Source organism: Mus musculus, chromosome 4 (genome assembly GCF_000001635.26).
Source record: "Mus musculus strain C57BL/6J chromosome 4, GRCm38.p6 C57BL/6J".
NCBI lineage: Eukaryota > Metazoa > Chordata > Mammalia > Rodentia > Muridae > Mus > Mus musculus.
In genome coordinates, this window is record NC_000070.6 from 119,024,482 (window position 1) to 119,085,429 (window position 60,948).

Consider the following 60,948-nt stretch of genomic DNA (forward strand, 5'->3'; position numbering starts at 1 on the left):
ATGCTGGATCCCTGGACATCACGTGCTCACTCTTCAGAGGGGACACTTGCTTTCCAGGCCAGGACCATCTGAACATTGTGCCCTTCACAAATGTTCACCAGCCAGTGGGGTGAGGTAAAGTCCAGTTTAAGAATTGTTTTCTTGGGGGCTGGAGAGGTGGGCCCACAGTTATGAGCACTCACTGCTCTTTCGGAGAACCCAGGTTCAGTTCCCAGCAGCCACGTGGCCACTCATCGACCATCTGATGGAACTCCGACTGCAGGCAATTCAGTGATTTCTTCGGGCCTCTACCGGCACCAACATGATACAGTACAAACACTTATGAGCAAGCAAACCAATCATACCCCCTCCCAAATAAAAATAAGGCTTTTAAATATATATATATATATATATATATATATTGGACTGGAGACATGGCTCTGCAGTTAAGAGCACTTCCAGCTCTTGCAGAGGACCCAAGTTTGCTTCCCAGCTCCCACATTAGGGGGCTCAGAACCACCTATAATTCCAGCTTCAAAAACTTCGGCGTGTGTATCTGTAAGACACAGATATACAGATATAAAAGGAAACAAAACTCATTTTTTTTTATTTTTTAGTAATTGTTTTCTTGAAGCTCCGGAGTAGGGCCTTTGCATAGCATGGGTCAAGGTCTTGGATTCAATCCCCTGCATGGAAGACAACAACCATAATAACAATAACAACATTTTCTGACGTTGACTATAACTTCGGGGGAGGGCAAGACCGGGAAGGTTGGATTTGGGTTTTTTGTTTGTTTGGCCGGCTGGTTTTTGTGGGGGTCTTATTTGCCTGTTTGTGTGTTGTTCTGTTTTGGGTTTGGGGTTTTGCATACTCTTTACATAATAATTTAAACTTCCAGGTAGAACACTAAGGGAGTTGGGGAATGGCAGGTCCTCCAGTTCAGCTGACTCAAACTCTTGCTTCCAGAAACAGGGGTTGGGGGTGCAAAGGAAGAGGGAGCTGCCTCCTGTGTTTTTCCTAGTTCCTTTGTTTATCTCTCAGCTTGGCTTGGTGGGTTTACAGAGGAATGCCTAGCAGGGGATTTTGTGCCCCAAATCAAGGACGAGATAAGAACAGAAGAAATTCCAAACAAAGAAATCAAGATAAGCAGCTAAAGGGATTTAAACCAGGAGACCAGGCCTCTAACTCCCAGCCCCAGAATTCTCTTGAAAGTCCTAAACAATGGACATTGCCTATGGCATTTCTCCCCTTCTGAGGGTAAGATAGACTCCACTTGGTAAATTGGACCCTAGAACAAGGTGGGGAACCTGCAGCCCTTGAATTTCCATAAAGACCTGCCTAGGCCTAGGCATTGATTCAGAGCTCAGAATCACAAATTCAAATGTGTAGATTCTTCTCAAAGGAAATGAAACCTGATGATGTGCCACCTCGACCTCTGTGGATGAGAAACACCAGGTTTGTGAGTGTTGGGATTCCCTGCTCTAAGAATGGGAGAATCTGGAAGCTCTGTGGCTATTTGCTACTTACTCTAAGTGTGGTCTAAGAATGAGAAACCTCAAGTCCTTGGCATCTTGCTAGAAATGTAGATTTGGGGTCCCACCAGGGGCTACTGAACCAGGATTCCCAGGTAATGGTGAACACGTTAATGTTGAAGAAACACTGTAGACTTTAAACCCCGGATGCCACCTCCCTCCAAAGCTAACGCCACCCCTGACATCCAAGAGAGGATCAAGGTGCCTGGGACTGGCCCATCTTCTTGAAGGAGCCAGAGGTTCTGCTTTCTGAGATCTTTTCTTTCCTTCTCAAGACCTACACACCCAAACTAACTCGTTCTTTTCTTCGGTTTCTCCCAGTGCAATCCCCTCAATAAAGCCAAGTGTGCCATCAACACAAACCTGAAAAACTCGTTGTCTACAAGAGACTTGGTCAGCCATTCTGTAAGGCCACTCCAGGCAGAGCCCAGAGGCACCGCTGGGCTTGAAAAAAAGAGCAGAGCCACCTGCACCAATTAAAATCCAAATCCCTCATCCCCCACAAGCTGGCTATTCTTTAACTCTTTTTCTCAGTTACACCTGGACCTAAGAGCAAAACAAAGGCTTAGGTTGAAGTCTTAATGGGTTTGTTTTTAAAGGGACAAACTGACCCTCAGAGTCCTAGATTGCTTCGGAGGCCCAGGAGGCTTTAATGAGTTAGGTTAGGGATTAAGGAAACTGTTTGTCATCAACAATGGAATTTGTTCTTTTGTGCTTTTTAGGGAAGGGGGAAGGGCAGGAGGATTCTTCTTTCAAAATAAACCCTAGGAGGGGCCCATAGTTTAAATACTGGAGTGGCTTTGGCTGTAAAGTGTAGTCACAGAACCCAAAACACAGGGCCTCCTCTGTACTCTCTTAACAGCCCAGGTAGTAACTTAACAGCTTGCCCTGCTCGGCGGAGCAGGGGATGGAGGACCGGCTTCAGCTGCCCATCTACAAAGACCCAAAACTTCCTCATGGCTTCCTTCTCTGACCTCTGATAAGTTTCCAAAGCAGAGGCCTTGAAGGGCAGCCAGACGCATCGCCCAGGCACACACAGGATTGGAAAACGCTAGCAACTCATCTATCTGTCAGTTACACTGAAAGTTGCCATTTCTGTCTTAAGGACTGCAAGAAACAGGCCCATTTCCCCTTTCCCATGACTTCCAGAACACAGAAGGTTCTAGAACATCTCTTCAGAACTGAAATCCGTGAAAAATAGTGGGCAGGCAAGATGGCTCAGAGAGCAAAGGCTCTTGTGAGCTGACTCTACTAAGCTGTCTTTAGACTATCACAGAGAGAGAGAGAGAGAGAGAGAGAGAGAGAGAGAACAGGTAAATGAGCTAGTGAAATTATAGAGGCAGTAATAAATGAGGGCTGGGGAAAGGAATGAACTGAAGGAAGGGAGACCCTGGTCATATCTTCTGGACACTTTCAAGCTTGAAACAGTTCTCTTGGGGAACCACGGTTGAGAGCTTCCTGGAACTCCCTAAAAAAGCCCAAGCAATCCTCCTGCCTCATCTTTGTGATTATAGGTGTGCACCCACACCCAGGTTGGAAAGCAGATCTCTGTAAACAAGGCAGAGTGTGAGAAAGTTGCTATATTTGAAAGTAAACATGTTATTCCAACTGGAGCCCCATGCTTTCCAAATGTAGACAATGAACTATGTCAACAGGTCAATCACATCAAGTCCATGGCTCTCAGGCAACATTTTGTTTAATAAAAGAATGAAATAGAATGGAATGGAATGATCTAGTTCATCACTAAGATTGGGAGTCATTTGGAAATTTTGATTTTTTTTTAAAGATTTATTTATTTATTAAATATAAGTACACTGTAGCTGTCTTCAGACACACCAAGAGAGGGCATCAGATCTCATTACGGATGGTTGTGAGCCACCATGTGGTTGCTGGGAGTTGAACTCAGGATCTCTGGAAGAGCAGTCAGTGCTCTTAACTGCTGAGCCATCTCTCCAACCCCCAATTTTGATTTTTCTAATTATACATATGAACACAGATGTATGTATAAATGCACATGTCAGTTCCTGATACAAAACATATTTTTCGCTATAAATCACAACTCAGGAACCAAAAGCCCACACTAACTTTAGGAACTGTTATTAATAATCCCAGCCTTCACATTAAGAAACACATAGGTAAATTGACCTGTTCAAGGTCCCCCATAGAAAGTGACAGAACCGTGGAGCATCCGACCGTCAGACTCCAGAGTCAGAACCTTGACCCTCTGAGTCTGAGGCTCTGTGGAAATGGCCCTATCAACAGGGAAGTAGAGGGCAGGGCAGGGCAGGAGCAGGCAGGTCATGGAGGCAGCTGGCAGCATTTTTCTCACAGTTTAGACATACATTCCCGGCGTTTGCACTCAGCCCTCTGTGCATGCAGGGCACACCCGGAGCAGCCTCTGTTAGGGTCACTGGAAGCACGCTGTGATGTGCGCTTCACCCGCCGGGCTGCACTTCTCATGAGTGTAAGGAAGCTGATGTTTTAATGATGATTAATGTGACTGTTTTGACAGTACTCACTCTGCTTTGAGCAGTTTCTTGTAAGGCAGCTGTAACTGAGCCAAGCAGCTGGCTGATAGCCACCTGGACAAGCTGTGCTAATGCGAAAATGAGATAGTTGGTATCTGGGACCTTCTCCTCCATGTTGGGAAGCTGAGATTACATGTCTTCAGGCACTGATGCCCATGTGAGACACATCTGGCTGCAACTCCACCCTTTGCTAGTATTTGCTCTGGAGTGCCATCAACCCCTGGAGGCTCTGCCCAAGTCAGCAGCCCTTCAATGAAAACAACTCCCAGACCCAATCAGGTGTCACTTTGATGGATGTGGTCCCCTAGGCCTTTTGAGAACTTTTCCATGAGCACTTAGCTCCTTACCAGTACATTGTACGCTAGTGATTTCTCATACTTATTTTTGCCTATATTTTCGTTTATTTGGTTTTGTTGTTTTTGCTTAGTTTCGCATATTCTGCTTTTGTGTGCATTATAATAAATATATTAGCTCAGAAACCATTCCTGAGGTTAAATGCTTGCAGGTTGAGAAGAACTCTTGCCGGTCCAACACTCAGCAGACCATGCTGCTTAGTGAGTGCTGGGGGCCACAGAGGAGATAGAGCCCCCACCCCACCCCCCCACCCCCGCAATCAACCAATACCTTCTATTCCGGGCGGGGGCGGGGAGGCTATAACCAACACCACAGAGTCTGAGCCACCCTGTGATTTAGCCATCTTTTCCCTCCGTTCTCTCAAAGATAATAAGTGTGAGAGACAACAAAAAACTTTTACAAACCCGGCATGGTGGCCCCGCCCACACTGGGAAGTTGTGGACCAGTCTGATCTAAAGAGCTAGTTCCAGGACAGCCAGGGCTACACAGGGAAACCTGTCTTGAAAAACCAAAAAGAAGAAGATGAAAGGGAGGGGGGAAGAAGGAGGAGGAGGGGAAAGAGGGGGAAGAGGGGGGACATAGGGGAGAGGGAGAGACTTCCTTTGAACTATGATCCTCCTGCCTCAGCCTTCAAGTGTCTTTATGATTTACCTCTAAAACAACCTTGGTAATTTTTCTCTTGGTCAAACTCAGAGCCTTTTCCACATCATAGCTCCTTTACTAGACTAATGTTACCTCTCCTCTTGAATGCTCGTGGTCTGTGTTCATCGTCACAGGGTGGGTACCTTGTCTCCCTCACTAGAGCCTCCAGAGCCCCTCTTTCCTGCTGACCATGAGGTAAATTTGGCAGCATCTGTGTCTGCCCGGTTATAAAAAGCAGCCTATAATTTTCGTATGTAAGGAGCCAGGGTGTGGCAGGCCTAGGCATTCGCTAGTCAGCTCTCCCCATCCTCCATCAATGTGGTTATTAACGAATGCCACAGTCCAGTTTTACAATTCAAAACCTGCGGTCCCATTCCCACACCACTCTCTGCTAACCCCTCCTGCAAGAAACTGTTGGCAGTCAGTCATGCCTTGACCCAAGTCAACCCATCTTGGCTCCTGATAATCCCTGCTTAGAAAAGGAATTTCTGGACCTTTGCCTGGGACTGTCATAAGCTCACTGTACCATATTTTCCCATGCTGAGATGGAGGCAGCGTGTTTGGGGAGTTTGTCTTCTGAGGAATCTCAGCTCCCACCTTTCCTTAAGGTTACTTTTAAACGGTGTTAGAGATAGTTGGACCCTGCCCATCCTGGCCTCAGTATCCCATAGCAGAACTGGACTACATCTCTGCTTTCACCTAGTTATTCTGAGAAGTCAGGATGCTCTGTGGTACCCTCTGCTACACACCAACACTAAGCCTCTACATCACCAGCTCTCAATCTCATACTCGTACTTGCACATCCTGGCAAACGTATTCTCCTGATCACACTCCCTCTAAACCAACTCAGAAAGACCTTCCTATCATCCTCCTTACATGTTTCAGTTAGGTAGGATATCTGCACTCTGCACCAACAGCAGCTTCAAACTCCAAGATTCCAAGCCCTAAACCCAGAGCATGGAGCAGGAATGAGGAGCCAGGGTAAGGCGGGGACGGGGGGAGGGGGGAGGGGGGATCTGGGCGGAACCAGGCACCCAGGTCAGTTATTAATCATTCACAGGTAGATGCTCTTATCGTCATCAAGAGAGGCATGGATAAGATGCTGGAGCAGGGGGATTACTATGAGTTTAAAGTTGGACTAGTCCACAAAGCAAGTGTCAGATCAGCCAGGCCTATGTAGAAAAATTTTGTCTCATAAAAATAATAAATAAAAGCACAGGGGGAGGTGAGAGCCATAAAGAAGAGGGCAGAGAGAGAAACAGACACAGAGATAAAATCTGAAAGAGACAGAGACTTGAATGAACTTTGAAGTCAAACAGACCCCCAGTTGGGAATTCTAGCAATTCTTCCCTCTGGATTAAACAAGATCTGGCACCTAGGGAGGATTTAAGAACTCACAATGATGTGTTTATCTTGACTTCTGCTGCTTCCCAGAGAGCTCTGGTTATCCCAAACACCCCAGGGAGCTGCCAGAGACACACCTGGTGGCTCTGACACCCTGTGTCACTCACACACCAGGCTCCTAATGTAACACAGACACTGGCAGCTGTAGCTGGTGGGCAGCTGCCACCCCACAGCTCCTTCTCGATCTGTGAGCCGGGCCTCTCCGACCACCAGGCCAGCCACCTGGAGAAACCTTGCACCCAGCCGTGCTTGAGAGGGAAGCCTGAGGTGAGAGGACCTCGGACAGGAGCCCAGCTCCACAGTCCTCCTCTTCCTCCTGGCTTCTGCCCTACCTCTGTTTGCTCATTTGTCCCTAGAGTGTGACAACAGGGCATCGTGGAAGGTATTACACAGGGTGCCCAGCTTGAGGACCTGGCATAAAGCAGGGACTCAGGAAAGTTTACATAATTTCACCTTGGGTGCCCAAGAGTGTAAAATGAGAGATCAAGGGGAGGGGCATGGTCTTAGAAATTAACTTTTTCTTGAGAGTTCCTTGGCAGCTCCTGGCAAACAAAATGGCCTATGATGACCTTTCACCTCCCACCTAACAGAGCACTGAAAGCCTGGCTTATCTGAGGCAGGCCCCATCCCTAAAGCTGCTTATGTTGTTGCCGTAAGCGAGGTCCTCTGTTCTATGGCTGTGTGAGGAAATACAAAGTCACAAGGGGCAAGACATTAGTCCTACCAAGTCCTTTCAGCCACTTGCTGCCCAATGATAGCTCCAGAAAGCTGCCCTGTGTCTGACAAGCTTTCAGAAGCAGATGGTTCAAGACTCAGTCCCAGCCCTTGAACGGTTCTGTGACTTCAGACTGAATCACATCACCCTCTGAGCCTCAGGCTCCTCATTATGAAGGGCAGGCCATTGTTTCTAACTTTACAAATGAGCTTAATTTCTCTCTTTGTGGCCCAAGTTCACAGCACAGAGCCCTGTACAAAGAAACTGCTCAAGAAATACATAAAGCCAATTAACTCTAGCTACCTGGTTCTCGAGCACGTTGTGAGCAGTCTGTCCCAGAAAAAAAAAAAAAAAAAAAAACCAATAACACTCATTTTACAGAAAAAAACAAACAAAACCGGAGACACAGAGACACAAGTACTAACCAACTCAAGGCCATATATAGACAGGCAATGGTAAAACAAAGGTTGAGCTCTAAGTCTCAGTCAGTCTAGAAAGGACCCAGGAGCTCTTTGTTATGTTGGAGTCATCCTAGCCAGGCAGAAGGGATCCTATGCTGGGCAGAGGCACCCACACAGTAGCCCAGCAGAGCTATCTACTTATGCAAGCCTGCCACAGTTGTCAACTCCTTTTATAGAGTGACCAAAGTGGCAAGGCCAACTGAACGCAGCATGGAGTCTAACCACAACTCCTCTGAGAGAAAACATCTTCCCTTCTGTTTTACAATGGACAAAGAGAGAGGAAAACACTCCCTCAGGTCTAAACAGCTAGAAAGTAACAGTATAACAACTGAGACCGTTTACTTTGAGTCCTGTGGGAAAGTGGTTGTGGGTAGCAAGGCAAAGACAACCGGGAAGGCCATGGGTCCAGGCAGGATGAAGTCTTCAACTGAGATGAGCAACTGCCCAAGCAGAGATGGATCGCTAGAAAAGCCCCTCACTGGAACCTAGGTCCTTCTCCTTTTCCTGGACCTTGCCCACAGAGCTTGACAGTGGCCTGCAGGCCCTGCACTTCCCCTCACACCTGAGTGGCCAGTTCTATAGTGAAGGGAGGCTCTGCACCTTGCCAAGCTTCCAAGCATGGAAGAGGGTGAGGAGGCAGAGAAGGGACAGACCCTTGCTCTGTAGGGTGTCACCTTGGGGTCACCGTGGATACTCTGCATCTCCCTTGCCACCATCAATTCTGAATTCCTGTTTCTTTGACCAACACCTTGGCCAGTCATGTGGGATGTCCCTCTTGCCTGGTAGTCACATCATTACCCACTCAGAAAGTACCAGAGATCCCAGAAGGACCAGCTTAGCTCCACACACATTCTCTTTTCCTTTTTTTTTTTCATGTATGTGTGTGTGTGTGTGCATGTGTGTATGTATGTTCACATATGTGTAGGTGCATGTATATGTCTGGGTGTGTTCTACCTGTGTGCACAAGCATGTGGGGACCCAAGGCTGGATCATTCTCTGTCTTATTTATTAAGGTATTGGGGCAAGGTCTATCCACAGAACTCAGCGCTCACGACGGGTTTGCTAGCCAGTTTGCACCAAGGATTCCCCTTCTCTGCAATTACAGGCAAGCTGCCACACCCACCTGGCATTTGCATAAGTCCTGGAGATCTGAACTGTCTTTGTACTTGCATGGTAAGAGCTTTATCCACTGAACCAGCTCCCTAACCCCAGTCCCCTCATTTCCTCATCGTGAGAAAAATAAAAATTAAAAACAAAAACAAAACCCTACTACTACAAGCTCTATGCCTGCTAAAACAGTAAATCCTTTTATCATCATCATCATCCTATGTAGACCAGCTGGCCTTAAAGATCTGCCTGCATGCCTCCCAGTGCCATCACATCTGGCCTTGTTGTGTGTTTTCAGCAAAGTCATCTTTTCTGTAGGAGCAGGACCTCTAAGCTTGCAGAGCCAGGCATTACAGGGGCAGGTTGTACACAGTCTCCAGTGGGTTGCTGGAAATGACAAGAAACGGGGTGGCTCCTGCTTCATCCTTTTATCCTTCAACCCTGTATTTCTCTGAACTCATGAAACCACGTAGAGGTTTCAGAATCCAGGTCTGAAGGGCGAATCCGTCTTTACAGAGTCTCGCTACAAAACGATCTTGGGTTTGGCTCCATTCTCTTGAGTAGTCACAGCAAGCGCCCCCTCGGGACACAGAGGGTCATTGGTGCAACCCTGGTGGAGACTCTGGAAGCAGGGCCCACTTAGCCACGCATCTTACCTGGGCCTTGAGGTCCCTCCCACTCAGGGTAAGTCACATGTGGACCACATCAACACAGCTGGACTGACCTAACTTTATGACTCAGTGGGCCCTGCTGATCACAGGACAAAGGGGCAACTCCAGATATGTGGTGTGATAATGAACACTGATTGCCAATCCGACAGGTTCTAGAATCACTTAGGAGGCAAACCTCTGGGCTGCCCCTGTGAGAGTTTCCAGGCCAAGTCAACTGAGGAGGGAAGATGTACCCTAAATGTGGACAGTTCCTCCCCCACCATGGGGCTGGGGCGCCAAGAATCGAAAAGCAAAAAGGAGCTGGACACCATCCCCCTGCCTCCTGACCTTGAATGTAACATGACCAGCCTGTCCTGACCAGTTCCTGCCACGACGCCTTCCATACTATGACTGACTATTCAATACCCTTGGGCTGTGAGCTAAAGTGAATCTCTCCTTCATTGGGTGGCTTTTGCCAGGCATGATATTCAAAGCCACAAAGAAAGTCACTTAAAGCATACGGCCATTCTTGTCCTGTGGTCAGCACAGATGGATCCCACAGCACACAGGAACTGTTTCCCAAACGGAATTCAGTTGTCTTTGTGGATGCCATAGTCTTGTCCTGAAGCCCTAGGACCTGGTCTGAGATTTTTACTCCCGCAAGTAGCACAGTCTATGGCCATCTGTTCCCATCTTGACATCTCTAATACCAAAGTGTACTGCAACCTTCTGAAATTCCTTTCCTGCTCCAGGTCCCATTCAAGATGTCCCCAGGTTTGGGATGTGCGCTGCCTAAGCCAGAGCCTTACCTGGCACACTGCCTCCCTCTTTATGGTGCCAGGAATGAAATGGTAGCCGCAGCCCATGCTCCCTTACATTAGACTAACCATTCCAGCATATCCCTGACTCCTAGTCCCATAACTGTCACTGATAATGCAGTCTTAGGAATCTTTGTAAGATGTATCATTTGACTCTCTGGGACGCATCTTATCAAGACCTGCAGCGTGATGGCCACTTCTTTACATTTCTAGACAGCATGATGTCACCGATGTAATGAATCTGTGTGCAAGGTCCTGTGGAATGTCCAGGTAAGTCAAGCTCTTCAGACTCTACTGTGACAAGGAGCAAGGGAATTAACATAGCTCTGGGGTCTTGTTCATGCTGGGTAAATATGATTTATTATGACCTTTTTTGAGAGAAAAAAATGGCCAAATTGGTAATTGTATACTATGTGCCTGAACTCCAAACTGGTCATTGCAAGCTATATGTACCTGAGCCCATGTTAGTGTGTTCTGTGAAGAAAGAAGACCAGCGGGGGCTGGGTTTAGAACTCTTTTTTTTGGGGGGGGGGTAGAACTGATAGAGTTTGTCTTCAGTCACATTCTGGAGTCCAATTGTCTTAATTTGTCATTCTGGCTCCTGGGAAACAGATCTCTACTCCTGCATCCTGAGATCTTTAAGAATAGCATTAATATTTCCATAATCCAGTAACCTCGTATGGGGATTAACCATCCTCCTAATATTTCAACCTGCTTGTACATTAGGAAACTAGAGGAGGGGGTCAGAGAGATGGCTCAGCAAGTAAAGGTACTTGCTTCCAAGCTCAATCTGAATTCAACCCTGTATGGTGAGAAAGGGGGACCAATTCCCACAGCTGTCCTCTGGCTTCTCCAGGGAAGCTTATGTATGCCATCCCCTCCCACAACCCCTGCACAGAAAATAAATAATAAAATTATAACAAGAAACCAGAGAAGTGACTATAAAGTGGCCTCTTATTCCCAGTGGCCCACTATGAATTGGACTCTGAACTCCATTTATTAGTAATCATCCCTCAAATGACCCCAATGTAATAAGGGGACCATAGTGACACTCTGGATCTCTGAGTATCATGCCAGCTTCAGACCCTAATCTCAATAGTTTTAGAACTAGAGAGGTCTTCACCGATCGTTCTAACCATTGCAGCCCCTTCCCCTGGAGACCTCTAGCCATCTCTTTAGTCAGCAGGTTTCCCTTCCCCTGACGCAAAGACATAAATACTCTACCAGGTCCAGAAACAAAGCAAGAGATTATGACGGTGGATGCAATCACTCCAAACATCCTGCATAAACAGCCTTGCTTTCTGCTGATGCTCTGCTCACTGGCCTGTCTATTTGGCCTGTAGTGATGTCTTCCGTAACCAGGTCCACAACTCCTCAGGTCATGCTTGCTTGGCTACCTTTCTAGTGTTCCTGGTTGCTACGACTGTGTCTTCCTAGCTGTTTGATTGTTTCGTTGTTGAGTTGGTTGCTTGGAAGGGGAACTTGTACATAGTCCAGGCCCGTCTTGAGCTCTCTACCTCCTGCCTCATTTCCTCAGGGCTGAGACTATAAGCACGTACCACCAAACCCAGACTCCACACTCTGCTCTGGTTCTATGGCCTCTAGTTCTACCAACAACCCTTGCTGGGGGACCATCTTTTCCGTCCCCGTTTTAGGCTTACAGAGGAGGGAGTGTCACTGAACTGAATCTCACAGTTGCCCCTCTCACACAGTCCTAGTCAACTCATGAATGATGTCTCTCCTATGCTTCCAATGGATGGTAATCCTCTGACATGTCTTCTGGCCTCAAATGGTACATGCAGTCTAGCACGTCCACTTCCTGGGAACTCTCCATCCCTTTCTCCACTAGGTGCCAAAGCAAGGCAGTTATTTTAGAATGGGCTGTCATTTTCTCTGTGCTTCCTTCTGAAAGCTTCTTAACTATCATGTGTACCATCCCCTGGATCCATGACAGAGAATAAAATCCCAGTCTTAAATTCTAGATTCCCTCATGTAGTATCGTAAAGATGCAGTCCACTGCAAACATATTTACTGCTTTAATTCTTGCGGTTTTCCTGAGCTGCTGTCTCTTTCCTTCCAGATAAGACCCTGCTTGAGTCATGGTGCAGCTTGATTCTAGTTATCAGCCTGGCAGCCAGGGAAGGAGGCGAGGGTGGACTCTTAAATGGCATGCCTGCTGGGCCCCTGTAAGCCAGTGGGAGAGAACGTTCTTCAGTATCTCTTTCGTGGAAGTGATGGTTGCTATCTCAAGAGAAGGCAGGTCACCTCTGCACTTTTTTGATAGTACAGAAAATTCTGTAGAGCCAAAACACGTAGGTGTCTCCACTTAGTGTGTCTCCATTTTATGTGTCAGGTCCTGGATGGAGGTGGAGGAGTAGAACCCCAAGCTTTACACAGCCAAATTACTGTACCGCTATACTACACTCCCAAGCCCCATGTTTTCCCACCAGTACCATGAGCTTAGCATAACTGACCTGTATCACTCAGGAGAATGCTCTCAAGGTTGAAACCTCATTCTGCTAAGTCCTAGCTTTGGAGTTTAAGCTTTGTTACTGATTGGTAAGCCATTTAAGAACTCCTTCTCTGTCCACGTCTTTCATTATCTCGGTAGAATTAATGTTACCTAAGACAGCAAACTAATTCTCTTGTCCATGTATCCATCATCTATTGCATAGCATCCATTGCATAGTTCCCCCTATTGAGACTTTTTATTCAAGTCATTCACTGAGAGTTTTATCAACACAGACATAAATGTCTGCCAAATCTGTATGTTACCCATATATCACATTTTATTAATTATATATATATATACATGACAGGATCTTCATTGATAGCTAAGCAGCAAGTGATCTAACAAAATAGTAGTCTTATATCTTGGATCAGTTGGAATTCTTCAGAAACAGACAAGGAGGCAGAGCTAAAAAATACAAGTTACTTATTGAGATATGATATCCGAGAAGGAAATGAAAGACGAGGTTGGGAACATAGCTCAACATGCAGAATGTTTGTTTTGCCCCAGCTCTATTCAAACCATGTGTGGTACCACAGGCTCATAATTCCAACACTTGGGGGGGCAGAGGCAGCAAAATCAGAAGTTCAAGATTACCCTCAGCTACACAGTAAACTGGAGGCCAGTCCAGGATGCAAGAGACCCTTTCTTATATACAAATAAACAAACAACTAGTGTAAACAAGATAAAGTAGGGAGAACCCTGAAAGCTTGACGGCGACCAAACCAGAGCTCTTCCAGCCTGCAGAATGAACTCGGACTATTGAAGGGATCTACCTTGGACAGGAATGACCAAGCCTTACTAGTTCCATTGTACCCAGCCACTGGCCAAGAGCTACTGGGGAAGACTGATCACCCCAACGTGCTGTGACTAGAAGTTCCCGATCTCACTCTGTCATTTGGTATGACAAGGAGTTATACCCTCCAAAAAGACACGTTGAAATCCTAACCCTCTGTGCCTCGGAATGTGACCTTATTTAGAAATAATGTTACAGATGTAATTAGCCAAGAGAAAGTCAAAAAGAGTGTCAGCTCTTCATCCTGCAGACCTGGTATCCATCTAAGAAAATGGTCCCACGAAGACAGAGACATAAGAAGAGCCCCATTTGAAGGAGAATGGGGATGGGTCATCTTAAAAACTACGGCTTATAGCTCTCCCTATTAGCCTGGGGATGCCAGAGCTGGGGAAGCGATGGATACATTCTTCCTTAGCACCTCCAGAAGCAGCAGCTTAACCTCTGACACCTTCATTTCACACTCTGGCTTCCTGAACTGTGAGCTGATGAACTGTCTTCAATGCCAGGAAGCTGAAATAGGAAGGCTTTGTTGCTAGAGAAGGTAACCTGTCTTAGTGAGTCTGGAGGATAGCGTTCAAATGGAGGAAGAGAACAGTATATCCCTGTGCCAGACCTGGTATGGGCCATTTCCTCCCATAGTGTCATTGATCATCACTGACCCCATTTTGCAAGTCATAGGTCACCAGGATAGAGAGAAGTGATTGGTCCAATGCTCTCCTGCTACAGAGTGGTAATGCTGAATTTGAGCCAGGTTTGTGGCTGAATAGTGTGTTGCTGTCTCCTGAATCACCTCTAGGAGCAAAGCCATGGAGTAACTAAACCACTTACTTCCCATGTTGAGTCTCCCAGAATCCATTCTAATGAGTATTCTTCATTGTACTTCCAAAACCTTCTTTTAATGTATATGTGTGTGAGAGAAAGGGGGAGGGAGAGGGGGAGAGAGAGAGTGTTTGTGTATGAGAGAATGTGTGTGTGAGTGTGTGTGTGTGTGTGTGTGTGTGTGTGAGAGAGAGAGAGAGAGAGAGAGAGAGGGAGATAGAGACACGGAGTATGTGTGTGAGAGAGAATGTGTGTGTGTGACAGAGAATGTGTGTGTATGTGTGTGTGTGTGTGTGTGTGTGTGTGAAAGAGTGTGTGAGAAGAAGTGTGTGTGTGTGTGTGAGAGAGAGAGAGATGGAAGCACTAGGTAAGCATGTAGTGCGCAGACACACTTGCAGACAAAACATTCATACACATATAAATAAATAGATATTTAACATTAGAGTTCTGTTTAAACTTATTTTCATGTTTATTGTTTCGGAGATCTTTTACAACTTTATAAATTGTGGGACATTGATAACAGTACAAATTATTTGATTCCATAGAAAAGCAAGTGAAGGCCAGGCAGTGGTGGTGAGCACACCTCTAATCTCAGCACTCAAGAGGCAGAGGCAGGCAGATTTCTGTGAGTTCAAGGCCAGCTTGGTCCACAGAACTGGTTTCAGGTCAACCAGGGCTACACAGAGAAACCCTGTCTCAAACAACAACAAAACAACAACAACAACAATAAAGCCAGTGATTTGGTCCCATTGGAATAGAGGTGTGTGTGTATGTGTGTGTGTGTTACACATGAGTGTAAGTGCCCAGGGAGGCCAGAAGGAGTCAGAGCCTTCTGAAGCCCAGTGATAGGCTCTGGTGAGCCATCTAATGTGGACGAACTCCAGAAGAGCAGTATTTGTGTGCTTAACCGCTGAGCTACCTACCCATCCAGCCCCAAAGTACTGTGGGTCTCTTCATTCTACACTGAACTCTCTGTAACACCTTACAGATTTTTTCATTAACTAATGTATTAAATGACACACCCCCAGAATATTTTTGTCTGTGAATGGGAAATCCATGTTACCAGCTTGTCTTGGCTCTGCCTCAGAGGTCCTTCCCATAACAAGGGTCTAGGTCATTGTATTGTATAGAGTTGGCTCTCTAAGATCTCTTTCAGAGAGCGTAAGGGACATTCCTTTTCTTTTTGTTCTTTTCCTTATTTTTATTACTGCTTCCTGTCTTCTTAATATTTATTTTTATGTGTATTGTAGGGAAGGCCACAAGTACAGATTTACCTGTCCCTTAGTAGAAAGGCATGTGTGCTAGCCAAGGCCACACGGTGACATTTATTGACACTGTCACCTCCTCTGTTTACTCTCCCTCTAAGGACACACTGTAACCCAGCAGGCTGGGAAGGAACAGGAGGCTGAAGTTCCTAGGTGGACACTCAGGCACAGATAACAAAAAAGGCAGCTGAAGGTGGCGGTACTCATAACTCCCTGGACTGGTGTGAGCCAGTGTGAGCCAATGTGAGCCAGTGTGAGCCGGTGTGAGCCGGTGTGAGCCAGTGTGAACCGGTGTGAACTGGTGTGAGCCGGTGTGAGCCAGACAGCTCTGGGATTGGGGAGAATGGATGGCCCCAAAGAGGCTTTCAGCAGGAGCACCAGTGTCTGAAAGATGATACTGAAGGTCCCTGTTGGTCCCAAGGCAAAGCTGAGCCCCACCACAGGAAGGAAGCCATCCTGAATGCTCAGGGTTCCTGGGGCCGTGGTCTTTTTGATCTTGTACCATTATTGGTTAAAAATAACCTGAGCAAGCAGTTTCAGCATAGAAGCGTTTTCCAAAATTTCTACTTATGTATCTCTTAAGTATTAATAAAGCATAATTATTTTCTCCATTTTTTAATGCAATATAGGATCCGTAAAAGTGGGATCCAGCAGCTAAAGGCACAGAAGCTGCCAAGTTCAGTAAATAAGTAGAATGTAATTTTTTAAAAATCTAAATATATATAGTGTCTTAGTTAGGGTTTTAATGCTGTGAACAGACACCATGACCAAGGCAAGTCTTATAAAAAAACAACATTTAATTGGGACTGGCTTACAGGTTCAGAGGTTCAGTCCATTATCATCAAGGTAGTATCCAGGCAGGCATGGCGCAGGAGGAGCTGAGAGTTCTATTTCTTCATCCAAAGGCTGCTAGTGGAAGACTGACTTCTAGGCAACTAGGGTGAGGATCTTACACCCACACCCACAATGACACACCCATTCCAACCAGGTCACACCTATTCCAACAAGGCCACACCTTCAGATGGTGCCACCCCTGGTCCAAGGATATACAAACCATCACATATAGAGAACTAGGTATAGCAGCTCCTGTCTTATAATCAAAGCATCCCACTGGTTGCAATGATGTACGATGGTAGGATTTGCTGAAGGAGGCGGAGGCAGGAGGATCATGAGTTCAAAGCCAGCCTGAGCTACATAGCTTGCTCCATGAGAATTCAGGCAATCAATCAATCAATCAATAAGCATATAAAGAGGGAAAAAAACCAATCCAGAAAATAGGCTTGACTCTCTACCCTGAAAAGCCAACCCTAGGGAGTCATCGTCACAGCTAGGGAGACAGCAATGCTCACAGGGGCTGCTGCTGACTATTGGTGGCTGTCTCTCCTCTCTGGACCTGGTGTTCTTCTCCTGTTTATAGTTGGATTAGAGTACCTGTCACCTACAGTTTTAGGATAAACACGAGTTTATGCAACAACAAAAAAATTCCAAATATCATAATTATCTTCCAGGAGGGTCAGTCATTTCCAGGAGTCTGAAATTCTGGTCTCTTTTGTTTTGTGATTCTAATGACCAGAATGAGAGCTCAGCTCTTAGCAGGGAACACCTCTCCCCTGCAGGGCCACACCTGAAGGTTTGGATTCACTGAAGCAAAGCCACAGGAATTGCCACAGTTGGATTTTCTCCAAGGAGGGCAGTGAGACTCCGGGAGGGATGAGAGTAGTCAGGTCCCTGAAATAAATATGGGCAGCTTTTGCCACCTCTGGCAAATCTCCAGACCTGTGGCAATGTGAACCACTGAACGGCTTAGTACTGACCACTGCCGTCTCTTCAGCACTCAGAACTCAAAGCCCCAGTGCAGATTATCTCGTTTGGCTTTAGCAGTCGTGTTATTCAGGGTTGGAGAGATGACTCGGCCATGAAGAGTACTTGTTGAAGAGCACCCAGGTTCAATTCCCAGCACCTCCATGTCAGCTCACAACCATCTGTCACGCCAGTTCCAGGGGATCCAACAGATACATACCTGGTGCACATACATGCAGGCAGGTGAGACACTCTACACATGGGACTAAAATAAAGACATCATTAAAAAGGAAAAAAAGAAAAATGAAACAAAGCATACTATGCTCTCATTTTTCCCCCTATTAGAGGTCTGGCATCTGGACACCAAAGCCACTGGCTTGCTAGGTGGCCAAACCCTGCTCAGCACTCGGGTGGGCTGTTCCCACTTCACCTCCTCATCAGACTCCTGTGACCTGCTGCCTACCAGGCACCTGCAGTCTTGGGTGAGCCTTGGAGCAGGGTCCTATCTGTCCAGCTCCCTTCAGGACTCCCCTAGGGCTGAGATGGATGTGTCACTAGCCCCTTGGACAGAATCTCTGGGCTCAATGAAGTCTAGCAGCAGCCTGATGCACACTCCGATGAAGGGCACTGGGAAATTGCTATATGCCTGGCAGTTGTAGAGCTTGTGGGTGAAAGGCATTTCAGTCCCTCTGAATTTCTTGTTACTATTTCACTGACCTGGCAGACTAAGGCCTCAAAAGAGGTAGCAGGCTCGGCTTAGGTATGCTCATAGTGGGTTAACTAGAGAAACTGCCATATTAGAAATATTTGTTAGAGGCTAGAGAGATGGCTCAGTGGTTAAGATCAGTGACTGCTCTTCCAGAGGTCCTAAGTTCAATTCCCAGCAACCACATGGTGTCTCACAACCATCTATAATGGGATCTGATGCTCTCTTCTGATGTGTATCTGCAGTGTACTCATGAAAATAAATACATCTTTAAAAAAAAGAAAAAAAGAAAGGAAAGGAAAGGAAAGGAATATCTGTTAGGCATTGGTTAGCACTGGAGTGATCTACAGATTGACTCTCAGCTCTACCATTTTAATTCTCTGAATCTTTGTTTTGCCTAAAGACCGTGTCTCATGTAGCCCAGGTTGGCCTCAAACTTCCTACATAGCATAGAATGTTCTCCAATTCCTGACCCTACTGCCTCCACTCCCCGGGCCTGTGCCAGAACCGCAGGCATATGCCACCTAGCCTGGCTAACCCCGAGTCCAAGCCTTCTTCCTTCCTTTCTTTTTTGAAGATTGTATTTGTTTTTATTTTGTTTCTGAGTGTTTTGTCTACATGTATGTCTGTGTATCACATGTCTACAGAGACCAAAAGAAGGCACTGTGTCCTCTGGGACTGGAGTTACAGATGGCCGTGAGCTGGGAATCGAACCTCAGCAAGGACAGCAAGTACTCTTAACCGCTGAGCCATCCATCGCTCCAGCCCAGCCCCGCCCTGCCCCCCACACTATTCTTTTCAATCCGCTTCATGATAGTTTTGAGGACTCTTCACTTATTCCTTCCACAAGTATTAGGTTGAACCATATGGAAATACCCATACCCAGTCACCTATGACACAGGAACAGTGATTTTATATCATTCAACTCTATAAAACCTCTCTCTCTCTCTCTCTCTCTCTCCTCTCCCCTCCTTCTCCCCAGTGTGAGAGACCCATCTCCACATTGTGGAGGGTAATCTGTTTACACAGACAATTAACTGAAAATGCTATTCTACTGTCTAGCAGAGTCTAGATGGAGCTACAAGTGTAAATAAAACTGGCTGAGGTACCCAGGCCAGGGGCTCCTGTGTTATATCCAGAGTCAGGGTTCAGGGAGGCCAATGAGCTGCCTTGAAGAATGTAAGATTCTAAGCCATGGCTTGAAAGAGGCTGAGAGCCAGCCCTGCCCCAGCTTGAGGGCATGGAGTCCTTAGTTCTGGATCTGCGAGGCCAAACTTACAGAGCTGAAAGAGCAACAGTGAGCAGAGAGGCAGAGGCCGCATCGGTCGGGAACATGGGGGTCAAGTGAGAGAGCCAGGTGTCTCCAGCACTCAGCATGATATCTGACACAAATCAGACCCCTCACTTTTAACACTGTACCCTAAGACTTGGGGCACAGGCCAGGGACTTTCCGTTCTAGGCTCTCTGGCTCCTGCTTCTTGGATTCTGATCTCCGGTCTTATCGACTTCATTTCCAAATTAGAGGTTTTTTGGAACCCAGGGGCTACCAGGCCAACCTGGAAGTCCGACTGCACATGCTGTATCCGTGACAGAGTTACAGAGAACAGGGACTGCCCTGAGTGGGACAGGCCGAAGAGGGACTGCCAGAGAGGTACAGACCCCACCCCCACCTTTGTAAGCCTGATTGCCTACCCAGGCCACCACAACTCCATCCAGCTCTGTCCCCGCCTTTGTTCCTGAGTCTCCAAGGCCCCCTTTCCTGCCAAACAAAGCCCCCAGCCACCCGACTGCCGCCCAACAGGCACCTGGGGCCTCTGGGCCTGGGAATCAAAGCCTGTTTTGCAAAGGAGGCCCAGTGTTTGGAGAACACCCATCCCCTGCTGCCCGGTCCTTCAAAGAACCGGCATTGTTCTGCGCTGAGAAGGCGCCTCTTGACGCGCTGGGCAGGGTCGGCTTGACGCTGGTGGACCTCTGATCTCAGGCCAGGCCCCCAGCCACTTGGGGGGAGGGTGGACTTAGGGGCCAAAGAGGGAGCAACCTGTCCTTGGGGCACTGTGGTCCTTCCTCATTCTCTGCCCACCCGAGTTCCCATCACCGAGTTCATTGAGACCCAGGCTCTTCTACCTGGTGATCTGGACAAGGCAGGCCTCAGGAGGCACCAGGACAAGAGATGAGATAGCGGGCAGGATTTTAGTGACCATAACAGGTACGTCAGAGACTGCAAACGTATTAGGCCTCAGTGGCATGTAACTGTGATTCTAGTACTTGGGATGCTGAGGCAGGAGAATCATGAGTTTGAAGTTAACCGGATCTTCAAGGCAAGACCCTGTCTCTAAATCATAGATCACAGGGGAGTGTGTGTTTGTGTGTGTGTGTGTGCGTGCGTGCGCGCATGCGCGTGTACACGTGCGTGTGCATATGTATGCATGTTCTCATTTTACAGCTCACAGAGGCTAGAGAGGAAACTGGGCCCAGAGCCCGGTTCAAGCTGTGAACTGACAGGCCCCGTTGGCTCTTTTATTTGTTGAAGAAATATTTCCCAATTACTTTCTTGTCCATTGTGGATTCCACTGCAAGCTAACATTAGTAAAGGCATTTAAATAAAAGTCTGCCCAGACACAAACTAAGGCCACAGAACTGGCTGTGGTGCCCAGGCGGGTCGTGAGGAGCCCAAATAACACTCAAAAGCCACCTTTATTTGTCCTTCCCCTCTGCCAGTCACAGCATCATGAGCTTCTGGGGTGGTGTGTGTGTGGGGGGGGTGTTAGTCTCACTCCTGTGGCACTGCAGAAGTCTCTCAAGGCACAGAGAGAGGGCAAGCAATGTGTTCAAAGTCACCCAGAAACTGAGGTTAGATTGGAGCGGAGAGCCTCATCTCAGGAGCTCATTCTGTCCGGTCCTCCCCTCAGATCACACTTCTGATCAAGTGGCACGGCAGACCTTTGCCCAGATGTACCCAGTGTGGACCTGTATTCTGAAGGCTGTGATTAAGAGCAAGGTCCCCACCACCAAAGTACTCGCCCATTCTGAGCCTCAGTTTCCTCTTCTGTCAAATAGGGATAGTCAGGGCCCATCTGGGGCTCTCGAGAAGATGAACTTGGGGGGACAAAGCAGGACACGTCCTGAGAATAAACCACATGCGTGATCGTGGACAGTGTGACGGCTCCACTTTCACTGTCCAGGGAGAGGAGAGGCGGGGCCAGGCTAAGGTGAGGAACTATCTCAGTGGGGGCTGCTTCCGGAAGCAGATAACAAGGCCTCCTTCCTGCAGGGCTTACTGGAGGAAGAAGGGGCAGGAAGGGAAGAACTGGGCACTTAGGGGTGGAGTGTTCTGATCTCCGGCCTTAGATTCCTGAGAGTCTCTTCCTACCTTCTTACCTACTGGGCCTGCTGAGGCACCAAGTGTGATCTTCTGACAGTCAGGATGTTGCTGCCCTCGTAATCTCCGCCAAACATCTAAGGACCACAGAAGTCACATCGAGCCCCAGGATCCTGGAAAATTCCATCGGCCTGCATAAGGAAGTAATATGACAGAGAAGAAACTTGGGCCACCTTAAGCAAGCCACTGAACTTCTCTGTCTTACATGAGAGATAGTCAGAGGCCAACCCTACCACCGAAGTTCCCAACTGCCACATGGGAGCATGTGTCTCACCCCCACGCATCTCACTTTTTCTTCCACTCAACAAGGACAATTTCCATAGAGTGTTATTATTTAGGCTATCATATAAGCTGTACAGCAGTTCCTAAATGAGACCAAAGATGGTATTCTTCAAAACACACAGAATGTGGGTCCAGACAGGATGGCTGTGCATCAAAAGTGCTTGCTGATCTTCCAGGGACTGGAGTCCAGGTCTCAGCACCCCCACGGCAGCTGACAACTGCCTGTAACTTCAGTTCCAAGGGATCCAATACCTTCTGGCCTCCTCAGACACTGGCACACACAAGTACAGACACACACACACACATATAAATAATTTAAAAATTCTTAGAAAAGGGAAAAAAAAAACTGGGGCTGGGGAGGTGGCTCCACGATTAGGAGCACTGGCTGCTCTTCCAGAGTACACAGGTTTTGATTCTCAACTCCCCGTGGCAGTTCATAACTGTCTGCAACTCTAGTCCCAGGGGATCTAACACCCTCTTCTGGGCACTGGATGCACACAGTGCATGGGCATGCACGCAGGAAATCACCTGTATGCACTCATACAAATAGAGAAACAAAAAGAAAGAAGAAAAAAAAAAGCGCAGCATCCCCTAAGCAGTATACTTAATATCCGTAAGCAGTATCTTCACTTAATGAAACCATTGGAACCAGAGGTAGGAACCGGCTGGAGTTTGTCAGGAGGGAGTCACTGTAACTCTTTGTGGTGTGATTCTTAGTCTATCCATTTGGGGCTTAAAAGAGCTTTGTATCATCATAAAGCTAACATCTGATCTTTCTCTACCTGACTGCTACTACTTGCTGATGGAGAAACTCAGGTAGAGAAGTGCACAAAGTCAGAATAACTTGACAGAGCTGAACCTTCAGCCACAGATAGCCAGCATCAAACCCCTGCTTCTCACCTCACCTCACACCACACACACACACACAAACATACATGCACACATATACAGAGATGCATGCACATACACACATGCACACACATACACACATAACACACATACATACACACATATACACACATGCACATACATATACTACACATATGCACATGCATGCACATACAACACTCACACATGCCACACACACATACACACAAGTACATATACATATACTCCACATACATGTACCACACATGTACATACATACACATATACACAAATACACATACCTCACACACAACCCACACAATACATACAACACATACATACACACTCACACACATATACACATAGCATATGTACACATACACAAACACATACACACACACACAAGTGTATACACATATACATGTACTACTCACATATACACACTCCACAAACATACCACACACATGTACATACACATACATACATACTACATATACTTTATACATGCACACATATAATCCACATACATACACAGCATACACAAACATATACACTACATACACACATATCACATATGTATACATACACACATATACACACATAGCCTGCACACAGCACACATACATACACACCACATACACATATACATATACTATGCATACATACACATCACATACATATATACACAGCACACACACACATATATACACACAAATACACACACATGCCATATCCATATACACACACTATACACACAAGTACACACACAAATGTGCACACACCATACACAAGTACACACATACCACATACATGCACACACATGCCGCACTTCAGTGGGGCTCCTACAAGGTGGGCATATCAAAACAGTGGAGAAAACAACCATGTACCTCAGTGAATGTGGGTGCTCTGTGGGTCTTGCTAAGAAAGTAGCAGAGAGACTGGTCTGGAACTGGCTCTGTAAATCAGGCTGGCCTTGAACTCACAGCTATCCACCTGCCTCTGCTCCCCAAGTGCTGGGATTACAGTTGTGTGCCACCACTGCCCATCAGAAATGAATTTCTTGGTCAGAAAAGTTCTCCTGAAATTCTGGAGGGACCGAGGGAGAAGTAGGAGCCATACATCACGCCTACAATCCTTGCATGCATGACTTCATGCGCAGATGATTCAGCTGCTAACTTTATCTGCAGTAGCTCACAGGACTGGACACAATGGACCACAGCGCAAGAGGCTGAGACTGCCTCAGGAGGTATAAATACATATGAGGGAGCCATTGCCTTGGAGACTGGGAAGGCTTCCTGGAGGAGGAGGACCAAAAGGCCCAGGGTAGGGAACATTCTGTAAGAACACATAGATACAGTTTCTTAACACTCAGTACTCTCTCAGACTGCCAGCAGGATGTAGACTGTAAAAGATGAAAGAGCTGGAGAATTTAAGAACCAGAAACAGCACAGCAGGGTGGAGCACACCCCAATCCCAGAGCTCTGGAGGCAGAGGCAAGAGGACCTGTGTGGATCTGAGACCAGTCTGGACTATATAGTGCTTTACAAACCAGTCAGTGATGTAGAGTAAGACCAGGTGACAGAACCAAACACAAAACAAAACAACACTGAAACAACTCTGAACAGATGCATGAAACCTGTCAAACTTGACGGGTGTTGGTAGAATCCCAGCGCAGAGGCAGAGGCAGAGGCAGAGGCAGAGGCAGAGGCAGAGGCAGAGGCAGAGGCAGAGGCAGAGGCAGAGGCAGAGGCAGAGGCAGAGGCAGAGGCAGAGGCAGAGGCAGAGGCAGAGGCAGAGGCAGAGGCAGAGGCAGAGGCAGAGGCAGAGGCAGAGGCAGAGGCAGAGGCAGAGGCAGGTGGAGTTCTGAATTTGAGGCCAGCCTGGTCTCCAGGACAGCCAGGGCAGAGAAACTCTGACTTGAAAAACTAAAAACTAAAAAAAAAAAAAAAAAAAAAAAAAAAAAAAGGAAGAAGAAGGAGGAGGATGAAGAAGAGAGGAAGGAGGGAGGTGGAGATGGAGAGGGAGAGAGCAGAGACCTGCCTACTGCACATGCTCTGTGGCCCTGTTACTCTGCTCTAGGTAATGTTGGACAAATGGCCTCCTCCGCTATCTCTGTGCTTAAATGTCCCAATCTATAAAATGGGAACAGTGACAGCATAAGAATCTAAGGTTCCTTGGAGATCCAACCCGCTAACAAAAGCAGCGCAAGCACCATGTGTATGTGTAGCTAGAGATACATACTTAAAAATATAAAAACCACTTGTATGCCCAAGAGGAAGGCTCTGTTTAGAGAATGTCCATAGAATACCATGTGAATACTAAAAATCTAAAAGTATTTAGGAAGCTTCAATGACATAAAGAGACACCTAAAATAGTATTACATTTTTGAAGATCTAGTTACTTGTGTGTTATGTGTATGAGCATTTGCCTGTGTGTACATATGTCCACAAGTGTGCCTTTTGTTCTTGAAGGACAGAAGAGGGGGTTGGATGCCCTGGAACTGAAAACATAGATGTCATGAGCCAACATGTGGGTGCTGAGAAGTGAACCCAAGGTCTGCAGGAAGAGCAAGTGCCCTTAACCGCCACACCCTCTCTCCAGCCCCACATAATGTTAAGTGAAAAGGAAGAGAAAGCCAGCTGGGAAACAATGCTTCTTGGTGGGTATTTAACTGGATTTACTTAGAAGAGAGCCTAGAAGAGTTCAGATAATCTCTGAGTTCAAGGCCAGCTTGGTCTGCAGAGTGAGTTCCAGAATAGCCAGGGCTACACAGAGAAACCCTGTCTTGAAGAAAAGGTAGAAAAAGAATCAGATAACAAATGATTATCCCTCCCCCAGGGGTGGGGATAATTTATTCACATTACATCCTGATTGCAGCCCCGCCTACCATTCTCCCCCTTCCACCGCCCCTCCTCCATCACCTCTGAGAAGGGGACAGTCCCCACCTGGGTCCCAATCCACTCTGGCACCTCAAGTCACTGCAGGACTAGGTTCATCTCTCCCACTGACACCAGACAACGTAGCCCAGTTAGGAGCACAGGATCTACAGGCATGCAACAGAGTTGTCAGGGACAACCCCAGCTCCAGTAGTTGGGGGACCTGCATGAAGACCAAGCTGCTCCACATTGTGTAGGTTGGGCTGGAGATGGGGGCTAGGTCCAGTCTTTGTAAGCTCTTTGGCTGGTGTTTAAGTCTCTTGGAGCTGGTTCTGTTCTTTTCAGTCAGCTGCATTTTCTAGGCTTGATATGTATTTATTTTTTAAATTATTTGTTTGAGACAAGATCTCACTATGTAGCCCTGGCTGGCCCCGAACTCATTATGTAGATCAGGCTGGCCTCAAATTCATAGAGATCTACCTGCTTTTGCCTCCTGCGTGCTAGAATTAAAGGCGTGAGTCATGGCCCAATGCCTAGCTTGTTAATTTTAAATTATTCACAAAGGCAGGATTCATGACTTATGTCCACTGGTTAACAGGGAAAAGAATGAGTGAGTTTTATTCTATAACATTCATTTATTTATTTAATGAGCATCCAATCATGGACTGGCATTGTTCTGAGTGAGTTCTTGTTAGTCCCAAATCTAAAGTAAGGACACTGTGAAGAAGTGGGGGAGGGGGGAGGCAGGAAGGCCTAGGGCACCTGTTCCTGCTTGAAAGCACACAGTCCTTGCTTCCCAGTTGAATGTGCCCCCTTTTCACCTCCTAAGTGACGCATCTGGGTGTCTGTCCACAGGAACCAGCTTGCCCCATTCACGTGAGACACAAGCATCCATGCTACTTGTGAAGAGACAGAAAACAAACATGGGCTGAGGTGACCCATCACCACTCTGGGAACTCTCTGAGTTCTTGCCCACTCAACAAATTCCTCCAGCCACCTCAGGAAGAGCATACCCTCCCCCTCTGTTGTGTCAGATAAGGGAGAGGAGGCCCAGGAAAGGAAAGCCACTTGCGCAAGGTGACCCCCTGTCAGAAGAGCTGAGACTTGAGCAGGGCTCCTCCCTACAGAGCAGCCTCTCCCATCTCGGTAGGGCTCCTAACTCCCTCTATCACCTCCACTACCAGCCTTCCCTCTGTGCTGGGTTATCTGTTAATGACAGCACCCCAGGTCTTGTCTTGAGATTCAGCTGCCATGGAGGTATGAGGTAGGTGTTATTTATTGATGAGGAGGCAGGCTCAGGGAGATCACAGCCTGGCCAGGTCACACAGCCCTGGAGTAGAGATGCTGGGACTTGCAACCTGCCCTAACTGGTTCCAGAAGTGGGAACCTACACACCTGCACCTCCCTGCCTGGCTTCTGGTCCCCACTCAGCCTCCTCTACACAATACAGGGCTCCGAGCTTTTTCTCCCTCTTCGTTTCTGTTTTTGCTGTTTGCTTGTTATTTGCTTTCTTGTTTTGATACAGGGTTTCACTATGTAGCCCTTAGCTGGCCTGGAATTTACCACAAAGATCAGGAGTTTCTCAGACTCTTAGAGATCAGCCTGCCTTTGCTTCCCAAGTGCTGGGATCAGGCTAGACCACCTTTACAGCATTTGTTGTCTTCTATCAGGATGTCAGCTGTGCAGTTGTAAGAGACAAGGCAGAGGAGGCCAGGGGAAAGGATGCTTGTAAGAGGAATGCCTCCAGTCCGGCAGTGGTGGCACATGCCTTTAATCCCAGCACTTGGGAGGCAGAGGCAGGCAGATTTCTGAGTTTGAGGCCAGTCTGGTCTACAGAGTGAGTTCCAGGACAGCCAGGACTACACAGAGAAACCCTGTCTCGAAAAACCAAAAAAAAAAAACAAAAAACAAAAAAACCAAAAAAACAAACAAAAAAAAACAAACAAAAAAAAGGAATGCCTCTGTTTATTAACTTGTAAGCATCCATACATCATTCTCTTATGCCAACCAGTCCTTTCTGAAAAGGCACAGTTGCTCAAAAAAAAAAAAAAAAAAAAAAAATGGAGGGTGGTGGCTTGGAGGTGGAAGTGGAAATATTTAACCTGGGGAAACATAGTTGTGATCATTCAACCAACAAATATATATAAGTCTTTCCGTGTGTGTGTGTGTGTGTGTGTGTGTGTGTGTGTGTGTGTGTGTGTGTGTGTGTGTGTAGGAGGGTTATGCAAATAGAGGAGAAATAGACACAAGGACATTGACCAGACCACTGGCATGACTTCCGTCCCTGCAATCTAAAATAGGTGGATGGTCACCATCTCTGCGAGCATTCCCTAAGGACAATCTTGGGAAAGAGAGAGGCTGGTTTTGTGTGAGTCAAGAACATAAGGGTGAGATATCAGGAAGACCCCTCAGTGGGTGAATTCCTTCCCTGAAGGACCAAGCACTTGAGGAAGGCAACTCTCTCAAAGCAGATGGGACACCTCAGGATAGTAGCAAGCTTCCTGTCATAAGGGAAAAGCAGAGTGGTCCCTTAAAGATATGGGGAGGAGGGAAGAGGACAAGGAGGAAGGGGAGGGAGAGGGAAGAAGAGGAGGAGGAAATGGGCCAGGTGTTATGACTTTCATTTTTGAGCCCAGCTCCCTCAGGAGGTAGAGGCAAGAGGATCTGCATGAGTTCCAGGCTAGCCTGGGCTATATGTAAAGACTTCCTGGCCAGCCAAGGCTACATAGTGGGACTTTATCTCAAAGACAAGAGCAGAAGAAGAGAAAGAGGAAACGGAAGAGGCTTGTACTAACCTGGGGTGCCTGATGGCCCTAACAGCCAAATTCTCATTTCTTTCTTTTCCTGGTACAGCCGACCAAGCCCAGAGCCTCCCTCTCATTTACTAAGCAAGTACACCCGCTGAGCTACACTTCTAGAGCCTAAACAACACCAAGAGACTGGCTGTTTCTGTCCTGGGAAGGGCTCTCTTCACCTTCTGGAATTGCTCTCATGCAGCCTGCCTCAGCATGTGAGTGAGGAGGGACAGAAGCAGGCTTTAATCCCAGCACTCAGGAGGCAGAGGCAGGTGGATTTCTGAGTTCGAGGCCAGCCTGGTCTACAAAGTGAGTTCCAGGACAGGCAGGGCTATACAGAGAAACCCTGTCTCGAAAACAACAACAATAAAAACAAAAAAATAATTCACCATTACGAGAGCCCATCCCGATCACAGCATCAGATTTAATTATCTCCCAAAACCCCATCTCCAAATACCATGAAATTGGGGATGAGGCTTCAAGTGAACTTTGGGAAGTATACAACTGTTTAATCATTATACAGAACTCAAGCAGGAACAGAAGCGCGAGTGTGCTAAAGCTTGCAAGCTCTCAGGTCTATGCTTATATGGAAGCCAAGGGCTATGCGCTCCCTGCTGCTGAGGAGCTGGGGTGACTAAGGCAACTGAACTTGAGGTGGGTGAAGACTTGGGAAGGAGCCAGCGCTCCTGGACAGTTCACCTCTGGCTCCTTCCTACTCTAGACTTCCAGTGCAGAGATAAGCAAGACCACACCCTGGTTCTATAATTTTGGACAAGCCAGTTAGTCTCTTGTAGTCTTAACTTCTGAGAAAGAGAGTCTGATGGTACTGGACACTCCTAAAATTATTGTGAAGATAAAATGGGGACATGGGCCACAGAACCAGACACACGAGGGCCACTCGGAATCCTGCTAATCAGTACAGCCAAGGTCTGCTGGCATAAGGAAGGACAAAGAGAAAGTTGGGGCAGGGATAGCGTTGCCTCAGAGGAACACCTCTTGGCATGGGAAAAGGAGACATTGTAAGCAGAAACTGAAAGGGAAAAGTTAAGGGTCTAGCAAGCCAGAAAGGGAAGAGGGCCAGGCTGATGGGTTAGCAACAAGAGGAAATGGGTCACGTGATCTCAGAAATTAGAACAATCTACTCACTCTCCCATTCTGTGCTTCTCAGGCCATGCACCCTGGCCTCAGGCACCGTTCATGTCACAAGAACGGCAACAACCACTCCAGTTCTAAGCCTGCACCGTGAACATGGCATTACCTCACCCCAAACTCTACTCTTCCCTACACAAGGACTGCACAAGTCCTGCTCCGACTGCTCCTTTCCTTGATGCCATTGGCATCTGCAGCCCTGGCCTCCACCTTCCAGCCCATCCATCACCCCTCTTCTTCCCCGTGCCCTTTCCTGATACATCTCAGAGTTGAGGTCCAGCATCCTCATGACCTGAGCAACTTTGCCCTAGGTCTGTTATCTCACTGGTCAGGCAAACCCTTTGCTATCTGCTTCCTCCATACCTGTGCCTAGCAAGCCAAATACTAGAATCTGTCACATCACAAGCAAGAGGACTTTGCTCATTACTCCACAATCTTTATCTCAGATGGGCCTTGGACGTTGCCCAGCAACCAGTGACCCCAGCAGCAGCTTCTTCCAGCCTTCACCACTCTCTCCACACTGCGGTCCTCTGTTCTTGATCTCAGTGGCACCTCCGCCTCCCACTTGGCAGAGAAAGGAGACGCCATCCTTTATCTGTTCCCACTCATGCATGCATGTGCAAACATGAACACAGAAGCACACATGCATATGGGTGAACATGCACACCTGCATACAGAAGTACTCATGCAAATATGTATATGGGGGGGGGCGTTGAGACAGGGTTTCTTATTGGGGCTTAGGTTAGCATGGAACTCACTATGTAACTCAGCCTAGCCTTGAACTCCAAAACCATTCCTCCTGCCTCAGCCTCCAAGTGCTGGGGTTGCAGGCATAACCCCCCACACCCAGCTATGTGTTTTCTTCTCTTCTTTCTCTTGAATTTCTACTGCTTGCTCAGATTCTTTCTGTTGGCCAATATATGTGGTCAAATTACCTTGGTAATCAAAAAAAAAAAGCCAAGCCCCTCCGCCTCACCTTCCTCCCAGTGTCTACTTGCTGCTCATGTCCACTGATGCTCTCCCCCCTCCCCCCCAGGAGATCTGTCCCCATGTTCTCAGTTCCGCCTCTCATCTTTCAGACAAAATTCAGCCTCTGCCACACAGCACAGAGCTCAGAGCTTTTCTTTCTCTTTGTTTCTTTTGTTGTTTGTTTTGAGCCAGGGTCTTACACTATGTAGCCCTTAGCTGGCCTGGAGTGGATCGTGTAGAACAGGATGGCCTCAAACTTGTATAGATTCTCTTGCCTCCTGAGTGCTGGGACTGAAGGTATGTGCCACCGCACCTAACTTTGGATTTGAGGCAGTCACCACTTTCCGTAGGATTCTGGGGACATGTAGCTCACTGTGCCTTCAAAAGTGTTTTCACTGTGTGCTGGACTGAGAAGCCCATGGGGGTACCTGGTGCACATGTTTTAGGTGCGTATACCTCTATGCATGTGTGCACCTGTGGGTGATAGAAACACTGGCAGTCTTAACTGTGGCCATGGTTGCTCAGGTCAGTGGAACTTCAACCTAGATACTTTAATTAGGGGCCATATGCTACCAGTTTGTCCCTCTTACAGAAGTCTCTTGTGAGGCCCAGGAACTGTTCTTGACAGCTTCCACCACGCCATGGAGGTGGCATGTTGCTCCTCAATTTTCCCTCCCCTCCATCCCTGAGCCCCAAACTCTTGAATGCTCACTGCTCACCTGTGCCATAGTAACAGCCTCTCGGTAGCCAATTGTGCCACCAGGGGCCCAGACATCGCCTCCAAGCTGCACCCAGAGGAATCTTGTTGAAATATGGCAACGCTTAAACTGCATGGCATGGCCAACAAGGTCAACAAAGCCTTCCCCTCTCAGCTCTGGACTCCCCTTTCCCAGGACCCTTGCTTCAGGGCTCTCACACCGCTGGCCTTTGGGGGAATTTCTGTCTCAGGACTTTGTACGTGGGTTATGCCCTTCCTTGTAGTGAGAAATTTGGTTTCTTTAAAAAACTAGTTATGTTAAGTGCATATGTTTTTGTTTTAATCCCGAGTGTGGGATATGGGGCTGCTTTGGGTTATCCACAGACACTAACTATGACTGCCTCCTGCTCTAGGAGGGGTGTGGTTCTTGCCACTCGCAGATTGTTTGGAAGTCTGGGGACCCTGGAGAGGGTATAAATGCAAGAGCCCCAAGAGGGTCTGTGGTGGCTGCTGCTCTCCCTGTTGTTCCTGTTGCCACTTTGGATTGCTGGATTGCTGGATTGCTGGATTGCTGGATTGCTGGATTGCTGGATTGCTGGATTGCTGGATTGCTGGATTGCTGGATTGCTGGATTGCTGGATTGCTGGATTGCTGGGTTGCTGGGTTGCTGGGTTGCTGGATTGCTGGATTGCTGGGTTGCTGGATTGCTGGATTGCTGGATTGCTGGGTTGCTGGATTGGTAGAGTGGTAGATGTAAGAACTCAATAAAGTTGACCAAAAAAACCCCACCTGACACTCCCTGTTCATGCTTCATACGCTGGGTCAATTATTGCCTCCTCCAGGAAGCCCTCTCCAATTTATCCTGACCCATTTCACACAGGAAAATCTGTATCTGCCATAATTGTGGTTTAACAACCTATGTGTCAATTTCCCTCTTGAATCCCTAGGAAAGAGGCTGTCTCTGTTCACCACAGTATCTTTAATGCCTGATCAGATGGACTTAACGCTAGTCGTAATTATGTGAATTGAGGCTGGAGATGTGCTGGGTTGATAGATAATATCTATCTACTGATATCTAATATATACAAATCCCTGGGTTCAATTTCAAGCATGCCATGAAATCGGGCAAGGCGGTACCTTCCCATGATCCTAGCACAACGGACATGGAAGCAAGAGAAAGATTAGAGCATCCAATCAAGTTCCAGACCCACCTGAGATTCTCCTGTCTCCAAAACCAAAAAGGAACAAAGAAAACATGAATTGGTAAGTATCCTTTGCGGTCATCCCCCATCACCAATTTTGCTCTCCCTAGATGAGATGATTTCAGTGCAGAGAAACAAAGACCCCGGCCCCTGGCCACACAGCTCCAAGGCATGGCGCCTATGTAAGAACCAAGCCAGAGTTCTCCAGCTCCACTTCTCAGCGTCAGCTTCTCCAGCTGCCTGGAGCAGGAGGAAGTGTCTTCACATTTACCCCTACAGACTCCACAGATGTGAGGGAGCAGAAGAGGCTCTTCCCAATGCCTTCGAGGGCCCGCCGGAACCAGCCTGTGAGGTGGGCAGTCTAGGCCTTCCTCGGTACGGCTGCAGTCATTGAGAAGCCAAGTGGTATGAACTGTCTCTAGTTACTTAAGGAAAAGAGCAAAAGTCGCTCACCCAGAGTCATCAGACTCTTCACAGTTCCAAGCGTGACAGAACAGGCCAGAGAAAGCATAGCTAGGATGCCAGGGAACTGTTAACCTCCCAGTAAAGAACCGAACTGGCTCCGGGGCACCCACTCTGGTTTACACTTGCCACCCTGAGTCATCTTGACTATGAGAAATGCTCATGCCTAGAACTGCTCTGTTGACCCATGACCCACCAGGAAGTGTCTGCACCAAAGGGAGACATGAAGGTGGAAGCCATGCCACGAACTATCCCTGGGACCAACTCAAGAAACCCAAGATCTGCCTCAGCTTAAAAATAAACTGGCTGGGTGGGTGGCGGTGGTGCATACCTTTAGTTCCAGAACCCAGGAGACAGAAGCAGGCTGAGCTCTGAGATTGAGGCTAGCCTAGTCTACAGAGCAAGTTCCAGGAAAGTCAGGGCTATACAGAAAAACCCTATCTCAAACAACAACAACAGCAAAAACCCCATCTTTCTGGAACCAGACACAATGGCGCACACCTTGAATCCCAGCACTTAAGTGGCAGAGGCAAGTAGAGTTTGAGACCAGCCTGGTCTACAGAACAAGTTCCAGGATAGCCAGAGTATACAGAGAAATCTGTCTTTGAAAAAGAAAAAGAAAAGAAGAAAAATATATATATATAAACGTCCTGACTTTTAGGAACTTTTCAAGGACAGTCTGGGTCAGCCATTTTCTCCCCCCTTAGGGCACAGGTGGAAGTGGAGGTGGGGAGTACCAGGTGCTCACAGGCTCTGGGCAGAACTGGTCAGTCTCCATCTGGATCCAGACCAACAGCCCTTAGGCACTGGAGCTGCTCAGACCTGAGCTGCCTGCCTGCTGCCTGTCTTGGAGGCAGGGAAGATCAGGAAGCCAGGCACCAGCAGCCTGTGCAAGGAGTGGAGGTTTTCAGAAGGCTTCTTGGCTGGTCATTTGCCTGATGGGGTGGATATTCTGCCTTCTTGGGCTTCCTGGAAGGTCCAGACGAGTTAGGGTAGTGTTCTTCACAAGGCATGGCCCGTGCCTTCATTCTAGACCCTAACAGAGTCTAGAATGTCCCAAATTATTTACAACTCATGCAGACCCAGGTTTCCCTTTGCTTTTTGGAAAATGGGGTTACCTGTTCTAAAATAAAAAATGAGTTGTCTGGACAAACCTCAGACATTCTTTTATGTTTGACTAGACCAACCTTTCCTTTAGCTTGATAGCTAGATATTTAAGCTGAGCACGGCCCATTAATGGGTTCAAGTACCTTGACCAGCTAAGAATTAGGTGCCTCTAGGCTGACCCATGGGTGAGAGTTGGGGAGGGGTTCCTTCCACAGTCTTAGACGTACTGGGAAGAGATGCCCCTTTTTACTGGGACTTCTGAGCTTAGGAGTGTCAACTCCCACCCCCTTCCTCACTGCCCTCAATTTCTGACAGGGTTTCATGCAGCCCAGGTTAGCCTCCAACTCACTTTTTCAACCAAGGACAGTCTTGAACTTGAATCATCCTGCCTCCATCCCCAAAGTGATAGAATTAAAGATGGTGCCACTCTGCCTGGTTTATGTAGTACTGGGTATCAAACCCAGTGCTTTATGACTGCTAAGGCAAGTACCCCACCAAGTGAGCCTCAGCTACACCTAGAGGGACCTTCCCAAACCAATGTCAATACAGAAGATACAGAGCCAAAGCTGTTGAAAAGGGACAATGTTTGAATGCCAAGATCCAGATGAGCCTGGAGGAAAGCTGCCCCCAAGAATCTTTAATTAATAATAATATATATGTATATTAAACTGACTCAAGGGAAAATGTTTTTTCAATTTAATTTGTCACGTGTAACCAAAGACATTTTTATACGCCCATGATGTGATAACATCATATATAAAAAGGACTCGGCACCGTGTCAGATGCAGATTAGCCACCCAGTAGAAGTGGGTGGCTTCATTAACCTCACCAACAAGTATTCAGTGAGTGAGTCTTCTGTATGTACTGAGGATATGCAGACAGAGCAGCTGAAATCTCTGTCCTCGAGAACTTCCTAGTCTATGAAGGGAACCATGGGGAAGCCCATCAGGGCAGCAGAGCAGAACTAACCAAGGACATAAATGCAGAGGGTGGCCCCACCGTCCTCCTCCTTATCCCAACCACTGACCTTGTCAGAGGCTGTCAATCCTCCTCTTCCTCCTAAATGAGCTCCCTGCTGATAATATGTGTCCAGGTAATTTCTTGGGACACAACTTGAGGTCAAGAAGCAGGGATGAAACAGACCATGATGGCAGTAAAATCCCGGCATTCATGAGGTTGAAGCCGGGCATGACTGGGAGTTGGAGGCTAGCCTGGCCCTTTCAAAACAGTCTCAAAGAATGAAACAAAATAAAAAAGACTCTGGGACAACAACTGGGCATGGCAACTCTTGCTGCAATCCCAGCTCTTGGGAGGTGAAGGTAAGGAGGGGCAGAAGTGGAAGGCTGTCGTTGGCAGCATAGAGCACTGGAGGCCAGCAGGGATTACATTAGACCGTGCCCAAATATAAGAGTCAGAGACAAGCCATGAGACTTTTGGAAAAGCTCTGGGCCTCAATGCCATCTATCCTTTGTGAAATGAGGGCAATGTCTGTTTCTGACCTTCAAATCTCTTTCAGAGACTCAGTGTAGGCATGAGCAGACCTGATAGAGGAACCTAGGCCTCTGCTCAGGCCTGTTGCAGGTAACCGATCTTTCCTGAGGCTATGGGGAGAATGCAGATAGACAGCACAGAGAAAGGCTTTGTCAAAATGATCTTCTCCTACCACAGACGAGCTGTGTGACCCTCTCTCCACTGTTCAGCCTTTCGAGTCATCATTCCTCACTTGTAAACTGGGGATCATAGTAGCACCTATCAGCCAGAGTGGCTGTGAGAAATGTTAAGGCATGCAGTAAACTTGATACATGGCTACCTTAAAGATGGACTTTACATCTAAGCATGGTGGTACATGTTGGTAATCTTGGCTCTCAGGAAGGTGAGGCAAGTGGATATGTTCACTTAAAGTCATATTGGGCGGGGGGGGGGGGAGATAGGTAGATAGATAGATAGATAGATAGATAGATAGATAGATAGATAGATGATAGATAGATAGATGGATAGAGGGTAGATAAATGAGAGAAAGATAATGATAAATAATGACGATACATTGACAGGTAGATTATAGATATTAAAAGTAATTTAAATGAATGTTATTACTACTCTTAAGTAGGTCGAAGCTAGGAAGGTAGGGAGAGCCTGGCTGATTTGTGCTCGGAAGCTGATGGCTCAAAAGGTAAAGGTGGCTGGCTGCCTTTGGGTTCCACAACCTGAACAAAAGAAGAGAACTGACTCCTGCAGGCCGTATCCTGACCTCCAAGGGTGCCCCCTCCCCCACTAAATAAATGTAATAAAAATAATTTATTTAAAGGTTCCTGGTCTGTGCATCATGTTCACAAAATGTGCCTTGGGGGCTAGGTAAAGTGTCTGCCACCCAAGTATGAAGACCTGAGTTCGACCACTTAGCACCACCTTAAAAAGCCAGCCAAGGTGGCATGGGCTTATACTATTTGTGCTGGGGAGGCAAAGACAGGAGGAACCCTGGGGCTCACTGGCCAGCCAGCCTAACTGAATATGAGATCTGTGGGTCTCACTGAGATATGCTATCTAGAAAACAAGGTGAATGACTCCCAGGGAAGACTCAAGGATGATCTCTGGCCTCTATAAGAACATGCTTACATGTGCACAGGCACAGATGCACACATACACATGTATACTTGTGCACAGGCACACACACATGCATGCATTTGCACTGGCACATAAACATGCACACATGTGCAGATACACACATGCATACATGTGCACTGGCATACATACATGCATATGTGTGCACAGACACACACACACACACATGCAGATGTGTCTTGGAGATGTTAATTATAGCCGATAGAGATGTACCATTCACCCCCTTGGTGCCCAGTCTTTCTTCTCCATCTCTCTGCACAGATCCAGTCAAACTCAACACCAGGCTTAGGCTTCCCTCAGCCCCTCCACCCTGCATTCCAAATATCTCATCTCACTGCCTTTTCCTTATAGGGCTTTCTGGAGCTGGTGAGAGATTTCATTGCTGACAAACATCTAGTAAAGGACTGCTAGGCTCCCATGACTGAGATTTCTTGTCTACAAAGTGCTTCTAGAATTCTACCCAGAAGCCCTTAGCTCTTCCTGACATCTTACAAGAGATTTGGTTTCCCACCTAACGTGCTCTCTTGCATGAGGATTTTTGCTGGCCTGGGCCAGACACATTTTCTTGGGCAGCATTCTACAGTCAGAGAGAGAACAGCCCTGGGAGCATCCTCAGCCATCACTGAGTGGATGACTCAGAAGGTCCATGGACAAGAACTCCAACTTCCTGACACTCTATGGGACCATTCTCAGCTGTGTTCTACAGTCTCTGAACCCAGTTCTCTCAAGAAATAGAACTCACTCCTTCACTTTACTTCCTGGGAGCATCCTAGCTTGGACCCATCACATTGAGCAGATCTCATGCATGTATCTGAACAAAGCAAATATGTCCTTCTACAAATTCCCAAATGCTAAGAAGCTATCCCTGACTTGGAGAGGTATCTAAATAGGCAGCCCCTGGTGACTGGGGACTCGTATAGACAGGAGTAGGGGGCTGGAGAGATGGTTCTGTGGTTAAGAGCACTAACTGCTCTTTCAAAGATCCTGAGTTCAAATCCCAGCAACCACATGGTGCCTCAAACCATCTGTAACAAGATCTGACTCACTCTTCTGGAGTGTCTGAAGACAGCTACAGTGTACTTACATATAATAAATAAATAAATCTTAAAAAAAAAAAAAAAGGACAGGAGTAGGAAGTGTGTGTCACAGACATAACACCTCTCCTGTTTTCCAGGGACATCCTCTGCTAAATATGCCCAATATAATCAAGGTATCCTTGGAGAATAGACAAACCAAGGCTTTCAAGTGTGAGATAAACACAGTTGTGAAGGTTTTAAGAATAAACTTGAATGCCCTTCAAAGTGTCTGTAGCTAAATCTTTGCATCTACTTTGCAAGCTATCAGTTAGGCGCATCCAAGTCCCCATCACAATCAACCTTCTTATCTTTGTTGTTGTTGTTTGCTTGCTTGTTTGTTTGTTTGTTTGTTTTGAGACAGAGTATCTCTCTGTAGCCCCAGCTGTCCTAGAACTCAGTGTGTAGACCAGGCTAGCCTTGAACTCACAGATCCTCCTGCTTCTGCCTCCCAAGTTTTGGGATTAAAGGTGTGCACCACCACAGCAGACTATCTGTCTTTGTTATGTATGTCCTTTCATTTCAAATGTCCTGCTACCTCCCATCTGTCTGCCTTTATATTTTTCAATAAGCATAGGAAAGGTTGTCCGATGCTTTAAACTTCCAGAATGGTTTTCTTCTTCTTCTTCTTCTTCTCCTCCTCCTCCTCCCTTTCTTCTTCTTCTCCTCCTCCTCCCTTTCTTCTTCTTCTTCTTCTTCTTCTTCTTCTTCTTCTTCTTCTTCTTCTTCTTCTTCTTCTTCTTCTTCTTCTTCTTCTTCTTCTTCTTCTTCTTCTTCTTCTTCTTCTTCTTCTTCTTCTTCTTCTTCTTCTTCTTCTTCTCCTCCTCCTCCTCCTCCTCCTCCTCCTCCTCCCTTTCTTCTTCTTCTTCTTCTTCTTCTTCTTCTTCTTCTTCTTCTTCTTCTCTTCCTCCCTTTCTTCTTCTTCTTCTTCTTCTTCTTCTTCTTCTTCTTCTTCTGCTTCTGCTTCTGCTTCTGCTTCTGCTTCTGCTTCTGCTTCTGCTTCTTCTCCTTCTCCTCCTTCATTGTTGTTTTGTTTTTCAGGAAGTATCTCAGGCTGGTCTAGAACTTATTTAGCCAATGATAATCTTGAATCTCTTAAGCCCCTGCCTTCACCTTTCAGGTGCTGAGGGTCATTGAACCCAAAACTTCAGGCATGCTCACCCAGCATTCTACCTACTGAGCTGTATTTCCAGCCTTCATTCTGACCCCTGCCTGCCTCATCCCTTGACCTACTGGAGTCTATTGACCACATCTACAGATCCACTTTTGGTCAACTGATTACCCTAAGGCTGCCCAGAACTGCTCCTGCTCTGGATTCTAGAACACATATGGTTCCTGGGTAGCCAAAGACACCTCTCTCTGGCTTTCTACTCCAGGAGTATCCGCCCAGGGGTCTTCAAGGCTTCTTATCCCCTGCTTCCCATCTCCCAGTCCATCAGGCCAGTTCTACTTTATTTCCTCTATACTGGAAATTTCCCAAAAATTTGCCAGGCCCTTTCCTGACTCCAGCCTTCACACTATATAAAACACAGCCCTTGTTCAATTCACTGCCAGTGACCTCAGAGGAAGTGCAAAGCAGTCAAAGATATTCATAGAAGTTGTTAGGGTTGGAACCTGGCTCCACCACAGTTTACTGTATGACCCTGGGCAAATGTTTTAAGTCGTAGGCCTCTAGGTTCCTGTAGGAAAGAAAGCAGTAAAACACACTGCTCAGATCGAAGGTCCAGTTTTTATTTTCTAGTTTATTCTTTTTCTCAGATAGGGTCTCTCTATATATCGCTGGCTGTCCTGGAACTCACTATGTAGACCAGGCTGGCCTCAAACTCACAAAGATCTTCTAGGCTTTGCCTCCTGAGTGCTGGACTAAAGGGGTGCATACCACCATGTCCAGCTAACATTCAATCTTTAAGTGTCAAAGACAAAGTCCCCTCAGTAACTGTTTAGTGAATTCAGTTTTTCTGACACTCTGCTTGGTTGGATGGTTGGGGGAGTAATTGAAGGCATATAGAATTCCACCTGGCCCTGTATCCTGCACTCAGATCCTTTGCTCCATGTCACCTTGTCAGCTGTCTTCAAAAATCACCACAAACCAAGAAATCGACAACAGAATGAGTTTCTGCAGAGGTCTGAAGGCCTGAGTCTAAAATCAAGCTGTTAACAGGGTTGTCTCATTCCAACACTTGAGTGACAAGCTATTCCATGTCTATCTCCTAGCTCCTAGGGACCGCCAGCAATTCTGACACTCTTGTGGTTGACTGTACCTGATAAGGTCAACTCTGTCTTTCTGTACATGTGACCTTGCCCTCTGTGTCTAGCCTCCAGTCTCCTCTTTGTTCTTATAAGGAGTCCAGTCACTATATTTAGGGTCCACTATAAGCCCAAGATAATCCCCTCTTGAGATCTATAACTTAGTCACATCTGTAAAGAGCCTTTCAGGTCCTACAAGTTAAGACTTGAACACATCATTTGTGTGTGGTGGGGGAGCCATTTTTATTACAAGGAATTTGAGTAAGAACAGATGCCGGATGACTGAGGACGGAGAGACCAAGCAGAGATGTATACAATCACTTGAAAAAGGCCTGGTTGAGAAGGATACAGACGGGGCTGAGAATGTAACTTGGTGGGTCGAGTGATTGGCTCTCACGCACCCTTGCAATCCACATCCTCAGGAGGCACAGGCAGAAGGATGAGAAGTTCAAGTTCATTCTCAGCTACATAGAGAATAGGAGGCCAACCTGGGCTACATGAGACATAGTTCCAGAGGGAAAGAAAAAACACACAGATGAAAACGGAACTGGAGGGAGGCTCAGTAGAAAAATTTTTGTTTCTATTTCGTGTGTGTGTGTGTGTGTGTGTGTGTGTGTGTGTGTGTGTGCGTGTCTGTGTGTGTAAACATACAATGGTGAGCACATTGAAGTCTGAAGACTACCTATAGGAGTTGCATCTTCAACACGTGCATCTCAGGGATTGAAGTCAGATTGTCAGGCTTGCCTGCAAGCACCTTAACCACTGAACCATCTTTACTAGCCCCTGTCTAAAAGGTGGTAGAGGATTAGAGAGAGGGTTCATTGGTTAAAAGTACTTGCTGCCACCGGGTGTGATGGCGCACTCCTTTAATCCCAGCACTTGGGAGGCAGAGGCAGGCGGATTTCTGAGTTTGAGGCCAGCCTATTCTACAGTGTGAATTCCAGGACAACCAGGGCTACACAGAGAAAGCCTGTCTCGAAAAGACCAAAAAAAAAAAAAAAAAAAGGGGGGGGGGGGGGCCTGGAGAGATGGATCAGTGGTTAAGAGCACTGGCTGCTCGTCCAAAGGTCCTGAGTTCAATTCCCAGCAGCCACATGGTGGCTCACAACCATCTGTAATGGAATCTAATGCCCTCTTCTGGTGTGTCTGGAGACAGCTACAATGTACTCATATAAATAATAAATAAATAAAACTTTCCCCAAAAAACAAAAACAAATCAGCCAGGCGTGGTGGTGCACACCTTTAATCCCAGCACTCGGGAGGTAGAGGCAGGCGGATTTCTGAGTTCGAGGCCAGCCTGGTCTATAGAGTGAGTTCCATGATAGCCAGGGCTACACAGAGAAAGCCTGTCTCAAAAAAAAAAAAAAAAAAAAAAAAAAAAAAAAAACAAACAAACAAAAAACCAAAAACAATAAATAAAACTTTAAGGGCTAGAGAGATGGCTCAGTGGTTAAGAACACTGACTGCTCTTCCAGAGGTCCTGAGTTCAATTCCCAGCAACCACATGGTGGCTCACAACCATCTGTAATGGAATCAAATGCCCTCTTCTGGTGGGTCTGAAGGCAGCAACAGTCTATCCATGTACATAAAATAAATAAATAAATAAATAAATAAATAAATAATAAAACTTTTAAAAAGAAAAGAAAAAGTGCTTGCTACTTTGCAGAGGACCTGGGTTCAGTTCCTAGCACCTACACAATGACTCACAGCCCAGATGGTTGAATGGTATATATGTATATATTTTACCTTCATATATCTACATATATGAAGGTAAAATACTCATACAAGTAAAATAAATACATCCAGAAAACAAAATTAAAAAGATAAAGGATGATAGAGCACCAAGCATGATGGCTCATGCCTTTAATCTCAGCACTCGGGAGGCAGAGGTAGGAGCATCTTCGTTTGTTCAAGACTGTCCTGGACTACATGAGGAATACTAGGACAGCCACAGTTATGTAGAGAGACCGTGTCTTCAAGCAAACAAATCAAACATAAAGAGATGGTAGGCCAGGCCTAGGAGTCAGGGCTATAGTCCCAATTACTCAAGAAGCAGAAGCATGGGCTCGGGTTCTTTTGTTTTGCTTTGTTTTGTTTTGTTTTTCTGGTTTTTTTTGAGACAGGGTTTCTCTGTGTAGACCAGGCTGGCCTCGAACTCAGAAATCCACCTGCCTCTGCCTCCCAAGTGCTGGGATTAAAGGCGTGCACCACTACCACCCAGCTGGACTCAGGTTCTTGAGTAAAAGAGATGGCTCAGAGGTTAAAATCACATGCTGATCTGACAGAGGACCCTGGGTTCAATTCCAGCACCCACCTAGTGGCTCACCACCATCTATAGCACCAGCCCCAGAGGATCTAACAGGCATGCATACGATACACATACATGTATGCAAAAAAAAAAACATTCATATATAATAAGCCCCTCCCCCCAAAAAGAGGCTGAAGTAGGAGAATCTCAAGTTCAAGGCTTGCCAGGATAAATTAGTGAGACCGTGGCACAAATAAAAAGCAAAAAGAGAGTAGAGATACAGCCTAGTAGTAGAGAGATTTCAAACCATGCTCAAGGCTCTGAGTTCAACCCTTATATACATATACAGACATTATACACACACACACAAACAAACACACATGATTATGAATAAGAATGAGTAACAAGGGGAGGCAGCAAAATGGCTCAGCATGTGGAGACGCTTGGCACGGAGCCCTGTGGCCTGAGTTCAATCCCTAGATCAGGAGAGATCCGACTCTAGCAAGTTACATACTAAGATCTCCACAGGTAGAGCATCTCTCTGCCCCTCACACAAAAACAAAATAATTATGGTAGAGTTTGAGTCCCCTAAGGGAAAAAACAAGGTAGTAGATTCCTTAAAGACCTTAAAGGGTGTAAAACCCTAAGACAAAGGGAAATCTTAAAGAGCTTAACAAAGTACAGATGTGGGGGCAGAAAGCTGTGATCCAGCACTTAGGAGGCTGGGACAGAGGATCACTGCAAATTTCAGGTCGGCCTGGCTACATGAGGAAACTTGGTCTCCTAAGGGGGTGGGGATAGGGTTATAAGATATGGATTGAGGAGCTGGCCTCAGAACAATCACCATCAATAAATCTAAGCTGAACAGATGACTCAACAAACCCCAGGCTAGGCCAGCCACAGATCAACAACAGGCCACAGAACAAGTCAGAACAGAGACATGGATGGAAGAGAGGCAGAAGGGGGTGTGTGAGCCAAAGAACCACCAAAGACAAGAGCAAACTCAGGCAGCAGAGCCTCTGATGAAAGCGCCTGACATTTAAAAGGCCAAATCAGAGACTATTCACGGAGGTGCGAGCAAATCTCTCTTCTGTCTCTTTCTATTTCTTCCTTTCTTTTCTTTTTTCTGGTTTTCAGTTTTTTTCTAGACATGCTTTCTCTGTGTAGCCCTGGCTGTCCTGGAACTCACTCTGTAAAACAGATTTTCCTTGAACTCAGAGATCTGCCTGCCTCTGTGTGTGTTGGGATTAAGGGCTCCTACCAACAAGACTTGGCTCTCTCTCTCTCTCCCTCTCTCTTTCATCTCTTGAAGCACTGAAGACTGATAGAGGATAGGTAGAATTACAGTGGCCAGGATGAGACCCAGGAATTCTTTAGGATTACTGGAGGACATATATGAAGCTGGAGTGTTTCTCAGGGGCCCCACACATGGTAGTAGGGAGCTAGCTCACAGAGATTCACTGTAAAGACAGTCACCAGGGGTATCCCAGAAATGAGTACATCTTATACTCTCCTCCTTTGTACTCTCCTCCTGAGCTTCTGTGACATGTGCCCTGCCTGATATGCCCACCTCTGGAGCTTTCTCCAGACCCTTTCGACAGTGAACTCTCTTACAGGATGGGGCCCAGCAGTCTCCAACCTCCAATCCATTCCTCTAACCTGAGGGCAGCTTCCAAACCTGACCATCTTCCCCAGTGTCTGTCCTAAGCTCCGGATCCACACGCCACCAGCACTGCACTGTCCTTCTGTCCATTCCACTGCACTTAGAGCCCAACAGATCCAACACTACCTTTACCTTCATCCTTCCCTCACCGGTCCTCCTCCTAGGCTCCCTGATGGGAGACTGGTAATACAAAATCTGCCAGTGTCTCCTCACCAGTATCCACCAATGGCCAAGAGGTATCAGTCCCTCATGATCCCCTGCCTCCATCCATTTGTCCCAACCCTTGTTAACATATCTTACCAAAACCCCAGAAAACAGGCTCCCACCAGGTCTTGCTGGTGACTGTCCTTTGCAATGCAGCCTGTTCTCATTTTCTCCTCTTCCTCATCATTGACTTCTTTGTGTACATGCACACACATGACAGCACATGTGGGAATGTCCAGTGACAACTGTCAAGAGTCAGTTCTCTCCTTCCACCATACTGGGCCTGGAGACTGAACTCAAGTCAGGCTTGGAGGCAAGCACTTTCAGCCCCTTGAACCATCCCCTCAGCCAAAATTCTGATCTTAAGTCACTTACAAAAGTGGCTTTGTTTACCTCTCTAACAGTCCTGGCTTCTTCTCTGTCTTTGATGGGTAAACAACATTAGTATTCCAGGTCTTTGCTGAGCTGGCCTCCTAGTCTCGGGCTTTAGACCAACCCACATGCCTCCCATCCCGCAGCCACACCTAAATCTTTGCCATTTCCCAGAGGAGCCTCACCTCTGTCTACATTGCAGTCTCCCTTTCCCACCAGTGATGGTGGAGCCAGCGTGGTCTCTGACCCCAGGAAGACTTTCTCCGGAGACCTTCCTCTGGAGTTGGCCCTCCCTGGACTCTTCCCTGTCCTCTGTCACTGTTCCCCCAGTGGTGCCTGCTGGTATGACTGGAGCACACTGTACTTTTCTCTCTGTGTGAGCTGCGCACGCTCAGGTCTCAGGAAGTTGGTCTGCCACAGCCTGGGCTCTACTGTGAGATGGAGATCTGTCTTTTCACTCTTCTGCAGGACACACAGTCACCTCAGACACCCCATACAATTACGATTTTGGGTTGTATTATTTGTATTTTTGTATTATTTTGTAGTATTTTTTTATTATTTGCTTGAAATATACTTTCAAAACACAGTCTATATGTGACCAAAATATGTGACTATTTTTGTTGTTTTTTTGTTTGTTTGGGTTTTTTTGTTTTGTTTGTTTTGTTTTATATAGCCCTGGTAGTCCTGATATTGGATGTACACCAGGCTGGCCTCAAACTTACAGCACTCTTCCTGTCTCAGCCTCAAAAGCTGGAATTACAGGCTTGAACCATCATGCCCAGTTAACTATGTGTTGGTTTTGTTTGATTGTTTGTTTGTTTGATGCTTAAATCATGTATTGATAACTACTTCTAAACAGTACCATTGGCACGCATGGTCCAGTGCAACCCTGCCAGTGGTAAACACTTTTGTTCATGGAGTCTGCTTTAGAAGTCATACAGAGTTAGTCTTCCTGCAGGGAGTCATTCCTGCTCTTAGGAAGTATGTGGCCCTTGCTCTATATGGTAGGATATAAATGTCACAGAGGAGGTTAACAGAGGGGAAACCTAGGATGGGGGAGGCTAATCCAGGCTGTGAGAAAACATCAGAGCCATCAAGTTGACATCCCCAGTTCCCTCCCTCCTGCCTTCTGAGCATTCTTGCCGGACACAGCTTTCCCAGTCTTCTGTCTCAACCTTCTAGCCAATCTTTATTCATCTGCTGTTAGTAAGGACACTGGGGCTCACAGGAACCACACAGCTAAGAGCCAGCTCTATGTGTCTGTCCCTGTAGCAGCACAATCCCTGAGGGTGTTGAGAAGACCCAAGGGAGCAAGAAGACAGTTCCTAAGACCCTCAGCAGAGCCCTTCCCACCGATCCCCTCCATCTGTACAAGTCCGGAGGGTCCAAGAGTAGCAGCCCCCATCTACAAAGGATGAAACTGTTGCCCAGAGTTTATACTCAGAAAGAGACAGGCAGAGAGGGAAGATGTGAAGATTCACCAGAAGCAACAAGATAAAGAAGCCCAGGGGCTGCCAGCAGCCAGGAGAGGCCTGGGCACATCCTCTTTCAGCCCAGAGGAAGTCAAGGTCACACAGAGAGGCAAATCCAAGAAGAACCAGAATAGGCCTTCTCCTCTAGAAATGGCTCCCCTCTCACCTTCCAGCCACACTCAACTCAGAGGGAACACACTGGATCAACAGGGCTCCGGGGAGGGTAAGTCTCCTGCCCTCCATTCACATGTCAAATTCCTGTATACAACAGAATGTAACCATATTGGGAGACAAGGTCTTTATATGGGTATTCAAATTAAAATGAGATTACGGTGAAGCACACATCCCTACCGCCCTGTCCTTTATGACTAGACACAGAAAGAGACAGGCAGAGAGGGAAGATGGGAAGACTCACAAGAAGCCACAAAACAAAGAAGCCAGCAGCTAGGAGAGGCCTGAGCACATCCTCTTGTGACCCAGAGGAACAATTCTGCCAGCACTTTGGTCTCAGCCTCCAGCTTCCACAGCCTTGAGAAACACTGTGGCTTAAACCACCAGGCATGAGGACCTTGGTCCCCAGGAGACCAGCACCACAATGAGTTACCTGCCCTCTACCCAACCCCGAAAAACAGTCAATGTCTGTATGTTTTACCACGTTTTTATCAAAGAAACTTGGGAAATGATTCAAAAGTAAAAAGGAGACTAAAAGCACATGGGTTCTTCCGGTCACGGTCACTATTTTGAATTTCCTCGCAGTTTGGTTTGGATGTGGGATCTTTCCTCTGTGCAGTTGCCACAGTCTTTCTCGAAAGGCTGTCTCTGGACTCGGATCAGAGAGCCAAGGGTGCAGTTCTCAGGTCCGATGCAGCCCTGTGCAGATTTATGTAGACATTGTATAAAATGAGCCATGCTGCTTGATAACTTCCGCTCTCCCCTGGCTTATCTTGAGTGTTTCCTCCTATATCTAATATTCTTCCACATCACACTTTTTTTTTTCAATTCTGTATATAGACCTCCGTCTGTGAACCTGGCATAAATCCACTTACCCAGTGCCCTTCCATTGAACATTTACAGAAATCACTAGCTTCGCCCAGCTACACGTAAGGTCAGAATAGATCTTTGATTGATTTGGGTTTACTAAATAGAGTTACTAAACCTGAGCGTCCGAATCAAAGCGTAGCCTGTGTGAAGCTCCGGCTGCGGGGACCCCGCTGAGAGACTGCAATTTACCTCCTCCTGCAACCAGACAGGGGCTCACTTCCCCACACCTCCCCAACATCTGCTGTTTTGCCTGCTATTGTTTTGACCAGTTGTATGGAGAGGAAACCCCAGAATCTCCTTTTCATTTGCACTTTGGACTTCTAATGTTTTTACAAGGTTTTTGTATTTCTTCAGTGAACTACGTTAATCGTCCTCTGCCCGTTTTTGTCCACTGGTCAGTTCCTCTCATTGTTAAGGATTTAGCGGACTTGAAAGGGCAGCTGCAGATGGGCGCCCACTGCAGCTTCCTCCCCGCCCTTCTGACCCTCCTTCTCCTCCTTTCCCATCCTCCAGAGCTTTCCTTTGCTCTCCAGGGAACCTTTGTCATTCAAGCTGGCCCCTGCTTCCCAGGGCCCTGGGAAAGTCATCCCTCACCGCTCTCTCCACCTTTCTCCTTTGCCTCCAGAGCCCCACATTCTTACAGTTCTCCCCACCTCTCTCCACGCCCTGCACATCCTCCCTCGAAATTCTTCTCTGAGGCTGTAAGCCACAGGGGACCCGAACTAATCTAGAGCGGGAATCCCACCCCACCCTGCTCAGGGTTGAAAAGAGAAAGGAGAAAGGTGAGGAGAGGTTCAGAGGAGCAGCGTGACCCGCGGGGGATAACCTGGGAGAAAGAGGACGAGAGAATCTGTGGAGAAAAGAACTAGCCCGCCGTCTCTTTTGACCTTTGAAGTCTCTACAGTAGAGCTTACATCCCAGACCCTCCTGGTACAGGCCCTCGGTTCACCTTACTGGGTTGTTAGTAGAAACAAAGGCAACATTTCCAGTAGATGATCTGGCACAAGCAGGTGCACCGCTCACCACCACAAACCTCCTAGGGTCAGACCTGGCTTCTCCAAGGGAGGTGGGTCCTGGGAAGGGAGGTTTTCGCTTGTTTCGAGAGAGGCAGAAAACCAGTCCGGGTGAGGCTAGAAAGCCAGAGGTCCTGATGGACAGCACAGCTGAGCGTGACCTGAGGGACACAGAAAATGCCCGCTATCCACGCAGTGGACAGGATTTTTGGTCTCAACTCCAAAAATTCGGTCACCTATTGAAGTCATCTATTTGGCAAGTCAGCCTGCGCCAGTGCTTGTGCGCCTAGATCTTGGAGGGACAAGTGTAGACCAGAGAGATCTGACAAAGGACGCTCGGAGACTGACCGAAGCCGGGAACCCAAGGGCGCGTCCCAGAAACAGCTAGGCCTGGGACGCAGACTTAAACAGACTGACGGGGGTGGGGGTGGGGGGAGCCATCGTATACACAGGAGGGTCGCCTAAACACTGAGTGGAAAATGAAGTATGGCTTCTTTGAGCCTGAGGGGCTGTTCAGGTGGGTGGAACACAAGAAAAAAAAATAATAATAAGGGGCCCCAAGGCCTGAACTTCCAAACTTGGAGCTAGGCAAAAACATGCCAGAACCCAATTTCATCAAGATCCTGTTAGGGGTGGCGGCAGCCCGGGGCTGGGCTGTGTGAGGAGGGGGCGGGGAAGCGGGGAACCAGCCGAGGCCCGCGCCCCCCCTTGTCCCCTGTGCCGGGTCTCCGCCCTGGCCCGAACTGCACGTAGCGCTCGTAGTCTACCAGGTAACAAAGCCGCTAGTGTGGGGCGGGCGCCAGGGCTGGGCCCGGAGGTGGAGGCGGGGGTGAGGGTGGGGGTAGGGAGAAGGGGCCCAGGAGGGAATCTGTTCTCCACCCGAGGAAGGCGCCACGATCCTTGCATTCTGGCGGCATGGCTCATGCCCAGATGTAGAAATGGACCGGACTTGGGTCTCTAGGGGAGCGCAGCCTCACAACGCACAGCCCTAGGTTAGGCCGGCTAGGGAAGAGGTGACCTCGTGGTGGTCCTGACAACACCCCCCACTTTTGTGCGAGTACAGGGACTGCCTCAGGCCCCTGGGCGGGATTGGATTGATGTGTTCATTCTGGTACTGGCTGTGGAATGCCTTATGGGGAGGCCATTTGACTACCTGGATGAACGGGTTTTAAGTGGCACAAGATTTTCTGAAACCTGGTCCCAAACAGGATGGGGAGGGGTGGCGTTGATGAGGTTAAGAGGAGACTCAAGACATCCTAAGTCACCACTGCATGTCTCCATCTCTATTATAGGTGCTCACACAGGACATGATTAGATTTTCAGGCTTTGTCCACACCTGACAACACACGCAAGCAGGTGGGTCAGCTCTTCCCCTCTAGCCAAGCAGAGCTGGAGAATGAACTCGGAATGACCTTTTGGGGGGTCATTTCCCTTCCCCCTCCTGCCCAACTTATAGCTTTTTGTTGCCTGGAAAGGGGGTGGGCAACCCAGGGCTGAGGGAGGAGAACAAAGGTAATTTGGGAGGAAAGTCTTTTCTTCCAAGCAGCTGCCCTCTCCTAGGGCCTCACAGCCCAAGTCTTTGTAGAGTGACCTCCCATCCCCCTCCAAAGCCACCAAATGTAGGTCAGAGGACCACCCAGAATAGGGTTTGAGGGCATAAGAGAAAAGGAAGCTTATGAGCACCAACTGAGTCCCTACTAGATGGAAGAGTGCCAGGAGATTGTGCCTGCCTCAGTTTCCTCATCAGTACAGTGTGGGACTCCTGTGGCTGTGATGTGGGCTCCCCTCAGTCCTCTGCGGAGAGGTGCCCAGGTGCCCTGATTGTAACAACCTGGCTTGGAGTCCTCACTCTTAGGAGGGGAGCACAGAGAGCAGTTGTGAGGTACCGTGCAGCCTGGTGAAGTAGTCTATGGGTGTTCTGGAGAGGCACTAGACCATACCCAGGTCCGAGGGATGCTGTAGCCACTGCACAGATGAAGACTGGAACCGCAGACCCCATTGCTCAGGGCTCAAGACCAAGATTTAGCTGGGCAGTGGTGGCGCACGCCTTTAATCCCAGCACTTGGGAAGCAGAGGCAGGCAGATTTCTGAGTTCGAGGCCAGCCTGGTCTACAGAGTGAGTTCCAGGACAGGCTGGGACTTGCAGCAGAATGTCACAGTTCTGACCCTGGGGTGCTCAGGTAGCATCTTGCCTGGAATCAGGAACAGTGCTCAGCTCCTGGCCCAAGCCAGGACACACATACACACACACACACACACACACACACACACACACACACACAGAGAGAGAGAGAGAGAGAGAGAGAGAGAGAGAGAGAGATGCCATGCTGTGCTTCCCGAACAGTGCTCAGCACAGGCCCTACAGGGTTTCCCTAGACTCAGCCCCCTCCCTCTTTCTGACTGCTATGGTGGATGGTGATTGGAGCCATAAGACAGACGTCTGCTTGAAGGCAAGCCTGGCCACCTTGGGCGGCATTTCCCTCTCTGGGCTTTAGTTGTGCTGTCTGTAAAGGAGATATGAACACATCTTGGTTGCTTCAGAGGAAGACTGGGGTCCCGTGCAGCGCTGCCCCTCCCCCTCAGCTCCCTCAGCATCCTCTTCCCTACATTCCTGTTACTAAGCCTGTGTACTTGCACCAACAAGTCCCAGACCAAGGGAGCTGCTTTTCCTTGGTCCCTGTGGCCACGGTCACCCAGCATTATTTAACTCAGGGTCAGCGATAGAAGGCAGTATTCACTGAATGCTAAGTGAAAACTTTTCTTAACCGGAAAGCAAATCTGAAGGCTGTTTTTCGTTAGCTCATTTCCAATCACAGAGGTTCAGGACTTGTCAGTCACTTTACAAACTCAATAAAGTGCCCATTTGGCAGACAGGAAAGCAAGGTCCAGCATGTGACATCAATGCCCTGCTGGGACTTCTGCTGAATTCTCTTAATAACCTCCCATAACCTTCTGTAAAGACATTCTTATTTTGCTTGTTTATTGAGGGGTGTGTGTGTGTGTGTGTGTGCGTGTGTGTGTGTGCGTGTGTGTATGTGTGGTCTCACTATAACCCAGGCCAGCACGTACGCCCACCATCAACCTGACACTCCTACCAGACTTGCCTACCTTTTCCTCCTATGGTTCCAGCCCTTGCAAAGCAACAAAGACCAGCACTTGAATTCCCTCTCCCTCCCTCTGCCTCCTCCCCGCCCCCCTCCTTCTGCGGGGTCCTGAGAGCCTAGAGTACACAGAGGTTGCTGAAGACCAGAGTCAGGTACTGCAGTAGAGGCACCAGAGTATACTTTGGAAGGCAGAGATGCAGATGCTGCATGGGCACATGCAGGCCTACACTGGCCTTTTGGCTGTGAACGTCCCAGCAGAGCCCAGGGGAGGGAAAGCATAGCCTTCAAAGCCAGACATCTGATATGTACCAGTCAGATGAGGTGCTTAGGCAATCTGGCCCCTCTGTGAGCCTCAGTTTCCCATGAGTATGGGAATACTAATTCCTCCCCAATGGACCAGTCAAACTGATTCAGTGACAACAGCAACAAGTGTCTGAATCCAGGAGCAGGAGGGCAAAGGTCTTCCTAACCTCCATCCCTCTCTCTCCTTCCTCTCTTCTCCCTCCCTGACCTCCTTCATCCCCATGCCTACTCCCCACCCCCACCCCGCACTTCCAAAAATGAAAGAAAGAATTATGGGCTAGCCATAGAGGCACAGGTCTTTTCTAATGCCAGCATTCAGGAAGAAGCAGAGACAGGTGGGGCTCTGTGAGTCCCGAGGCCTAAGTTCCAGGACAGCCAGAGCTACATGGTGAGACCCGACCTAAGAATAATGAATGAATGAATGAATGAATGAATCAATCAATCAATCAATCAATCAATCATAACCAGAGCTGTGGCCCACTGTTCTCTCACAGTCCAGAGTCTGTTGTGAAATACTATTGGAAGGAGAGTCAGCTGAAAATGGTGTCTAGGAAAGTGTTCAGACCAAATTTGAATCCTCTGAGTATCACCACCTTCCAGGACAAAAGTTATCTTTTCCTCATCTGTCCAAGCAAGCCCCAGAGGCCATCGCAAGCATCTTTGAAAGAAAGAAGAAGAAAACAAGTGCACGCAGAGGTGGGTGATGGGAAGACAGGCTGCGATTGGAGCGATGTGCCCACAAGGCGCGGAACATCTGTCGCCAGCCACCAGAAGCTGGAAGAGACAAAGACCAGTTTCTCCCACAGAGGTGTGGAAGGGCGGGCGGGGAATCCTGCTGCCACTTGCTTTGAGACTTCCTCCTCTGTGTGGAAAGCACATTCCTGCCATTGCCCGGCACCCAGCGAGGCAACTGGTTCCAGCAGCCATGGGACACTAAGATAGGTCTAGAGAACCCAGCAGCATTCAACCAGTAGTCTCCTGCCCATGTCTAGCCAAACCTGGACCTATGCAGGCACTCAGCCAGAAGGCAAGCTCTGAAGTTAGATCCTGGTGATGTGGGGAGTCAGCGTTAGGGCAAAGGGAAAGTTCTCCTCTACCCTCCAAAGTCTGGCTGGAATACACTGTCAATGACAGATGGAAACAGAAGACAAGGTATACAAGCTTATTAGCATGCAGGAAGAGAAACATTCCAGCATCAGGGAAATCACAGGAGTGTGCTAGGGATTGAGAAAGAAAGTTGTTCAGAGGGCCGTAGGTGAGTGAATTCGGGAGGGGTTCATAGGAGTAAGAACATGCAGTTCTTAAGAGCCCAAGAGAAGAGAACAGGTAATGGATTGTAAATTATTCGGTTTGGGACCAAAATAGAGGACAATGGTATATGGCAAAAGTCCGCCTTACGGTGTTGACAGACCACAGGCGTTCTTCCTGCAGATAGGCGTTTATGGTCCTGCTCTAGCTAGTCAAACTCAGAAGACTGAGGGCAACTGTGTTTCCCTTTGGGTGGATCTGGCCAGTTAGATAAGGGAATTTTACAGACAGCCTCTCCCAGAGCTGAGAGAGAGAAGAGTCGTGACTTGGGGTACACTCTGAGACCTCTCAGCAGCTCAAAGTGCCAGACTTTTCTGCCCACACACAGGCTACCTACTCGGGATCACAGCTGTCATCTGCTCCGTGCCCTGCCTGCCTCCTCTGGAATGAGGCAGCAATTTCCCTGGCCCACAGACCCCAGTGGGAGGCAAGAGCAGGCCATGCCAACTGGCACTGAGTCCTGGCTAGTGGGGGAAAACCACTCATGAGGAAACCAGGAGGCCTATGTTTAATTTTGCTTCTGCATTGTTCAGCTAATCGACTCGGCCAAGCCACTTCGCCTCTCGAGAGTTGTCTTCTCCACTGCCAAAGGCCCAGGCTGTCCAGCATGATTTACTTCTAATCGTGAATGAACAGGGGAGGGAGGGTGCAGAAAAGAAAACGAACATAATTAGCACCAAGTGGTAAAAAACAAAAACAAAAACAAAGTTCAGTCCTAAAAGCTGGCTTGACTCTTTCACAGGCTGGATGAAGAAATAGCAAACCTTAAAGTTTGGGAAGAGTGAAGGCTCCAGGTGAGGTTGCAGTTAGAAGTGTTCATTACAGAGCCAGTGTCATTAGGAGAGAGAGCTGGGTGCTGGAGAGAGAGAGAGAGAGAGAGAGAGAGAGAGAGAGAGAGAGAGAGAGAGAGAGAGATGGCTCAGCAGTTAAGAGCACTGGCTGCTTTTCCAGAGGTCCTGGGATCAATTCCTAGCAACCACATGGTGTTTCACAATCATCTGGAATGGGATCTTATGCCCTCCACTGGTGTGCATGAAGACAAAGTACTCATATAAATAACATATATAAATTAATTTTAAAAGAGACAGAGAGAAAGAGAGGTCTGTCCACAACCAAAAATGCCCAACAACGTCCATTTGATCCATGGACCTTAGTCCTCTGCTATGTTCTAAGTGTCTATGTCCAAAATTCATATGTTGAAGCGCTGGCCCCAGGGGGTGACATTAGCTGAGGGCCATGGGATCATGAGGACATGACTGGGATCCAAGCATCGAGAGACTCTGGGATGCCAGTTACCTTGGGACACCATGTGAGGACAGTGCCAAGAAGATGCTATCTCTACTGAGGAAGGAGTCCAAACTGGACACCTTCTGCCCCATCATGGACATCCCAGCCTCCAGAACTACAAAGAATTTGTGTTGCATATAAGCCATTTATTTAAATAGTTCAAAGAGTCTAAGCATCTTCTGTGGACCTACAAGACTATCCAAGGTCTGCCTAACAGTCCTTCACAGAAGGAAAGGCAAGATGGGCTAAATTGGGGCTTGAACTGGGAAAATATGATAGGGGCATGAATGAAGAGAAGCCATGGCATGGGAGAGTCCAAGAGATCGAGTCTGTGTAGGGGATGACTGAGCAGAAAAACCAAAGGAAGAATTAGCATCCATGAGTTCAGTGAAGAAAACAGGGGTGTGATAACAGTGGTAACAGCATATCAGATATAGGACTTTCATATGTAAAGAGCTCCTGCAATTTAATAATAAGAAACAACTAAAATATTTGAACAGATATGACATCAGGGAAGATGTCTGAATGGCCGATGGGTATGCAGAAAGACTCTTAGGGGAGACTCCACAACTGCAGTTAATAGTTAGATAATGGTAGTGAGGTAGGGAAGTCATCTTCCTTGGTGATATAGCCACTGGTCAGTTGCCCGTGCTTCAGTAAGTACTGTAGTAAATAAAGCTAAACTTATGCTCATGCAATCAACACTAATTAAACTCAGTAGGTCACACACACACACACACACACACACACACACACACACACAAAAGAGGTATGAAGTCAGGCTTGGTGGCACACAACTTTAGTCCCAGTACTTCAGAGACAGAAGTAGGTGGATCTCTGTGAGTTCAAGACCAGCCTGGTCTACATAGAGCAGATAGCCAGAGCTTTATAGTGAAATCCTGCTTTGAAACCTCTTTAAAAAAAAAAAAAAAAAAGAGCCGGCAGTGATGGCGCACACCTTTAATCCCAGCACTTGGGAGGCAGAGGTAGGTGGATTTCTGAGTTCGAGGCCAGCCTGGTCTACAGAGTGAGTTCCAGAACAGCCAAGACTACACAAAGAAACCTTGTCTCAAAAAAAAAACAAAAAGAAAAAGAAAAAAAGAAAGGGAGAGAGAGACAGAGAGAGAGAGAGAGAGAGAGAGAGAGACAGAGAGAGAGAGACAGAAAGAAAGAAAGAAAGAAAGAAAGAAAGAAAGAAAGAAAGAAAGAAAGAAAGAAAGAAAGAAAGAAAGAAAAGAAAGTAGGAGGGGAAGGGGAAACTCATTGGAAACAAGGGGTCCTATGGAATTGAGGGTAGAAGAGAGGGTAATGGGTGCATATTTACTAAAGTATCTTTTATTTATTCTTTGGCAATTTTATAAATGTAATTAGTGTACTTTGATGCACCCCCTAAACATGAAGACCATGAAGACCCCTCTTCCACCCAGGTTCTTTTCTTTTCTCTTTTTCTTTTCTTTTCTTTTCTTTTCTTTTCTTTCCTTCCTTCCTTCCTTTTCTTCTTCTTCTTCTTCTTCTTCTTCTTCTTCTTCTTCTTCTTCTTCTTCTTTTCTCTCTCTCTCTCTCTCTCTCCTTCTCTCTTCCTCTCCTCCTCCTTCTTTTTCTTTGTTTTGTTGTTGTTGTTTGTTTTTTGAGTCCTGGCTGTCCATAGACCAGGCTGGCCTCAAACTCAGAGATCCGCCTGCCTCTGCCTCCCGAGTGCGGGGATTAAGGGCGTACACCACATCAGCTTCTTTTTTCCTTTCTTTTTTTTTTCTTCCCCAAGTCTAATTAGTGCTGTTCGTTCATTGGAATGTTGGAATGTTGACTGGTGCTCTTGGCTTAACAGTGTGCAGGTAACCATAGCTACAGTGAGGTCATGGGTGAGGCCACTCAATATTCAGAAGACACAAATTCACTGCACAGCTCCCCATTCTCTAGGTCTTACATTCTCTCCACATAACTCACCGCAATGTTCCATGAGCCTTGGGGAGTAGGGTGATAGAGACATCCCTGAACATTCAATAGTCACTTTTTCTCAGTGCTTTAACCAGTTATGAGTCTCTGCATTAACTGCTGACCAATGCAGAGAGAAGCTTCTCTGGCCAAGGTTGAGCCTTGCTAATCTCTGTATAAACATGGTATTTAGAAGTTAGTTTGACAGTACCATTTAGTAAGACAGCACAAGTAAGTCATGTTTTCTTTCTCCCCATTCCACACCTATGACCTCCTTAGCCATGGGTTTAAAGTACCAGGACATGGTTCCCCTCCTGTGGAATAAGCTTAAAGATAAAGCAAAAGCCCCTATGACTTTTATGCCTCTATTGCTTCAGTGGGCTCATCCTGCCAGTAGGGTCATGACTTAGCATGAAGGTTTCACCATTGGGTAATGTTACTGATGGCTTTTCCACTCCCAGGATCCATAAAGCACCTTCCAGCACTATGATAGCTACCCAGCAGGGAGTCTGTTTTCAGGTTCTTTCCAATTCGATATTTCAATCCTGCAAGCAAAGTGTGTTGCGTCTTTAGCAATGGGTCTTACCATGTAGTCGTAGGCAATGTAACCAAAACAATGACAATAGCATGTGTTGTTTTGGTGCTCTCTGGGTCCTCACTTACAAATAACTCCCTCCAAGGAATGTATTTGTCTTAGGGTTTTACTGCTGTGAACAGACACCATGACTAAGACAACTCTTAATTGGGGCTGGCTTACAGGTTCAGAGGTTTAGTCCATTATCATCATGGCAGGAAGCATGGCAGTCTCCAGACAGACATGGCGCTGGAGGAGCTGAGAGTTCTACATCTTGTTCTGAAGGCAGGAGAAAACTGGCTTCCAGGCAGCTAGGACAAGGGTCTTAATTACCACACCCACAGTGATACACTTCAGGCAACAAGACCACATCTACTCCAACAAGGCCACACCTCCAATTAGTGGACTGGTTGGGTCAAGCATATTCAAACCATCACAGTTTTCCAACCCTGACACTGAGATTTTCAGTTAAGAACCATGTCTTAGCCAGCAGTGGTGGCGCACGCCTTTAATCCCAGCACTTAGAAGGCAGAGGCAGGAGGATTTCTGAGTTCGAGGCCAGCCTGGTCTACAGAGTGAGTTCCAGAACAGCCAGGGATATACAGAGAAACCCTGTCTTGAAAAACCAAAAAAAAAAAAAAAAAAGAACCATGTCTTCTAGGGAAAACACTGTCTACCTATGTCTACCTATGCAGGCACTTGCATTTAAATCCCTTTTCTTCTTAATTATATTTTTTTCTTAATTATATTTTATAATTAGCCTATAAAATATAGTCAATGTCTCTCTCTAAATAGCTCTGGTGGTCCTGGAACTTACTATGTAGACCAAACAGGCAAAATACTTATACACATAAAATAAAAATTAGCGGGACAGTGGTGGTGCATACTTTTAATCCCAGCACTTGAAAGGCAGAGGAAGGCAGATTTCTGAGTTCGAGGCCAGCCTGGTCTACAGAGTAAGTTCTAGGACATCCAGGGCTATACAGAGAAACCCTGTCTCAAAAAAAACAAAACAAAACAAAAAATAAACAGATAGATAGATAGATTTGACAGAATATATATATATATATATATATATATATATATATATATATATACACACACACACACACACACACACACTATTTTTTGTTAGACATATCCATCTTATATGTATGAGTATGTATCCACGCCATGTGTGCATCATCATAGAAGTGGGTCAGAGGACGATGTTGGACAATTCCCTGGTCCTGGAATTATGGATGGTGGTGAACCACCATGTGGATGATGAGATCTGAAGCAGGGTCCTCTGTAAGATCAATGAGTGCTCTTGACCACAGAGCCGTCACCCTAGTCCCTAAAAAATAATTTTTAAAAATGATTCGTAACATTATTAGTCATTAGAAAAGTGTAGACTTTAGCCACAATGAAATACCACCATAACACATATCTGTCGGGATGGCCACAAAACAAAGGCTGTCCTTAAGTCCAACCAGGAAGCAGAAAGTATGCTTAGCACTGGCAGTGACTTTAAAGTCCTAAGACTACACATTTCAAAGTGTTTACTGTGTTCACCTAATGAAACTTCTAGGAAGCATATAAAGATTATCACATCTATCCAGCTGAAAATTAACTATCAACCATCTATGAACATGGTCACATATCTTGTCCTGGGTTAAATGGCTTAAAGATCTTGCTGTTAGTTGGGACTTCTGATATTTAGAAACTGACATATTAAGTCCCAGACTTGTCCAACTTCCTGGTTAGGGAGGGAATGAATTCCCCAACATTAGCCTCCCCTCATCCATGAGGTTGGTCCATTGTGACTACGCTCGTCATAATACCTCTGAGCTTTCTGTTGATGACCCATGCATATGATTACACTAATACCCATCTGACTGAATCAGCCCAAATGGCTGGGCACTTGTTTCTTGCCAACTAGCAGCTCTGTACTAGAAACTGTCAGTTGGAGTTCTAGCTCATGACTAAGGGTCAGGCTAAGATAGGACTTAGGATTCTGGCCACGAAAGATGAAACTCAAGCTACTACTTGGCTTGTGTGTGATACTCCATGGGTAAGTGATCAGGATATGTTGTCAAATAAAGAAATGAATGAAAACCAGCTTAGACGAGAGGAGTCTGTTTTTGGCTTCCGGTGACTCAGCAGATGTTATCAGGAATGGGGAAGTGGGTCTCTCCTGGATTTGCTCTGACCTCTGCAGGGTCATACACAGGCTTCCAGCCACCCATCAGACAAGGACTTTCTTTCCTCCTCTGTACCATTCCACAGCAGGGAATTCTCCCTAGCAACAGCCACAGAAAACAAGAGCCCACTTCTCTTTCTCTCAAAAGCTACAACTTCCTTTTCCCTGGCTCCAATTTGGTTCAGGGCCAAAATTTTGATTGGCTGAAATCCATTAACTCTTTGTGGTTCTGTAGAGTAGACTCTTTTCTATAGGAAGTTTCAGACACAGTGGCTCAAAGTATTACTAGAGGGACCATGCAATGGTATTGTTTTAAAGTGTTTTAAATGCATATACATGATTAAAACTATAAAACATAGAGAGATGGCTTGGTGGTTAAGAGCACTTGTCGCAAGCTGGGTGTGGTGGCACACACCTTTAATCCCAGCACTCGGGAGGCAGAGGCAGGCGGATTTCTGAGTTCGAGGCCAGCCTGGTCTACAAAGTGAGTTCCAGGACAGCCAGAGCTACCTAGTGAGACCGTTTCAAAAATCCAGTTAATCAATTAATACTGCGTTCAGTCCCTGGGATCCACATGGAAGAAGGGGAAGAGTCAACTTCCCAAATGATTATGCCATATTGATAAGAGAGAACTCTACACTTACTAGAATACACACACACACACACACACACACACACACACACACCAGCTTAAGCCCCCAATAAGGAATCCCCAGCTCCTTGTGATCTGGCTTCAGGCCCCTGTGCAGCCTTGCTGCTAACTCTAAACACATGGCCTTGAGTATCGACTCCATGTCTTCAGACATGGTTACTCATGACCAAATCTTAGCAAAAGCTCATCCTTCTATATCTTCTCCCTCCCCTACCCAGAGAACTCCTACACACCTTGTAAGGCCCAACTAAAACGCTGCTTCCTCTGGGCAGCCTCTCCCATCATCGTACCACTGAACCAGATATGACACTTTGCTGTGAGTCTCCCGTCACCTGCCATGTAGCCCACAAACATTTCACACACTCACATCCATTTACTGCTCTGTGTATGTCTTTGCAGAAGCGTGGAGGTAGAGAACAGCAACGCCATCATGCAGATGATGCTGAAGGTGGTGATGACCAGTAGACAGGAATGGTGATAATGATGATGATGGGGACATGTCCAGAGATGCATGACTCTGGCCCCTTCCTGGGCCACCACACCTCGGGGGTCCTCCCAATGGTCTTGGCTCTGTTGTTGGTTACAAGGTTCTTTGCCATGAGAACTCAACATTCTCCTGATTTGAGAAGTCCCTGCTCAAACCTTCCTAAGTAATCCCCAGCCAAGCCAATCTCCTATTTCCATGGTCTTAGGATCTGGGTTGTTTCCAGCTTTTAGCTATTACAAATAAAGTTACTATAAATATTCATACAGGAGCTTGTATAATGCTTCAACTTCTCTTGAATGAACAACTGGGGGTGGAATGGCTGCATCATGTGATAAATGTATGTTCCACTTTTTATATATACATATGTGTGTGTGTGTGTGTGTGTGTGTGTGTGTGTATATATATAGTATATGTACATAATATGCACTAGGTAGATAGATAGATAGATAGATAGATAGATAGATAGATAGATAGATAGATAGGCAGATAAATAGAGGGTATTTTGCCTATATGTATATCTGAGCACCACATACCTGCCTAGTACCCACAGAGGCCAGAAGAAGATATCAGATCACCTGGAACTGGAGTTACAGATGGTTGTGGGCCACTATGTGGGCATTGGAATTAAACCACAGTCCTCTGAAATGCAGACAGCCAGTTCTCCATCCCTGTAAATTTAACTTTGTTTTTTTGTTTGTTTGTTTTTTGTTTTTTGAGACAGGGTTTCTCTGTATAGCCCTGGCTGTTCTAGAACTCACTTTGTAGACCAGGCTGACCTTGAACTCAGAAATTCACCTGCCTCTGCCTCTGCCTCCCAAGTGCTGGGATTAAAGTTGTGTGCCACCACTGCCCAGCTATAAATTTAACTTTTAAAGGAACTGTCAGACTTTGAAAGTACATGTGTCAGATTGTAAATACCAGCATCCATGAAAACTCCAGTTACCTCACATCACATCTTCTTTGGCATTTGACATGATCAGTCTTTTAATTGTGAACATTCTAATAGAAGTGCAATGCCATCATATGCTAGTGTGTGTGTGTGTGTGTGTGTGTGTGCCTTGTGTGTGCAAGCATGTGTGTGTGTGTGTGTGTGTGTGTGTGTGTGTGTGTGCTGTATGTGTACATGCATGTAGGTACATGTGCCCATGTGTGAGTCCTGAGGTTGTCATCACTGTCATCCTCAGTCACCCTGGTTCCATTTTTTTTGAGACCGAGACATTGACACCTTTTGAGTCACTGAGATGCTGAGCCTGGAGCCAGCTGTTTCAGATAAGCTGGCTGGCCAGCAAGCTCCAGA

General features: G+C 47.0%; 3 long non-coding RNA genes across 7 annotated transcripts; 2 read left to right on the forward strand and 1 right to left on the reverse strand.

Moving 5' to 3' along the window:
* The first annotated feature begins 26,524 nt into the window (after nt 1-26,524).
* Nucleotides 26,525-37,483, forward strand: Lincred2. Of its 4 annotated transcripts, XR_868064.2 has the most exons (4): nt 26,525-26,753; nt 28,343-28,499; nt 32,209-32,362; nt 36,841-37,483. It is a non-coding gene; the product is annotated as a long intergenic non-protein coding RNA of erythroid differentiation 2 (long non-coding RNA). The 4 variants fall into 4 exon arrangements; XR_376588.3 differs by lacking the exon at nt 36,841-37,483 and having other exon boundaries at nt 32,209-33,157; XR_868065.2 differs by lacking the exon at nt 36,841-37,483 and having other exon boundaries at nt 26,525-26,746; nt 32,209-33,157.
* Nucleotides 30,309-44,630, reverse strand: Gm12866 (predicted gene 12866). The gene is made up of 2 exons (NR_131914.1): nt 44,482-44,630; nt 30,309-31,830 (listed from the first exon to the last, which is right to left on the reverse strand). It is a non-coding gene; the product is annotated as a predicted gene 12866 (long non-coding RNA).
* Nucleotides 44,631-48,519: 3,889 nt separating this feature from the next.
* Nucleotides 48,520-59,865, forward strand: Gm35510. Of its 2 annotated transcripts, none has more exons than XR_868067.2 (3): nt 48,520-48,592; nt 49,115-49,178; nt 59,564-59,865. It is a non-coding gene; the product is annotated as a predicted gene, 35510 (long non-coding RNA). The 2 variants fall into 2 exon arrangements; XR_376590.3 differs by lacking the exon at nt 48,520-48,592 and adding an exon at nt 48,788-48,814.
* Nucleotides 59,866-60,948: the final 1,083 nt, after the last annotated feature.